Source organism: Macrotis lagotis, chromosome 1, assembly GCF_037893015.1.
Source record: "Macrotis lagotis isolate mMagLag1 chromosome 1, bilby.v1.9.chrom.fasta, whole genome shotgun sequence".
In the NCBI taxonomy this organism is placed as follows: domain Eukaryota; kingdom Metazoa; phylum Chordata; class Mammalia; order Peramelemorphia; family Peramelidae; genus Macrotis; species Macrotis lagotis.
This window is the reverse complement of record NC_133658.1, coordinates 139,771,327-139,833,698: the sequence shown is the minus strand read 5'-3', so window position 1 is coordinate 139,833,698 and position 62,372 is coordinate 139,771,327. Positions and strand designations below refer to the sequence as shown.

Genomic DNA, 62,372 nt, shown 5'->3' with positions numbered 1-62,372 from the left:
CACTATTCTTAGAACCAGAGACTTTGATGATTAATGTTTTATAATAAAGTTTGACATCTGGTGTTGTTGGGCCATCTTCCTTTGAATTTTTAAAATTAATTTCCTGATATTATTGTCCTTTTATTCTTCCAGATGAATTTTTCTGTTTTTCCCAGCTCCATGATTTTTTAGCAATTTGCTTGGTATGGCACTGAAAAAGTAAATTAGTTTAGGCAGAATGGTTATTTTTATTCTATTGACTCAATCTGCCATGAAAAATTGATACTTTTCCAGTTGTTTAGATCTGACCTTATTTGTGTGAAAAGTGTTTTGTAATTGTGCTCTTATAGTTTTCTGGATTTGTCTTAATTTTTTTTTTATTCTCATTTTATACAAATTTTTTTACATTAATAAAATATTCTTGTTTAAGAGTAAATGAAATACCCCCTCCCCCACAATGAATATAGACTTGCTTGAGCAATAAAGTAAAGGGGAGACAAAAAAATTAAAATAAAAAATAGTAATAATTGTAGGTATGGCCAGGTGGCACAATGTACAAAGCACCAGCCCTGGAGCCATGAGCACCTGAGCCCACATCCAGCCCCATAGACCCAACAATCACCCAGCCATGTGACATGCAAGCCGCCTGATCCCCACTGCCCTGCAAAAACCAAAAAGAAAAAAAAAGACCCAAAATAAAATAAAATAGTAATAATAGTAGGGGTGTCTGGGTGGCGGACAGAGCATTGGCCCTTGAGCCAGGAGCACCCGGGTCCAAATCTGGCCTCAGACACTCAAAGATTACCCTGCTATGTGGCCCCAGGCAGGCCACCCAGCCCCATTTGCCCTGATCCCTCCCCCAAATAATAATAATAAAAAATGTGCTTCAGTCTTCGTTCTAACACCAACAACTCTGTCATGGGTGGATCACATTCTTTATGGTAAGTCCATCGCAAAAGTTACCTCCATATTTTTCCGTTGTCATTGCTGATCGCAACTCCCTCCTTTCTTATTTCTCCACTACCATGTACTATATTTTCTCTCTCCTTTCACTCTGACTCTGCTGTAGAGTAGCTGAGTGGCACAGCAGACAGATCCCTGGTCCTGGGGCCAAGAGGCCCTGAGCCCTACCACCCCTTAGGTCCAGAATCCACCTGGCCCATGGTCCTGGACAGGCCTTCCAATCTCAGCCCCTTGCAAGAAGTACAAAAGAAAATGTGTTATATCTGACCACTCTCCCCCCATGGTATGGATTTGTGTTGCAGATAAACTTCCAAGTAGTTTATATTATTTATAATTATTTAAATGGAATTTCTCTATCTTGCTGCTGGGTTTATAGGTCATATAAAGAAATGCTGATGATTTATCTGGGTTTATTTTATATCTTGTAACTCTGCAATAGTTGTTAAATATTTCAAGTTGCTTTTTTAGTTGATTCTCTAGGGTTCTCTAAGTATACCATCATATTATATGGAAAGAGTGATAGTACTGGTTCTTCAGTGCCTATTTTAATTCCTTCAATTCTAATACTATATCAAATAATAATGGTGGTAGTGGACATCCTTGTTTCTCTTCTGATCTTACCAGGAAGGCTTCTAACTTATTTCCATTACAGATAATGTTTGATAATAGTTTTTGGATAGATACAGCATATCATTTTAAGAGAAGCTCCCTTTATTCCTATGCTTTCTAGTATTTATTTATTTGTTTGTTTGTTTAGCAAGGCAAACAGGGTTAAGTGGCTTGCCCAAGGCTATATGGCTAGGTAATTATTAAGTGTCTGAGACCAGATTTGAACCCAGGTACTCCTGACTCCAGGGCAGTTAGCCGCCCCTCTAGTATTTATTTTAATAGGAATAGATGATGTATTTTGTCAAAAACTTTTTTAGGATCTATTGATATAATCATATGTCTTTGGTTTTGTTATGATATGGTCAATTATGATGATAGTTTTCCTAATATTCAACCAACCCTGCATTTCTTTTTTTTTCTTTTTTTCAAGATTTTATTTATTTTGAGTTTTACAAATTTTCCCCTAATCTTAGTTCCCTCTCCCCACCCTGCACAGAAGGCAATTTGCCAGTCTTTACATTGTTTCCATGGTATACATTGATCCAAATTGAATGTGATCAGAGAGAAATCATATCCTTAGGGAAGACACATAAAGTAAAAGAGATAGCAAGATCAGACAATAAAAATATCAGTTGCTTTTTTTTTTTTTTTAAATTAAAGGTAATAGTCCTTGGCCTGTGTTCAAATTCAGCAGTTCCTTCTCTGGAGACAAATGGTGTTCTTCCTCGCAGACAGCCCCAAATTGTCCCTGATTGTTGCACTGATGAAATAAGTGTGTCCATCAAAATTAATCATCACCCCCATGTTGCTGTTAGGGTGTACAATGTTTTGTTGGTTCTGCCCATCTCACTCAGCATCAGTTCATGCAAATTCCTCCAGACTTCCCTGAATTCCCGTCCCTCCTGGTTGCTAATAGAACAATAGTGTTCCATGACATACATATACCACAGTTTGCTAAGCCATTCCTCAATTGAAGGACATTTACTTGATTTCCAATTCTTTGCCACTACAAATAGGGCTGTATGAATATTTTTGTACAAGTGATGTTTTTACCCTTTTTCATCATCTCTTCAGTAGTTGGCCCAGTAGTGCCAACTCTGAATTTCTGATACAAATCCTACTTGGTCATAATGTATAATTCTTATGATATATTGCTAAAATCGATGTGTTAGTATTTCATTCAAAATTTTTGCATATATTCATTAAGGAAATTGATATATAATTTTCTTTTCATTTTAGCTTTCCCTGCTTTATATATTAACACCATATTTGTGCCATAAAAGAAATTTTGTAGGACTCCGTTTATTTTTCCAAATAGTTTATATAGTACTGGATTTAATTGTTCTTTAAATGTTTGGTAGAAATCATTTGTATACCCATCTAACCCTGTGGATTTTTCCTTAGGGAATTCATTATTGTCTTGTTCAATTTTTTTATTCTAAGATGAGGTTATTTAAGCATTCTATTTCCTGGTCTGTTAATCTGGTTATTTATATTTTAGCAAATATTCATCAATTTTGCTCAGATTATCAAATTTATTGGCATATAATTGGGCAAAATATTTCCTAATGATTGGTTTAATTTCTTCTTCATTGGTAGTGATTTCACCTTTTTCCTTTTTGATGCTAGAGATTTGGTTTTCTTTCTTTTTCAAATCAGATTAATCTATGACATCTCTTACAGGTTTTTTCATAAAATAATGTCCTGTTTTATTTATTAACTCAAAAGTTTTATTTACTTTCATTTTAATGATCTCACCTTTGAGTTTTCAGGATTTCCAATTTGATACTCAAAAGGAGATTTTTTAATCTGTTCTTTTTCCTAGTTCTTTTAGTTGCATGCCCAATTCATTGATCTACAAATTTTCTACTTTGTTAATGTAAGAATTTAGAGCAATAAATTTTCCCCTAAATGATGTTTTAGCTACATCCCCCTAAATTTTAGTATGTTGTCTCATTGTTATCATTCCCTTTAATGAAGTTATAGATTGCTTTTAACAATATGTTCTTTGACCCACTTATTTTTTAGGATTAGATTATTTCATCTCCAGTTAATTTTCAATTTATCTTCCCTCTGCTCTTTGTTGAATGTTATTTTTTTGTTGAATTATGATCCAAAAAGAACACATTTAATATTTCCGCCTTTTTACATTTGATTGTGAAGTTTTTATACCCTAATACATGGTCAGTTTTTGTGTAGCTATGTGCTACTGAGGAAAAAAAATATTCTTTTCTCTTCCCTTTCAATTTTCTCCTAAGATTTGTAATATCTAATTTTTCTAATATTCTATTCATCTCCTTAGTTTCTTTCTTGTTTATTTTTTGTTGAATTTATTGAGTTCTCAGAGAGGACAGTTGAAGTCACCTACTAGTACAGTTTTGCAGTTGCTTTCTGAAAGTCACTTAACTTCTCTTTTAAGAATTTGGATGCTAAACCAGTTGATGCATGTTTAATATTGATATTATTTCCATCTATGCTACCTTTTAGCAAGATGTAGTTTACCTCTTTATCTCTCTTAATTAGGTATATATTTTTTTGCTTTTTTTCTGAGACTGATTGCTACCCCTATTTTTTTTACTTCAATTGAAGTGCAATAATGCCTTACTCTGTGTGTGTCTCTTTGTAAGTGTGTAAATTTGTAAGTATTATAAAATTCTGCTATTTGATTCTGTTTTATGGGAGAATTCATTTTATTTCCATTCACAGTTAAAATTACAAATTGTGTATTTTCCTCCATCCTATTTTTCTCCTACTTGTCCTCTTTCTCCTTTCATCCCTTTCCTCCTCACCAAGGTTTTGCTTCTATCTACTGCTTCCCCTAATTTGCCTTCACTTCTGTCAGTCCCTGCTTCCCCTTGCTTTATTTAATGTCCTTCCCTTCAACTTTCCTGTCAGGTAAGACAGATTTTTTAATATTCACCTGATTATGTTTATTCTCTCTTTGAGCCAACACTGATGAAAGTAAGGTTCAAGTGATGCCCATCACACACCATCTCATCTTCCCCTCCACTATAATAGATCTTTTGCATCTTTTCAGGTAAAACAATTTACTTTGTTCTACCTCTCCCTTCCTTCTGTACCCAGTATACTCCTCTTTCTTATCCCTTAATTATTTTTATGTCATTCTTTCAAATTCACCTTTTACCTGTGCCCTCTATGTACATTCCTTCAAGCTGTTCTATTAGTGGTATAATTTTTTAAGAATTAATGTCTTTTCCTCATGAAAGGGTATAAACAGTTTAACTCTGTTGAATCCCTTATGTTTTCTTTTCTTTTTGAATCTTTTTTATGTTATTCTTTTATTCTTTATGTACAATTCTGGTCTTATGACAGCTTAAAATCCTTTTTCATTGAATGACCATTTTTTTTTCATGTGGAGTCTTATGATTAAATTTGTTGGGTAGGTGATTCTTGGTGTAGTCCTAGCTCCTTTGCCTTCTGGAATATCATGTTCTATGACCTCTGATTCTTTTTTTTATATATATAGATTTTTCAAGGCAATGGGGTTAAGTGGCTTGCCCAAGGCCACACAGCTAGGTAATTATTAAGTGTCTGAGGCCAGATTTGAACTCAGGTACTCCTGACTCCAAGGCTGGTGCTCTATCCACTGCGCCACCTAGCTGCTCCCCTTTCCATAGATCTGACAGGTAAACTAGTCCTTGATCTTCTAATTTGCTTATGCTATTGTTTTTTATGTCTAAGTCCTGTAACCATTTGGAGCTTATCTTGGTAAAGTATGTTAGGTGTTGGTCTAATCTAAGTTTCTTCCATACTAACTTCCAGTTATCCCAGAAGTTTTTATCAAAGAGGGAGTTTTTATCCCAATGGCTGGACTCTTTGGGTTTATCAAACAGCAGATTTCTATAATCATCTCCTGTTTTTACACCTAGTCTATTCCACTGGTCCACCACTCTATGTCTTAGCCAATACCAAACAGTTTTGATGAATGATGCTTTATAATATAATTTTAGATCAGGTAGGGCTAAGCCACCTTCTTTTGCACTTTTTTTCATTAAGCTCCTGACAATTCTTGACTTTTTAGTTCTCCATATGAATTGAAGTATGGGTTTTTAAGAAATTTTGAGGTTGTTTTTCTCTTAGGATTCTCTTAAACTGTGAGTTTCATTATTGGTTATTAAATCTTTCAAAGACCAAGATTGTTTTCAAATCAAACTATATTTGCTGGGCTTAACAGTGCAAAGACATCTAAGACTTTGTATCTTGATTAGTTTGCGCTTTGTGCTCTCTTGGATTATTTTGAGGATCTTTTTGTGTTTCTTTATATTTTAATTACATGGCTCAGTGGGTAGCAGAATAGATTTGAAGTCAGGAAGACCTGGGTTCAAATCTTGCCTCAGTCATATCCTAGTTCTGTGACCCTGGCCAAATCATTTAACATATTTCAGACTCAGTCTATTTACTAACTACACTGTAGATAATAAGAACATCTCTCTCCTAAGGCTTTGGTGAGGATCAGATGGGTGGGTGAAGGGGAAAGGAAGGGAATAAACATTTATACAGAGCCTACTGTGTGCAAAGCACTATGCTGAGATCTTTCCAAATATTATCTTATTTTAAATTAAAACATGTAAAAAAACTTTTTAAAACCTGAAGGTGCCATAGAAGTGCAAGTACTATTCTGAAACCTGCCAATTATTTGCCTATTAGAATCCTGGTATAGGGGGTGGCTAGGTGGTGCAGTGGATAAAGCACCTAGAGTCAGGAGTACCTGGGTTCAAATCTGGTCTCAGACACTTAATAATTACCTAGATGTGTGGCCTTGGGCAAGCCACTTAACCCCATTTGCCTTGCAAAAAACCTAAAAAAAAAAAATCCTGGTATAGCTTTTTTCCATGTTGGGAGAACATGGGTATTCTTTTCATTTCTGGAATAGGACCTGTTTATAACTGTTTCAGAAACTTCCCTTCCCCCCATCCCCCTCAATTACCTTATTTACCCATGTATAAGATGCACATTTATTTGGGGGTCTGAAATTTTTTAAAAAATATATTACATAAAGTTATTGAACTCAAGATTTATTAATCTTGAAATTCAAGTACTTTCTACTCGTAGCTTTCAGGCATCTTCTGGGCAAGTCTGGTACGTGGACACATGCTTAATCTGTTCCATTTCGTGAACCTGAAATGTTGTGTTGTCCTTTGAAATCAGTCACTTCTTGTTCAACAGCAATTTTTCTTGCCTCCTGCCTAACCATCTTTGAGGACAAAGGAATTCCAATGGCCCTTTGCTCGTCAATCCATCTTTTCAATTTCCTCTTTCCATCAGATCATTTGGCTGCCTTCGGTGCCTCCCATGGCCTTCTTCTGTTGTGGTATTTTCAGGAAGATTTCTTCTTCCCTTAGCCAGTCTCTGTTTTCTCAGTTGGAGGAGGACCAAACTGACATTCAGCAGCACTATTTCCACTCACTTCTGCAAACTATATTACTTTGAACTTGAATTCAGCACTGTACAAAAATCTTTTCTGAGTCATCTCTGGGCAGAATGTGGCAGAACACGGTAAAAGTAACCTAATATACTCATAACAAATGCAATTAATGAACTCAAAGACAAGCTAGAAAAAGTGGGAAATGCAAGTAAAAAAAAAATCTACAGACCACTATATAAGATGGTCCCAGTTTATAGACCCCAAATTTTTCAAAAAAGCGTGTGTTTTATACATAGGAAAATATGGTAGATTTTTGAAAATGTTAGGTTCTTTTTCCTCCCACTTTTTTTTTGGAGTTGCAATTCATCTAAAAGTGTGAACTTCTTGCTCTCTTTGTCTTGCATATTCATTTGCCTCTTTGCATTTTAAAATTTGTTTTTAAAAATTATATTGTCTTCAATTCAATTTATTCACCTTTGCTTAATTTTATTTATTAATTGTTCCTTTACTGATGGTTAAAATTATTTGACATTACTTTGCGCATTCTTTAATTGTTTCTTTGGTTTTTATTCTTTGCTCATAGGGGTGGGAGGGTGGGGTGAGAAGAGTGAATTGGTTTTACTTTTAATAAATTGTTTCTATATTAAAATTTTAAACTTTTGGTATTTTCTTCCATTATTTTCAGGAATGTATATTTGTGAAGGAACTTCTTTCTCTTGGTTCTAAAAATTTTAGAATTTATTGGTCATAATTTTTTTTCTGATTTGTTTCATTCAGGAAGGGAGAAATTGATGTTATAAAGGCTTCAGACCTACAAGTTTAGAAAGCTAAAAGGTAAAGCTGTAGATGAGAATAATTAACTTAATTTCATTTTAGCTTCTAGAGACCAAAGTGAAGGTGGGCAATTGATCCTGTATTAGAAGTATGGAGTTGTGGAAGGGTTGCTGGAAACTGAAGTTATAAATGTGGGTAACTGGGTAGTGGGATGGATTCTAGATCTGTGGTGGTGTGTGATTAGCCTTGTAGCTGTTATGGGCTTAAACTATGGTGGTAGGTATCTATAGGTTTGATAACTGTAGGGTACAGAGGAGTGGTGGGCCAGGCAGACTTCTAGAAGCTCAAGGAAGGTTAATGACCTAATTATAGACCGTGGGGTGGGAAGGTTTGGTTTTGCAGGGCTTAGAGAGAACACTTTGGTTCTTAGCAGGGTAAGGGGGTGGGAATGAAGTGGGAAATTCTTTGTGATACAGTTCAAATTCCACTTTCTGTAAAAGGGCCACTCCCAGTCTCTTCACCTTGGCCAACCAAACTACCATCTCTTTGAGATGACCTCTCAATTAGTCAGAACCTCCTTCCTTTTTTTTTTTTTGATAGGATAACTAAACTAATAGATGAAGGAAATAACGTGGATTTAATTTACTTACATTTTAGCAAAGCTTTTGATAAAATCTCTCATACCATTCTCATGGTGAGGATATAGACTGTAACCAGGTGGATCCAGAACTGGGTGGATGGATGAACTTGAGTAGTTGTTAATGGTTCAATGTCTGCATGACACCAAATCATCAGGGGAATGCTCTAGGGATCAATGCATAATCTTGAATTAATTGAGATTTTTTATCAATGATTTAGATAAAGGTGTGGATAGTATGCACATCAAGTCTACAGATGATTCAAAGTTGGGAAGGATTGTTAATAATGTAGATGACTCAGTTTAGATCCAAGATTTTGAGAGACTAGAGTATTAGGCATAATCCAATAAGAAGACATTTAATAGGATTAAATGTAGTCTGTTACCAGGGGCAGCTACCTGGCACAGAGGATCGCTCACCAGCCCTGGTGTCAGGAGGACCTGAGTTCAAATTTGACCTCAGACACTTAATAATTATCTAGCTGTGTGACTTTGGGCATTGCTATAAATAAAAATAGATTAAAAAAAATTTTTTTTAGGTTTTTGCAAGGCAGTGGGGTTAAGTGGTTGCCCAAGGCCAGACAGCTAGGTAATTCTTAAGTGTCTGAGGCCGGATTTGAACCCAGGTACACCTGACTGCAGGGCTGGTGTGTGATCCACTGTGCCATCTAGGTGCCCCTAAAATATTTTTTTATGGGGCGGCTAGGTGGTGCAGTGGATAAAGCAGAGCCTTGCAAAAAAAACCCCATATATATATATATTTAGGTTTTTGTAAGGCAAATGGGGTTAAGTGACTTGCCCAAGGCCACACAGCTAGGTAATTAGTAAGTATCTGAGACCGGATTTGAACCCAGGTACTCCTGACTCCAGGGCCAGTGCTTTATCCCACTGCGCCACCTAGCCGCCCCCGAAATATATATATATATTTTAAAAAAAGACTTTTACCAAAAAAAAATCTGAAAAATGCCTGGGAACCGAAAACGAAATCAGCAGTGTGTTGAGGCAGCCCAAAAGGTAATGTGATTGTAGCTACTTTGAAAAGCATAGCTTTCATTAATACCTTATCACTTAACATCTGGATTGCTTCAGTAGCTTACTGGTTGGTTTCCCCCCTCCAGTCTATCTTCCATTTAACTGTTAAATTGTTCTTTCTACAACACAAGGCTCCATTCAATAAGCTTCAGTGGCTTCCTATTACCTTTAGGAACAATAGAAAAGCCTGCTTTTGGCTTTAATAGCCCTTTATCACCTGGTCCTTTCTATCTTTCTAGACTTCTATTGTCACAGTCCTCTCCCCACTCTACAATCCCATGACACTGGCCTCCTTTCTATTTCTCTTACCAGAAATTCCCATCTCTGGACTGCAATTTTCATTGGCTAGCCCTCCATTACTGGGATTCTCCTACATATCTCTGGCTCTTGGCTTCCCTGAAGTTTCTACTAAAGTCTATACCTTCATCAAAAAGCCTTTTACTGTACTTAACTTTAGTTCCTTCCCTCTTAGTATCTCTCCAATTTGTCCTTATATTTTGGTTGCATATAGTTGCTTCTTGTCTCCATTAGTCTGAGTTGGAGAGCTTGGTTTTGCCTATGTATTCCTAGCTCTTAACACAGTGACTATCATTGAGCACAGTTGTTTGAGAATCCTTGTTTAGGAATGATATGGAAAGTCGCCAGGGGAGGACATCTAGAACAGTGTTTCTGAGTTTTCAGTCTTAGTTAATTCTGTGACCTTATTTACTATTTTCTTGCCAGAAACACTGGGGTGATTTGCCATTTCCTTCTCCATCATTTTAGAGATAAGGAAACTGAGGTAAATAGGTTTAAGTTAGTTGCTCAGAGGCTAAGTAAGACTGAATTTGAATTCAGGAAGATGAATTTTTCTGACTCCAGGTCTGACACTGTGCCACCCAGATGCCTTAACTAGAACAACAATGGACTTTAAGTTCATGTCTTATAAGGACTGAGAGAATTGGGGATGTTTAATATGAAAGTCTCAGGTTGGGGGGGGGGGAAGGGGAAGGACAGGAGAGCTGTCCTCAAGTATTTGAAAGACTGCCATACTGAAGCAGAATTAGATTTGTTCTTCTTAGCTCCAGATCACAGAAGCAACAGGTAGACATTACATATAAATTTAGACAGTGTTAATAAAAGCTCAATAATTATCATCCAAAAAGTGGAATGGGCTGTGGGACTTCTCTCCTTGGAGGTCCTGGCAGACTAGATGGCCATTTGTGGGTACATAATAATGGAGATTCCTTTTCTGTATGAGTTATATAGCTACAGATATCCCAGTCAATTCTCTAATCCTGTGTTCTTTGGCATTCTCTGGGAATTTTTAATAAGATGAATGAGTTTGGAACTTCCTTTTTTGCCTTAAGCTAAGATACAGAGAAATTGCTTTCATACATATTGCCCCAAAATTGGTAATGTTGTTCTAACTCCCTTTTAATTTTGTTTCACTACAGGATGTAATGTCCAAACCAGAACTCTGTGTTGCCATCAAGAAGAGATCCCTAATTCTGGGTATCTACAATAATAAAACACAGGATTACATCGTTCCATTTGAATAATTAATGAATAGAGGAAGGTGGATGTGTATAAACCTAATGCAGAATTATCCTTTTGTTCACTTGGTTCACTGTTGTGCCACCTGACTTTAGTGCCATTCCCTGCCATCCTCCACTGAAGCATACCTGCCTAGGTAGAGAGCAGATAATCTCTTCTTTCTTTAGAATTTGTAACAGAAGAGAAAAACCCTAAGGTTGACTGCCTCCATGATCCTCATTTGAAGGTGATTGACTTTTTCCTCTGGGAGATCTGGCTGCTTGTAGGAAGGGCTTAGCTCTACTGGGTAGCTCTTTCCTCCTTCCATCCCAATTTATCCATTTATAAATCATTTCTGTGTCTGAGTCCATGATGTGCATTGTGTCAATTAATGAAAACTAAGCTTTTATTTATTGTGGATTCCTTAAAAAGTTGAAGATGTGCTCTGAAAACCATTTTCCCACTGTCCTGTAGTGGATGAAAACTGGAGGCACCCAGTTTTTCCTCTTCTTTTTATTAGAAGCCCAGGGGTTAAGTTATTGTTTTGGGGTATGTGTGGGAAATCTCAGTATGGGAAAGGTCATTTACATCCAAATTTGGATATAAATGAAATGACAAAGCTATCTTTTTTTTTTTTTAAGGTTTTTGCAAGGCTATGGGGTTAAGTGGCTTGCCCAAGGCCACACAACTAGGTAATTCTTAAGTGTCTGAGGCCAGATTTGAACTCAGGCATTCCTGACTCCAGGGCTGGTGCTCTATCCACTGTGCCACCTAGCCACCCCCCAAAGCTATCCTTTGATCCAGAAAACCACCTGCTCAATTCTCATTTCTGTAATAGGTGGACTTGAATAAGTCTGAGTTCCTTAGAAGAGAATTTTACTATTGTACAACTCCCAAGTGGTTGATATACAGATGCCAAATATGTGGCTATTTCTTTGCTCCCCCAAGAAGAAATATCTAAAAACTTGCCCCTACAACAGGTATTTTCTGAAGTGTAGCTCTGAAAGTAACCCTCTTCCAAAGGGCCCTCTCTGGTGATGGCCAATCACTCACAAACATAAGCTGGCTTCCCAAACTCTGCCTCTGCCATTGTTCCATCATAGTTGGTTCTGTTATCCCCTTATCTAGGTCCTAGATGCTGCTGTCATCTGCTGATATTCAGGTTACTCTCCTTTTCCAAAAATCCAGGACTGGTTTCAGTCTTTCTTTCAACCTTGATACTCAGGAACACCAAAAAAAAAAAAAAATCACAAAAAGATCTTGGGACACAGGGCTGGGTGTGTTATCAATCAGTTTGACTGACCCAGGTCAATCCACCTCAGCCAGTGTTGACCTGGACTGTAATCAGATTGACAAAGTATTTTCCTCTCCCTTAAAAGTTTTGCTGTGCCCCACCCCACTCCTCATCTTTTGTCATTCACAGCCTGCTAACATCTGATCTGCCAAACTTCTAGTAAAGACTATACTTGCTGCTGCTGCTGCATCCACTCTTCTACACCCTGCAATCTGACTTCTGATCTTACTACTTCATGGAAAGTCTCATGGAGATTCCCAATGAGCTCTTTTCAGATGTCCTTGGTGGTCTTTTCACATCTACTATCTCCTGGATCACTTTCTGATAAGATTTTTAAAAAGGACATTAAGGTTTTCCAAGTGCACTATTATTTCATGTGAGCCTTATGACAATGAAATCAGATACCATTCTCATTTTACAAATTAAGAAACTAAGGATGAGAGGTTAAGTCACATGTCCATAGTCACACAGGTGGGATGGCAACTCCCAGGCCAGGATGTCACCCTCATACATTGCTGTCCTTTCCTCCTTGTTTTACTGATCCCCTGGATTCCTAATCTTTTAGAGTTCACTTCCCACAGACCTTTATGAAAGCTTTCTCCACCCTCATTAAAAATCTCTCCCTCCTCAAACAGATCTCAAACACTTTTTCTCTCCTTTTGACCAAATCTCACATTTATTTTTGTGCTCGTATCTATCTCAAGAGAATAGATGCTCCTTAAGGACATTTTATTTCTAGTATCTTGATGTGTTTTAATCCCAAATTACTGTTCCTGTTTCTGGAATACAACTATTCCTTTTCAAGGACCACTTGGGTTTTCTCTAATTCCTCCCTCGTTTGAAAGTGAACTCTCTGAATTTTTCTTAGACCAGTTTTCCTAGCTCTCTCCTTGTCTCTGTTACATTCTATCCAATTTACCATTTATTTGTGTACATGTGTACACCTTTAGAGTAGAAACTATTGTGGCCAGGCATTCTGTTGAAACCTTCACACAATGTCCTCTGTTCCTGACTTTTTGCTAAAATGCTAACCTTCCCTTCAAGCTCTAGATCAAATTCTCCCTTCTATCTAGTGATCTCTCTTATCATGCAGGTAAACATGTACCACCTTACATCATTGCCAGTCATCTTAGGCACTGCTCTCTTAATTGGTTGGGTACTTTCCTCTTTCCAGCAAGTCCCTTATATTTCTCAGAGGTCCAATCCCTAGTAGTTATTCAGTAAACTACCTCACTGGTTTGATTAAACCTAAGCCCATCTCAAGAGTGTAGGCGAATCCCTTGATGTCAAGGTCCATTGGCCTCTCCCATGCCTCAGTGTAAATCCTGGAGGTTGGGGGCAGTGGGTGGGGCAAAAGGGAAGTGGGGCTTATCAGAAGGTAGCCGAAGTCGAGAAGAGATGCTCAGACAGGACTCGGCTCTCGGCCTGGGGTCTAGAGTTGGCCGATCAGCTTTTATTTCCTCTCTAGAGGGGACATTCCTGTGACCTTGTATATGGGCCATGGGCACAAACTGGAAAGGGGTGGAAACATCCATTCAGGATGAGACCTGAAGAACTAGAGAAGTTCACAAGGGCTCTCCTGCCCCTGATTTTGCCCCTCTGCAGCAGGGGGTTGATTTCTGTAGCAATTCCCCTGAGAAAGGCAGCTCCTGGCATTACTTGAAGTATCTGCTGGTGGTGGTTCTGGGGAGGGGGGAGCTGTTCCACTGGGGGAGGAGGGAGTGAAACTTCTAGTCCCATCCCCAGCATCTGCTCTAGAAAAAAACAATTCCTGTAAGGCTTGACTGGTGTATCTCCTCCTCTGGGATCTGTGGGTCTTGGAGTGGGGGCACTCCTCAATTCTGGTGGCTGGCCCTTTAAATGTCCATCTCAAACTGTGACTCCTCATCTGGGAAGAGAAAAGACAAAGATTGGTTGGTAGAGAAAATTGGTATCTTGAGAGATAGCTGTATTTAGGTATTAGTATTTTTTTCTTGGGCTCATCTTGATGCCTCTCTTCCCTGCTCATCCAATTAGGGAGTGGAGGAAGAAAGGGTAAATTTCCCTCTGGTCAAGCCAAGAGGCTGCTGCTGTTCCTTTAACTCCAAAAGAAATGCAACAAGTCACATCTAAAGTCACATTCCACTTGTATTCTAGATTACAAAAGAATCACAGTATTTAAAGTTAAGAGATATTAGAAATCACCCAGTCCAGCTTTTCAGTTTACAGAAAAAGGAACAGAAGCTAACATTAAGCAATTTGTCCAAGGTCAGAAAGTTATTATATGTCAGATTCTGATTCCAAATCTGGTCATTTTACTACCCTATTGGTTATTTCTCTGATTTTGCAGATAATAATTTGGCCACTCCTATCTATACCCTAAGCATACATCTATCCTCTTTTCCTAATTTTTAGGAAGTTCATAATAAAGTAGGTTGGGAGGAAGGGGAAGGAATTACTTATTCTTTGCTAGTTCACAGACAAATTCTTCAACAAGAAATTCTAAAAGGCAATGAAAAGACATCCCTTGTTCACTTCTTTGCAATGATGAGGAGCCTCTCAGGATGAAATACTGTACACACAGTTAGATTGGTCTTGCTGACCAGTTATTTTTTTTCTCTTCAGAATCTGTCCCTACCTTTCCAGCTTTTTTCTCCCTTCCATCCCTGCCACCTCCCAAGGCTCACCTAACAATCTCCTTCCCTAGGCCCCTTAAACCTAGTGCCTCCCCTCCATTGAGTGTTTCCAGTTTATTCTGGGTTTATCTGTTTGTATGCATTCTCTTTTCCTGCTGGAGTGTGAACGCCTCAAGAGCAGGAATTTGTCTTTATTTGGAACCCCAGAACTTAATACAGTGCCATACTAGGAAGTGGTAGGAGCCTAATAAGTATGTATCGACTGACTGACTTAAAACAGTGTTTTTAGGGGTGGCTAGGTGGTGCAGTGGATAAAGCACCGGCCCTGGAGTCAGGAGCACCTGGGTTCAAATCCGACCTCAGACACTTAATAATTACCTAGCTGTGTGGCCTTGGGCAAGCCACTTAACCTCATTGCCTTACAAAATCCTAAAAAAAAAATTTTCCAACAGGCTAGTTTCTTTTGTGTCATAGGAACAAGGAAAAAACCCACCTCCCTCCCAGAGGCGATATCTTGGGAAATGCAGAGAATGTAAAAATGAAGAGATCAAAAGAAAAGAGCTTGGTGTTGAGTTTTTCTGATAACCAGAGAGGCAGAAGAGAAACTTAATGGACCTATAGGAACAAATTTGCCAGTTTTCCCCACCATGTTAATAGGAATGGTAATAGAAATACAAAGAACAGTAGATAAATAGACTCAGAAATAACTAGAGGCCACCTAACCCCTCCCAGAAGGAAAAGGAGGTCAGGGAGGCTGGGAAGAAGTGAAACAGTAGACAGATGATGTGGTTCAAGACACTACCTCAGTCCTTTGTGAGACCCAACACTAGGCCTCAAGGGTTCATATCTATGCAATGACTTCTAAACTACTTTCCAGCATTAAACCTATGCTTCTTCTGGTCATGTACCCACAGGATCATAGATTCAAATCTAGAAGGGACTGTAGCTGCCTCTAAGCCCAACCCCCTTTTTTTCTACACAGAAGGAAACTGAGGCACACAGAGGTGAAGCCATTTGTCTGGGGATACCACTGGGCAATGTTGAAAACAATGTCTTTCTGATCCTAAATCCAACAATCTATCATGCTTCCTCCAGTCTAACTCTTTTTTTTAGGTTTTTTTGTTTTTTGTTTTTTTTGCAAGGCAATGAGTGTCTGAGGCCAGATTTGAACTCAGGTACTCCTGACTCCAGGGCTGGTGCTCTATCCACTGTGCCACTTAGCTGCACCACCCCCACCAGTCTAACTCTTAAAAAAGCACGAATCTCCTCAAACAGGCTGCTGGGTGGTCCTAGTGAATAAGGAGCACCAGAGTTCATATACAGATGCTTACTAGCTGTGTGACCCTGAACAAGTTATTTGACCTTCATCTGTCTGGCCCAGATTTTTCAACTGTAGAAGGAGCATATAGCACCACTTACCCCCATCCCCCTTCCCCCAGCTGTTGTGAGAATCAAATGAGAGAGCATTTGTAATACATCTGGTACCCTGTTTTCTGACTTCCTTCCTCTCTCTACCAGTTGCATGTCTTAGCCTATCAGCACCCTGTCTCTTTTGCAGAGTTCTGCTTTGGGGAGCCACAAACTCCATGGAAGCTTAGCAAATGCCAGATAAATAACGACAACACTGAACTGCAACAAGACCATGATATGGTGGGGGCTGTTTATATCCGCTTCTATTTTAAAAGGGCTACCCTGCAGAGCTTCCTGCTACCCTTGATGTCTAATAATCACACCATGTTCCACTCCTAGGCTTCTGGAGTTTCCCATCTTTTTCCTGTAACATCTCTTGGGGGTAGATTTGACTTTAGATTTGCATCCTTGCAAGCGTGGGGCTATTATGGTGGACATGAAGAGTATGGGAAATGGAGCAAAGACCAATCTGCTAACTTCTATCCCTTGGAAAGCACCTTAGCTGAAGGTTAGGTCCTAGAAACGGTCAGCCCTATACTTGGACAGCTATAATACTAGTTTATGCTATGTGACTTTTTCATCTGGTTGTCAGCTTGGTGAGGTGAAAATGAAGGGGGACCCTGATGGTTCTGCTATCTGATGTTTCCCAAGCAGTTTCCTCTCTACTTACGGCTTCCTGGCTTGTCTTCATGGCTGTTGGGTAGGTGATTGGGATTCATTTCAGTAGCAGGTTCGTCACTAGGGGGACTGGTCACCCCAGGAATGGTGGGCAGATCCCGGGGAGGAGTTTTGGCCACAGGAGAGTTACGACATTCCATCAAAAATTTTCGGTCATAGATAATCCTGGTACCTGTAGGAGTACAAGTTGGGTTAGACCAAATGTCTATATGGATGCTCTCATTCCAACTAAAGGTTTAGGCAGCAACCACAGGCTGAGAGTGAGAAATCAGGGAGCTGAAACCCAGTTTACAGTAGGTGTTGAGGAAAGAACAATAGATTAAGACTTGTAGGGGTGTGTGTGTGTGTATCTGTATCTGTGTCTGTGTCTGTGTCTGTGTCTGTGTTCAGACCCTGGCTCTGCTAATTACTGAGCTTGGACAAGTGAATCTCTTAGGGTCTTAATTTCTTCATCTGTAAAATGAATGAATTACACAAGACTTAATCCACTTCAACAAAATCTGTTAAGTATAAGGTACTGTTGCTAAGTATTGGACACAAGATTAAAGAAACAAGTCTGTTCTTAAAGAGCTTCTATTTAATGGCAGGTCACAGCATAGAAACATAGATTCAGAGTTGGAAGTAGTCTTAGGAAACACCCATCATTTTCTAGAAAACTATGACTGAGAGGCTAAATAATTTTCCCAAATTCACATTTAGTAACAGTGCTTCTGTTTGAGACCAGATCCTGATTCAAATCCAGCATTTTCCTCACCATCCATTCATAATAGTCTCCCTTATTTGGATACAAATTTCAAGGGGATCTTAGGCCCAGGTGTTGTGTAAGGAGACACACCTCTGAGATCCCTACAGCATTTGGCTTCTCTCTGAATATTCTCCAACATCTTTCCTTATATTCTCCCAACTCATGGCTAGTGTTGTTAATTAACAACCAACTTTACTTAGGAAATCATGAAATCTCACAAAAGTAGAAGAAAACTTGTAGTTTACCTTCTACCTGCCCTTTTTTATGACATCTCAACAAGCTGTGGTTCAAGTGGTGGGGAACCCACATCATTCTGGGGCAGCACAGCCCATTCTGACCTAAACTTGTAAGGACATTCTTCCTTATCTGAAATCTACTGCCCTGTATCTTGCCATCCTTGATCAGGATCCCTCTGGTCCCCAGGACTAAGTGGTTAATTCCTTTTCCTCATGATTTACTCTTTGGGTATTTAAGTCTATGACTTTATTAGCCTTTTGCCCTCCTTTTTTTTTAGATTTTTCAAGGCAATGGGGTTAAGTGGCTTGTCCAAGGCCACATGCTAGGTAATTATTAAGTGTCTGAGACTGGATTTGAACCCAGGTACTCCTGACTCCAAGGCCGGTGCTCTATCCACTGCGCCACCTAGCCGCCCCTTTATTAGCCTTTTGGAGCAGGTTTCTCTCTGTACTGCTCAGACAAGACTCTATCCTTTGAACATCCATATTTACTCAGTCCTTTGTTCTCCAACTTCAGATTAAGAAAACATGATTCAGTAGAGTAGAAGACCTAGATTCAGAAGACCCTGGGGTGAAATCCTGACTCTGTTCCTTGATGTATGACTTCAGGTAAGTCACCTATTTCTGGATTCCTCCTTTGTAAAAAAGAATAGACTTAATCTTAGACTCAGATCAGGTCCTACCTTCTCAATAAAACTTCCTCTGACCACTCCAGTCCACATAGACCTCTACTGTGGCTGATCTGAAATAGCCAGAGATAAAGCTACATAGATAAAGATACATCATGTTTTTTGATGTTTGAGCCAATTTCTTCTGTAGGTCTCATATCTTCACCTAGAATACCAGCTCACTGAAGGCAAAGATGATTCTTTGTGTTCCATAAAGAGTGGGAACAAGAGAGATCTTTAATAAACCCATGTTGACAGACTGAGTAGAGAAATCCCATCATTTATCCTAAATGACAGAGATCTGTCCTCTTAGTAAGTGATCAGTTGTATCATGTTACTGCAGTGGTACTGGGGAGGCATCTCTCTATGATCATTTGTATTGTCTGACTTTGCTTATTTAAGAGTATTACTTTTCATTTAAATTGAGGGGTAGATAGGTGAAAAGAATCCAAAAAAAAGTTTGCTAATTGAAAAAGATAAGAGTGGGAAGGTTTCCCTGTCCCAGCTTGGCATTCTACCACTAGAGAATCATCCATTTGCATTAAACACTGCCTTCTCCTTGAAATCCTCCTTTATACCACAAAGACCAGTCAGGAAACAAATAAAATTATTAAGACCTTCACTTGAAGAAGTCTGGCAAGTTGCTTTTCCAAAGACTCATGGCAACTTGGGGGGGGGGCAGGGTGCAGGGATATTAAAAGGAGAGAAAGGAATAGGTAGAGTCTCTCAACTAAAACAAATGCTACTTTTTTTTTTAGATTTTCTTTCTTTCTTTCTTTTTAATTTTTTTGCAAGGCAATGGGGTTAAGTGGCTTGCCCAGGGCCACACAGTTAGGTAATTATTAAGTATCTGAGGCAGGATTTGAACTCAGGTACTCCTAATTCCAGGGCTGGTGCTCTATCCACTGTACCACCTAGCTGCCCCAAAATCTAATTTCAAGATATGCTAACTAGGAAGAGGGTGAGATTTATTAAGCATACTGAAACATTCATCGACAATGGCAGAGGATGCAAAGAGAGGGAGATGAGCACAAAGCTACCTTTGAGAAAGCATTCCCTTCATGGGGTGAGAAGGCAGGATGGAGGAGGGAAGGAAGGGGGTGGTGGTGAAAGGGGAGGCAGGGCCATCTGGGGTAAGTTTAAAACAGGAGTTACTTTTTATTCAGCAATCCTAGCTAGTCTCTGAAGTCCATCTATCTTTCTGAAGCTAAAAGGGACCTTTAGGACAAAGAAATGTGATGTAGAAAGATGAGTGAGTCAGCGGCTGAGAATTAAAGCCCAGTCCTTGGACTTGTGTGATCTGGAGCAGAAAATTCATTTCTGAACCTCAGATGCTTCAATCTTAAAATGAGGGGGCTGGGTGAGGTGTCATGGAGGGTCCCACTCAGATTTAAATCTATGGCACTCTAAACAAAGGATATCAGAGTCAAAAGAGGCTTAGCAACTAGCTAGTTCCCATTTTCACATGATGAAACTGAACCTTGGTGATAAAGGACATGTTCTGGAAGACTTACCTTCTTAGTTCAAATATGGTCTAGATACTTACTAGCTATGTAACCCTGGACAAGTCACATAATCCTGTTTGCCTCAATTTCCTCATCTGTAAAATGAGTTGGAGAAAGAAATGGCAAACCACTTCAGTATCTTTACCAAGAAAATACAGGGTCACAAAGAATTGAACAAGACTGAAATATTTTTCTGGCAGCAATATGAACATCTGGGCTATAAGGATATGCTGCTAAATGCTTAACAACCAATTTTAAAAAGTGTATGCAGCAAGCCACTTAACCCCATTTGCCTTACAAAACCTAAAAAAACAAAAAAAAGTGTATGCAACACATTTTTAAGTTAAATGTGCATTAATAACACTTTCTTAAGTCTAGACCATCAACAAGGCAAGAAACCAATCCCTGATTTGTAGAATTTGACAATTTCCAAGATGTAAGTGCTCACACTGAAAATTTAATAGTTTTCACCTCTAGTAGTTGGCCCCAGGATGATCAGGAAAGATAAATGACATTGTTTTGATTCTGTGAAAATAAATATGAAGGTGACTGTAATAACTGCTGCAGGCCTATTTTTCAGGGTCCTGCACTGATGCCCACCTTGGACAGGGCAGCAGAATTCCAGACAGATTCAGATTCATTCGATAAATATTAAACACCTACTAAGGAGATGCAAATTTCAGACTAGACAAAATGATTTCTAAAAGTACCTCTAAACTTAAAAAAAAATATGGTGCTATGAACTAATCAGGTATGGTTTCCTGCCCATTGGGATTATAGACTAGTAGGGAAGGGGTTTAATTCAGATACAGTACAAAGAAGGAAGGCCATTAGAGAGGTATCAAAAATAATTCTGAGATATATAAGAAAAGATCATTATTGGTTCCAAGGATTAAGGAAGACTTTATTGAGATGGCACCAGAGTAAGGGTTTTTAAATTTTGTAGGAATGCAATAGGTGAACAGAGGGAAGGGAAGGTATCCTAGATTTGGGAAGAACAGAGTAAAGACTGGGGATAAGGAATAGCCAGGTAGTACAGTGGATAGAGGACTGCTCCTGGAGTCATGAGTACCTGAATTCAAATCTGACCGCAAACATACCTCACCAAAAAGAAAAAATCCTGGGGATATGTTGAATGATAAGGAATAATGTTAGAAAGGCAAGATATGGTAGCAGATTATGGAGGCCCTGAATACCAGGCAGAGGGTAATGTTTAAGATTTTTTTGAGCAGAGATCATTTAAAAAAATGTGCTATGTGATCTATAGTTGAATTCTGCTAAGATTTTGAAAGAACAAGGTAGTTTAGAGATTTCCTTCTAATCCATTTTCCTCACCTATCAAAAGTGGGAATTAAACTAAATAATCTCTAAATCAAGTTTTGATAAATTTGGTAGGTGTCAGCCACTAATTAAGGGCAGACCAATTTTTTTTTGCTTCCAAAGAAAGGAAAACAAACATACCAAGAAGGTGAAACCAGGAGGGTAGCTTCTGTCTCTCTGGTGTCTAAAAGTGTTTTTCATCCAGATTTTTTAATAAACAGAAAATAAATGATCCTCTTTGGCTTAGCTCTTTCCTGACTTGAGCCCACCTGTGATTGGTGAGATCCATAGCCTTCTTGACCTGAAACTCTTAACTTGCTGGAGGAAATGCCAAAAATAATTTAAAAACCCAAAGTATGTTTGCTGTGCTTTTAATTGAGGTCTCTCTGCATCCAGTTTCTACTGTCTCTAATCTATCCAGAATCCAGAAAGATTCTTTAAGCACTACTTGCTTGAGCAACTTCCCTACTGTTTCTAGGAAAAAAATCCTTAATCCACTAAGTAACCCCCTCCACAGTCTGGTTCCATCTACTTTTTTTTTCTGGTGAGGCAATGGGGTTAAGTGACTTGCCCAAGATCACACAGCTAGTCAGTATCAACTGTCTGAGGCTAAATTTGAACTCAGGTCCTTGACTCCAGGACCCATGCTCTATCTACTATACCACCTAGCTGCCCCCTCCATTTACTTTTTAATTTGATTCAACAGTCCCTTGTTGTACCTAGCTTTAGGTATGGCCTGGGGATAAAAAGACAAAAACAAATAAATAATCTTTGTGGTCATCATTTTCTTTGATGCCCTTTGACCTATGGATCTTTTTTTTGTTTGATATTCTACTTTCAAACAAAATGATCTCAAAATGAAACAGGTTAATCTGAAGTAGAGTGAGTTCCCCATCCTGGGAAGTCTACAAGGAGATGCACATTGACAACTTCTTAGGGGGTTCTTTGGAGGGGATTCCTGCTTAGCTACAAATGGAATCAAATGTCCTCTGATATTCATTGATTCTCAGATTTCATGACAGTTATTTCAATTTAAGATTGAGCAAAGAAGGGGTCAATGAGGGTCTTGAGAGGTTTTTACCAAAAGGTTCAAAGAGAAGAGTTGATTATATCTCAGAGAACTTGTTAGGTCACATAGGGCAATCATGTAACTCTAAAAAGAAAAGTGTTCTGCAAGTTACATATTGATTTAGAAAACCATAATAACATTATCTATGTTGTATCCCATCTTCATTTATTTTGTTAAATACTTCCCAACTTCAGAGCAGGAATTTAACACCTCTGATATAGGGCTCTGGAAACACTGGTTACTAATGTGTTCCAGACCTTTTATCTTTGGCAAAGAAGTCTACCTCACCTCCCTTTGCCTTGGCTCATACTGTTTCCTGTGTCTAAAAGTCCTCTCTCTCCCTCTTCACATCCTTTAAAAGCCAACTGAGCTGTCTCATCCTCCACGAAGCATTTCTGAAGCTTGCCAGATGCTGCCCTTTTATTTGCCCTTGTCTGATACACAACTAATAATGGTGCAATGAATTGATTAGTGTAAGCTGAGTGGTCTGAGGAACCTTGGGGAGTGTCTGTACTCTAACCCTGGACATTTAATGACTCCTTTCACAATGGTGAATACTTATGGACAGGAAGAAGGAAGTCAAGAAAATCCTTTGGCCTCCATGCTGACTGGGTGCCCCCAGCTTGGTCTCTTATCCTTTGATTCTGTGGTTTGTTTGGATGGAATTTTCTAGTGGCTAATGGAAAAAAAGCAGTCACAAAAGCTGCCAGTTCAAAACAAAAACTGATTTGCTTCTGTAGCTTCAGGCCAGGTACAACATATAAGCTGTTCCCAGGTAGCCTCATCTCGCTCCACCTCAAAAAGGTTGCTTTATTTTACCAGAGTAGTCCTTGTCTAACTACACTTTCTTCCTCCTACCCCCACCCCCACAGGATACTTAGCAATTTTACTTTCCTTCTTTCAGCCTCAGTTTCTTGCTCCAAAAATGAGGTATGCCTAACTTTTATCTCAATAAATACTAGCAGGAGCTCTGCCTTCTAATTCTGTGCCAGTCCTCTCCAGAGCTAGTATAGTGCTCTTGCCTCTGGTATAGCTGGAGTGTTAATAAAGCCAATGAATGCTTGCCTCTACAAGGGCAGAAACTTCCCTTCCCTTGGGTTCCACTCCACTATCCTCCCCTCCCAAAATACAGTTACTCTGGAGCAAGGCCAAGTGAAACCTTGGAAGGAGTACAAGGGTGGAATTCCTAGAACTGCGGCTTCCATTCCAGGGAGAGAGAGAACATTTCAGAACGAGGTCAGGGGAGGTTCACATTTGTAGGCTTAAAGTCACGAGCAGTCAGCTCTCCCTTGAACCAGACACTCCCAATAAAGTCCAAAGCACATATTCTGGTCAATAGCTGTCAGTCCAGGAATACACGTATAAAGGAGCAAGAGGTGTGGCCAGGCGGATCTTCATGTACTCACACCAGGCAACAAGAGAGAAGTTGTGATGATTTTATAGGCAATGTCGCAAGACCACTTGTGGACGCTAGGAAGATTATTTTTAAAAATAGGTTAATTTTCTAAGTTGGGAGACTGGAACTAGAGTCAGACCTAGTTTGTTAGCTTTCAAGGAAAGAAATTTTAAAAAGGGGGGGGTAGATTTGAGATGTGAACCTAGAAAAGAGAAGGAAGTTTTTTTGATAGAAATAAAACTTTCTAATTCTTTCCTTGTAAAACAAGAGGGGATTAGATTAAGGACTCTCCTAATGTCCTTTCCACAGCCTCTATCATTCTATTTCCCTATGGTGACAACAGAAATCTGGTGTTTCAACTTTATTACATCTCAATATCTCCAACTTGGAGGAACCAGACATCTACAACTACTTAGCAGTGCTCAATTCTTTGTAAAGGCTGATGTCTTTCCAATGTTATCAAATCTGTATTTATTTAGCACTCCCTATGTGTTTAGTTGTGGGCAATGGAGGGGGGAGGAGCTACAGATAAATGACTATTTTGGTGTAGTAGGAAAAAAACCAAACAAACACTAGATTTGGAGTCAGAAACACTAGGTTAGAAGACCAGTTCTGCCAGTTATGAGATATTTAATTTGGGCAAATTATTTAAACTTCAGTTTTCTACTTTGTAAAATGGGGACAGTTAGCATTTCCTTCACAGGTTGTTATCCAAGGATCACAAGACTATATAGATATACCTAATACATATATGTTGTTCAGCTCTAAGTCCTCTTTTCCTCTCTATCTTCTTTGATTTGGCAATAATAGTCATTCCTACTCTTTTTTAAAATTTTATTTTTAATTTAAAGAAAAAACAAACATTTTTATATCATAGTATAATAAAAAGATGAAACTATAAATCTTCTGTGTGCATATGACTTGCTATTCCTTTCAAATATACAACAAAATCATGTACCCCCCCCCCCCAGATAGCTACCATTAGACACAAAAATGACACATTCAATACTGGTAGAATTGTGAAATGATGAATCTGGAATTGTGCCCAAACAGTCATTAAAGTATCTATATATCCTTTGATCCAGCAGTACCACTATGTGGTCTATTTCTCATTCCTACTCTTTTAAAAACCAACTCTATACAAAGGACTCCTAAATCTCTATCTTTAACCCTCACTCTCCTCTCTTCAGATCCCCCTACCCATATCACTAATTGCTTACATTTGGATGTCCCACCAATGCTTCAAACTTGGCACATTAAAAAAACAATCTTTCCAGTTTTCCACCAAAACTTGTTTTTCTCTCCTACTTCATCATCTGTCAATGGCACTGTTACTTTTTTTTGTTTCTTGACTTTTTTTAAAGAAAAGTTCCAACCACTGCATCAGTTACAGAGTGCACATTCAAAACCTTGGTAAACTTTGCTGCTTGTCTCTTATTTCAAATCCAGTCAAAGGCCTGAAAGTTGTTAACTATACACCTGTGATACCTTGTACCCACCCCCTCCATTCTATTCCCACTCTCCCAGATATTTTCAATAGTTCACTTAGGGTAGGGAGGTGGTGATGTGTCAGGCACTAGCTGTGTGACCCTGGGTAAGTCATTTAACCATCTTTGCCTCAGTTTACTCATCTGTAAAATGATCTAGACAAGGAAATGACAAACCACTCCAATGTCTTTGCCAAGAAAACTCTAAATGGAGTCGCCCAGAGTCAGACATGACTAATGACCAAACACCAAAGACCAGTGGAAATCTCTTAATAGGCTATCCCATCTCCAAATCTTTAATCCTGTTGGTGATCTCAAGCATCCCCTCTTCTCACATGAGGTCTCTCCCATCTGCCAGGAGCTGTGTCCTCCAAACTACCTTGTATTTATCTCCCAGATAGACTGCAAGCTCTCTGAGGGCAGGCCCTGTTTCATTTGTATCCTTGAATAAGAGAAAGTATGGAGTAGTGAGTCTGAGTTAGGGTTCAAGTCCTGCCCCTGACACATGATGGCTTTTGTGTTACTGGTCAAGTCCTCACCCCTCTTAGTGTCTACCCTGCAAGTAGATGTGGAGATGTGGAGGATCTGCACTGGTAGAACAAGTTCCAATTAAGGAGGTCTCTACAAAGAATCATAATTCTGAGCCAAAAAATAAAGCCCCCACAGCCTAGTACATGGAAGACATGGAAGAAATGTTTCTTGATAGCCTGAATTTCCCAAAGCCATCTTTCCTATGCATAAAGGTCACAGAACAACTTCCAAAAAAGTATGGAGGGTAGCATGAACTCTGAAATTGCCAGTATAGAAATGCTTATTAGTTTTCTTCCACAAAGGCTACTTTATTACCTAAAATTAAATTGCACTGTGCAGTTGATACACTGGAACTTTTTCTTTCTTTTCTTTCAAATAAAGTCAACCAAACAAGCAAAAAACAACCTTGCATTAACAATAACACTGGTTGGGATGGGGGAAGAATATATTTGAAATGAATACGACATAAAAACAAAAGGCATTGATTGAAACTGAAATAAAAGAGTAGCCTGACCTCCTTCCTAGAAGAGGTGGGGGAAAAGACCTTGAAGAAAATCATCTCATTCTCCAGGTTATCAAAGAACATGAAACATTTCTTAACTAAGCAGATGGGATTAAGAGTAAAAACAAATAACTGGAAAAATCTGAGATGAGAAGGGGAAACCCACAACTGTGAATGTCCTGTTATTTGTCCAGAGTATATTTTCTGGTTGTCATGGAAAAACTTCCCAAATCTGACAAACCAAGGAGCTCATACCTAATGTGGTACTTTATGTGAGGAGAAATGATTCTGCACAAGGAACCTTGGAAGCATCGCTAAAGATTGAAGTTTTGGGAAAGAAAATCAAGACCTTAGGAAGAAAGAGGCAAGTTTTCATCCCTACTATGGACTACAAATAAAAGCTTGAAAGAAGAATGGCAGGCAAATGGCTTAAGAAAATGGTGTCTGAGACTGGAGTTGGGGTTGGATTTCTAATCCATGGCTTAAAATATAGGAATGATCTGTTCCTAACCAGAAATGGAGTATATCTAAGAAGGGTTGTTAAAAAATATATTTGTCTGGATGGAGTCTTGCAAAAAAAAAAAGCTTTAAACTGATATGGGAGAAAGGAGAAACCTAAGTACATCCATCAAGTTAGAAATCACTAATAATAATTATAAAGAAGAAATAACAGTAGATACCCATGGGCTCAAATATTTATAAACACATGCACAAATGATTAACAAGCAAGATGTGTCAGAGATTCCAATGGAAGGAGGCAAAACTGACTTGGTAAAACAGGATTCATGACTAAAAATAATGGTTTTGGAAGGTTCTTACTTGATTCAAAAGGGGAAGGATAAATAAAAAAAAGGGGGAAGGGCTGTAAACAGTGATATTTTCTATATTAGATATACTTTTCTGAGAAGATCCAGAAAGCAACAGGAGGAAATCATGGCAGAGAGTACATGGATGAAGAGAATGAAGGCAGATAGTCAACAATGCAAATGGATCATGCTACTGGTTACCTGGAAAGGCATAACATAGTCATGATGGGTAACTTCAATTATCTAAACATCTACTGGGAGTTCTGTCTGCTTAAAGAAAGCATCTAATAAATTTTTTTAACTTTAGTGATGGTTTCACTCTTCAAAGGGTAGAGAGAGAAACAATCAGGGGGAACTTCTCTTTTAGATCTGAGTCTTGCCAAAGAATAAATGATTGCAGGGATATTAATGATAGTAACCTTGTGTACTTGTGAACTTAGAATCTGTGATAAAAGAAAGAAAAGCCAGAGTATAATTCACACCTCAGATTTAGGGATTCTAAATGTCAAAGGGGTTAGAGAAAGGGATACTTGGTTCCCATGGATTAAAATCTCAAAAAGTTGTCAGCACGGGGGAATGGGAAAATCAAGCATGAAATTCTAATGATATAAAGAGAAGTCCTCTAAGAGGGAAAAGGGGAATCATCTAAAGAGACCAATGTGGATATACAGAAATTCAATGGTCAACTTTGAGTTGTTTTTTTTTTTAAATGCAGGCACAAAAGATAGGAAAGACCAAAGATAGGATGTTTGTTGCTAGAAAGGGAGAGTGATAATAACCAAGAGATTTGGAAAACAGAAGAGCCCAACTCTTATTTTTCATGTTTTAATGACAAGGACAATGTTCTGTAGACTGGAAAAGAGAACAAAAATGACATACAGGGAGTTGATATTCTTGGTTCACAGAAACATGATTAAAGAAAATCTGGCCTTGACACTTAATAATTACCTTAGCCATGTGACCTTGGGCAAATCATTTCATTGCCATGAAATAAAAAAAACCCCAAACACCCCCAAATAAAAAAGTTTAAAAAAAAGCTATCACTGCTCTGAAATGATAAATGAAGAATTTAGAGAAACATAGGAAGACTTGCATGAACTGATACAGAAGGTACAACCAAAGGACTATACACAATAACTATGTGAATAAACACTAAAATATGTTAGGATTCAGATTACATGTGAAGATCAATGTTGATTCCAGGATTGATGATGAAATATATTTTCCTCCTGTTGATCAGTGATGGGACTTAAAGGAGTTATGGAATGCTGAATATACTCTGTGATGTAGTGACTGTGAAAGTGTGTTTTGATGAACTATTTCTTTATTTCTCATTTTTTTTGTGTTCTTGACAGCAGATGATGAGATGGATAGATAGTTCCATGGGAGCAACAGACATAAGCTTGGACAGACTGGGAGATAGTGAAAGACAGAGGAGTGCTGTGGTCCATGGGGTCATGAATAGTCAGATGTAACTGAATGAACAAATGAATAACAAAATTCTACTTTGGTTGGACTATCTGAATATGGTGTTCATGGGGCAGCTAAGTGTGGCAGAACATAGAGCACCAGCCCTGAATTCAAATCCAGTCTCAGACACTTAATAATTGGGCAAGTCACCCTTAACCCCATTGCTTTAAATAGAAAAAAAAGTTTAAAAAGAAGAGAAGCACAAGTCAGAGGAGGAATGAGAGGAGGAATGGGAAATATGAATACTGTATTCAATTCTAGATGATACGTTTTAGGAAGCATACTGATAAGCTGAGAAGCAACTAGGAGGGCCCCTGGGATAATAATGAAGACTCCTTCAGCAATATTAGGCAACATATGATGAGCAATATTAGGATAATTTCAAGGAATTGGTGATATTTAGCCTGGAGAAGAGAAGACTGGGAGAAAGAGGCTAACATTAATGTTCATTAAATAAATGAAATCTCTCCTTATGGAAGTCTTCAAGCAAAGGTTGTAAAAAGACCATTTATCCAGAATGTTGCTCCTTGAGGAGCTCCCTTTTCTGTACCTTCAACAATTAAACTGCTTGATAAACGCTTTTTGACTTAACTCACTTCTCCAATGAATAACAACCTTTTCACTCTCTTCCTTAGCACTTTGCTTACATCTCTCAGGAACAATTCGGTCCTCTTTAAGCACAGTACCCTGTCAAGCAGCAGACACTTGATTTGATTGTCTGACTTTAGTACAGCACTGTGAGGGCTGAAACAGTATAGATCTGTAATAACTATTTGTTACACTGAGTCAGTGTAACAGAATATATACTGTAACAGTATTTTACACAGGAAGATAGGGTCTAGTGAGTGCCAACTTTCTCAAAAAGCAAAGCTCATTTCTGAATGGAATGTAAGAAACCTGGGAAAGTTATCAAGGAAAAAGTGGAATTTGAAAAGGATGGGTTTGAATAGACACTGAAGGTGGTTGTGGGATGCATTTTAGGAATAGGTTAGAACAGCCATTCAGGGACAGCAAAAGGTAAGGTGGCAGATGAAAAATCTGACAAAAGTCATCAAGTCTGAACTTCACTTAGGAGAGACAGGGATTCTGATCAGAGCCTATACATGCAACATATCCCAGGGACAGCCTTAGAGCCCCACAAAAAACAAGGATTTTTCTAAAGAGAATCTCAGAATGAACCTTCCCCCCATCCCATAATCCAGACCTGAAAGTAGGTCTTCTCCTTGTGGTTTGCCATTTGTACCTATGTTCACTAAAGATGAAATGAAGAGGCCCCATGAAAAGGGGCACTAGCAGGTTCTGATGCAACTGGAAGGAAAGGACTAGGGTGATTTTTTTTCTATTTTCCTCAGAAAAGTAGGAAAGACAAGAAAAGCTACTCATTTAAACTTTAGCTCATTAAATTAAACACAATACACACAGCAGAATGGCATGACCAATTCTAATATTCCAAACTGTAGTACAATGGAAAATGACCTCCTGACCATGGTCCTGGCCTTTCTGTTGGTACCTGCCTGCCACTACTTTTAGAACTTCAAAGATCCCTGATTTTATTGGTGTAGCTGCACTTTCCATGGAGACAGGGCCAAATATCTCTCTATAGATGGTTGCTGTAAAAGAAATATTAACTCTTGGTGGCCAACCTTATGGCAATGACCCTCCCAAAATGCAGCTATAGTGACTGGTTCAAAAGGAGGCCACCTAACAAAATGAAGCTTCCAGGCAGCTAGGTGTCACAATGGACCTAGAGTCAGGGAGATCTGAGTTCAAATTCAGCTTCAAACATATTATGGTTATGTGACCTTGGATAAGTCACATTCTCTGTCTCAGTTTCCTCTCTCTGAAAATGGGGCTAATTAAAGCACTTACCTCTCAGGGTTTTTTTGTGAGGATCAAATGACACAATAGTTCCTGATACATAATAAAGATTGTATAAATGTTAGTTATTATTATATTTCAGTCCATCAGAATGGGCTATAGTTGACAATATGCTATTCCCAAAATAAGGTTTTTGTTTTACCTCTCCATCCAGATGAGAAATTACTTACCTGAGAGCTATAGAGTCTGTAGTTTTTGATTGGTCCATGAATTTGGATGGGGGAAAAAAGTGACATCTTTATTTTCCGCTAACCTCTAATTGACAATCATTAATTTAAAAATAATTCTGAGATGGGATCTGTAACACACAAAAAGGTCAAAAATCTCTGGTCCAGGCTAAGAGTAAGGAGGGGAAGCTAAGTGGCGCAGTGGATAGAGCACCAGCCTTGGAGTCAGGAATACCTGAGTTCAAATCTGGCCTCAGACACTTAATAACTGCCTGGCTGTGTGACCTTGGGCAAGTCACTTAACCCCATTGCCTTAAACAAAAACAAACAAATAAATAAATAAATAAAGAGAATAAGGATGGAAATACTGGTCAGCAGGGTTATCGTGGGCTAACTCCTCTAGATTGAACAATAAGCCACTTGGGTTTTCAACTGACAGTTTTATGTGGAGTAAAAAAGATCTTTTTTTCCTCAGAAAGCAGTGGATAAGAATACTGGACATGATTTGTCTTTTTCCAACCTCAGTTTCTCCATCTATAAAATGGAGGAAAGATCTGTAGTATTTACCTTACAGAATTGTTAGAAAGTTCCACAGACTAAGGGATGTCCTAAAAGTATTAGTGCAATTTCACTAGGTTTAAATGTGGTAGGACAGGGAGATGGGACGAAGAGAGAAAATTTCTGTCTTTTCCTTGTTTAGTAACAACATTTAAGAGACCAAAAAGTTTTGCTATCCATTATTCTTATTCACTAGCTTATCTTGTCAGCCTAAAACCTGCTACGCTCTACAGACTAGGACCAAATAAATCAGTCATGGCCACTATTCTTAGAAATGTGTCTCAACTTCTTCCCACTCAGCAACTCCATAACTTCCAATGAGTAAATTCCTTCTACCAATGTAGATTAGTTACTGTTTTTGAGATATAAAACCTGAAGAGTTTCTTGGGGAAAAAGAGATGCAAAGAGATGCCCGGGGCTATCTGCAACTTTCACTGTGTTTTGTTTCCTCTCATTAGAATATAAGCTCCAGGAAGGCCAGGATTTTCTTTTATATTTGCAAACTCAACACTTTACATAGTACTTGGCTCATAGTAAGCACTCAATGTTATTTCATTAATGTCTTTATTCAAAATGATGCATACGGTACTTTGATCTGGCACTTCCCCATTGGCCTGACTCACCTCCACACCTGTAGCTTTCCCACCCAGAGGCCTGCTCCCTAACTGGGGTGTCCCTCCCTGAAAGTGCCACAGATAGAATCACTATCCACATGACTTTCTTCATTTCAGGTTTCTCCAGTCGAGTTTAGTCCCATACCAGTACCTTCTTTCCCTCCCTGTATCCCCTTTCCCTCGTTATGTACTGTTTCCCCCAATCTAAAATTATGGAATCATAAGACCATAGACAGAGAGCTTAGAGGTCATCTACAGCTGTTTAGCCCCTTTATTTTATAGGTTAGGAATAGACCCAGAGAATGAAGCATCCTTCTGCTCAAGATCACACATGTAGAAACTGGCAGGAGCTAGGATTTGAATTCAGATCCCAAGATCCAAACTCAGCCTTCTTGTTCCTGTGCCATGCACAGCCTTTGACAGACTTTTCAACATAAGCACCGGAACTCACAAATGTAAATAAGTATTCTTCAGAGTTAGCCAAAAGGGAGGCCCTTTTGGAGAAATGTAAGCTTGTATTCCCAATAGAATGCAAATTCCTTTAAGGCAGGTCTGCTTTGTCTTCAACACAGAGGCTGGCACACAGTAGCAGCTTAATAAATGTCTTTTTTGAGGTTGCCTGAAACCACTCTTGTTCAAAATGTTCTTGGAACTCTTCTTTGGGAATAAACTTACAAAGAGAGTTCAAGATTAAGAAATGTTTGCAGAACTGAATAAGAGCCACTCCATAAACAAAAACCAAACCTAATAGATACTATTACTCAGTTCAATGATGATAATAATTGACACTTATAACTGATAATAAAACTTATGTGTGAACATAATCTCATTGAACCTCACAACAACGTGGTGGAGGAAACATACTACAAAGACTGTCCTTCCCAGACCCTCAAAGAGGTATAAGGGATTTGCCAGTCAGATGGTGTTACGAAGCCAAGTCTTTTGGACTCCAAGTAGGTTTGCTAGGCCACCTCTTAATTACCTCATTTATTCACTGGGTATGGTTTGGAATATCTTTTGAAAATTAAATTCCACTTACCAAAAGGAATGGCTACCACTGTGATCTCCAAAGAACACACTCCTGTTACTGGGAGAAGTTATAAAAGGAGTTTTCTTATGTGATAGATTAAAAATTAGAGACAAAGTTTATGAGTAATTAATTATTTTATTAATTTTGCTGGTGAATAATTAATTAAAGGATGATCATTTCACTCCCTTTCAAAACCAAAGCTTCTTCAAGGAGTCCACTCAACACTTACACTCCCTTAGAAGAGTGAGTGTTACTCATTGTGAGATGATCAGTTATGAAGGATTTAGTTCCCCTCAGCAGCTCAGTGTGACCAAGGACATTCTAAGAGACATTCTAAGACTTGTGATGGAAAATACCAACCATATCCAGAGAAAAAACTATGAACTCTGAATGCAGACCAAAGCTTACTATGTTCATGTTTGAAAGCTTTTTTTTCTCTTTCTCATGTTCCCCCCCCCTTATAGTTCTAATTCTTCTTTCACAACATGACTAATATGGAAATATGTTATACATGATTATACATGTCCAACCTATGTAAGAGTACTCTCTGCCATGGGGAGGAGAGAGGAAAGGGAGGGTGGTAGAAAAATGTGGAGCTAAAAAGATGAATGCTGAACACTATCTTTGCATGTAATTGGAAAAAAATGACATGAAATAACAACAAAAAAGGTGTTCCTGAGCTTAGAAATCCACTCTGATTAGAGAACAAATATAATGAGGTGGGTTTATTCTATAATGAAGGTCTATAGGATGTGACTCTGATCTGTCAGTCTTGGACAAAGAGACTATACCCACACCACTCCATCTAGGGTAATCTAGACAAAAGGGGGAAATCCACATCTACCCAGAGCAGAGGCCTAAGGCCAGGAAGGGACCAATTAACCAAAACTAGAATTTCTCTGCCTGGTTGATCAGATCTAAGTAGCCCAGCACTTCAAAGGATGCAGGAAAAACCTACAGGGGCTGATTTCTGAATGAGAGAATAGAAAGGAAGAAAAATCTTAGTCCTAACTCAATAACTGGTTATTAATAAAAGAGAGAAATAATCATTTCTCTCACTTTCTGTGCTTGGGGAACGTAACAATTTAAACATCTATGAGAAACTATAAAGATCACTACTGGATTAGGAATGACAAAGCCTAAACTTGAATCTTGGCTTGGTCATTCCCTAAATGAATGATTTGGTCAAACTGCTTAATTTCTCTATAGGCCTTAAGTTTCTCATCTATAAAATGTAGTATACATTGAGAGTTGGAAGAGATCTTAGAAACCACCTTGTACAAATGAGGAAACTGAAGTCCAAGAAAAATCATGAGACTTATTCAAGTTATTCAGGCAAAGAATGACACAATCTGGATGTCCTCTTAACAGAGGACTAAGTTCCTTTTAGTTCTAAATCTCATTAATAAAGTAGCTGGTATGTGGCTTTAAAACTTTAAAATAATTTAATAATTTATAGATAATGGTTCAATTTAAATTTAAAAATTGAGTCACACCTTTATAGCTTTACAAATGCTAGCTATTCTAGAAGATAGGGGTCCATTGTCTTTGGAACTTGGAGTCAGTAAGATTCAAATTCAAATCCAGCCTCAAAAACTTCCTGTGACTTTACCCCTAACATGTGACTTAACTTCTGCCCCTAGTATCTTCCTCACAAGGCTGCTTGAGAAGCTCAAGATTATGGATTGTCCCAAAAGTATTAGTGTAGTTTGAATACTTAAAATGAGGGAATTAATTCTCTTTTACCAAGTTTCCCAGTAAGCAATAGGGATTTCTTAGTTAAAAAAAAAAAAGATATTCTAAATGGCTAATGGGCCCTAAAGATTTAAGAAGTCCTTTTAAATAAATTTGTATTCATGGGGAAGGTCCACAGGATAGTTAGCTAATCTTTATGGTGTCTTGGATCCCTTTGGTAGTCTGGTGAAGCCTATGGACACCCCTTCTCAGAATCATGTTCTTCAAGGCCTCAAATATACAGAATTATAAAAGAAACCAATTATACAGAAATACAGTTAATAAAAAAAGTCCCTTACTTCTGCAAAGTACTCTATAGTTGGCCAATGTTATTATTACTATTATTACCCTGTGGGTAAGAGAGGCCCTTCATTTCCTTTGCACTGGTTTACTGGAAGAATATTTCACAATAATTTTCCTTCCTAACTTGCACTCTGCAATGGGAGACAGCCTCTATACTGTGAAGGACAGCTTGGAACACTGTCTTGTTTTCTGGGTAGGGACAATCCCCCAATTGTCTTCAAAGCAACATCTTGTTCCACAGCCTCTTATTAAGAGCCCTCTCCAAGGCAAACCTCCCAGCATAGACTTAAGTTTATTTAACTCAAAAGATTTTACCAGTGCCAGTGCTGGTCAGTTCTACATGAATGATTATCCTTGAATAGCCCCCACAAAGTAAGGTCTTGGATTTAAATTGTGCACAGAAACAAAAATTCAAATCCCTATATACTTCAGGACATGGCTATATGACTTTTTAGGGTTTAAAAAAATTACCCGGTGCCCAACCTTTTGCTGATGAGCTCCACTGAGGCACCATATCTTTCTAATCTGATATAATCTGTCGGAGTTTATGTGCCCCTGGCTGGCTTTATATGGGAGATGAGGGAGGACAGTTTGAGTAAATCATTAACTATGAAGAAAATTATTGATGTATAACTTAGGAATACTTACTTTGGGATTGTTCCCTACCTAACCTCACAGTTATGACGTATGATCATTCCTAATTTGCAAAGGTAATCAATAAACATTTGTGAAGTGCTTACTATGTATCAAAATCTGTGTAAGGAGGCAAAAGACAATCTCTGCCCTCAAGGAACTCACAATCTAATAACTGAAATTTTGAGACACCAAATCATTCTACAGACTCCAAAATGACACTGCCCAGGAGACTAATCTGGAAAGGGGACTTGAGGAAAAGCATAGTTCCTTTTTGATTCAAAGGTTGTCTGCTGAACAATGGGTACTGGTCTAGCATTTTTAGAACATTTTACAAATATGATCTCATTTGCTCTTCACCACTCTGTGGGGGGGGGGGGGTGCTGCCATTATTTCCACTTTATGGATGAGGAAACTGAGGTAGATAGACATTGAAGGACTCTGCCAGGGTCAGAAGCCAGATTTGAATATGTCTTCCTAACTCCAGGTCTAATACTCTACCCATGGCGACGTTTTAGCTGCCGTTATATTTATCAGAGCCAAGGCTTAAAAAAATTTAATATTTAATACAAAATCCACCCTAGCTAAAACATTCCCTTGGAATGTCTCCGAAAGAGATCAGGTGACTATTGTGGGCTAACGATCAAAAGTGGCTCTAGTGCGACAGGAGCCCAGCCATAGCCACTACATGGGAGATAGCTCTGAACAGCTGCCTCTTTTCTCTACAGAGATAAAATATCTATGCCTTTCCACATTGTCCTAGGGGGTGCAGAAGGAGCTAGCTATCTTTATTTCACAATCCATGTGTAAATGAAAAAAACATAAGTCACTTCCTCTTGAAATTTTTAACTGGAGAATCCCTAACTTTTAGCTATATCCTCTGATATATTTTTCTTATGTTTCTCAGAAATAGATCATAAATCTTTCAGCTGGAAAGGACCTTGGGTCAACTGATTCCTTTGAGGCAGTGATGAAATGCTAAGCTTGGAGTCAGGAAGATCTGAGTTCAAATTCAGCCTCAGCTATTTCCTAGTTAAGGAAGTTAAATTTTGCTGATCTCAGTTTCCTCGTTTATAAAGTGGGGATAAAAGTTTCTAAGAGTTGTGGTGAGGAGCAAATAAAATCTGTAAAATGCTTTGCAAAACCTTAAAGATCTCTATCTATGTGTGTATATTAAGATGTTATTGTTATTTTTATGGTCCAACCACTTCTCCTAACAAAGAAAACTCAAGGTTCAACAATATGGTCCTTGTTATACAGATGGTCAGGTGGCAAGATCCTGACTCCAAAACTCTTTGTTCACTACTGTGCTCCTCCAAGGACCCCCTCACCCCAACATCTCTCCCTCAATCTAAACCCTCTGAAAAAGACACATTCTTCCTCACCTATGCCAGCAGAAAATTTGGCTCTGGAGAGAAGGCACTCAAGCCTAAGATATCATGGACAAAGTTTGCTTATCTGGATAGATTCATCACCTGCCCCAGTTACCTGCAGCTAATCAAGTTTGTGGCCTGGATCCAGTTGATAGCCTACAGGGCCTTGGTTTTTCTCAACTGCAGAAAATGAAGGGGTTAGACTTCATGTTCAATATAGCTCCAATTCTTTTAGACACTCCCTCTGAAAAGGTGAAAGAAATGGAAGGTCTCCTGGGGCAGAAATACTAACCAGATGAGACTTCTTAATTATTTCAAGCTTCCTTAAGGTTAAAAAAGGGCCCTGGAGGCAAGGGGGTGAATATTGTGGGGGAGAGGAAAGTGGGTGGGGATGAGAGGAGTAAGGCAACTCATAGATAGATGTCTCGGCTACTCATATCAGATCTACTGGTTCTGACAGGTGAAAACCGGATCTGACTTGGCCTGGATTCTGAACAAATGGACACCCAAGATAAGTTTGCCTTATAGAGGGTCCTTATTTTCTTATTCTTCCTTGGTTGTTCCAGAGGGAGCACTTATGCTTCAATAAATCCTCCCCTTCTCTATTCCTACCTGCAGGATAAAATATAAAGTCCTCTCGTAAGTGACGTTTATAAAGTGTTTTAAGGTTTCCAACACATTGTACATATGCTAACTCATTTGATCCTCATTAAAAACCCCGATATGTTAAAGACTGTCTTAGTTCAGTTATGTCCAACTTTTCAAAATCCCATTCAGGATTTTCTTGGCAAGGGAACTAGAAAGGTTTGTCATTTCTTTCTCTGGCCCATCTGACAGATGAGGAAATTAAGGAAAACAGGATGAAGTGACTTGCCCAGGGTCACACAGCTAGGAAGTGCTAGAGTTCAAATTTGAAGTCAGGAAAAGGAATCTAATCTTCCTGTCTTTAGGCTCCAGCTAACCACTTCTGACCCCTAGGTGCCCTACACATTTTACTGAGAAAACTAAGGTTGGAAGAGATTAAGTGACTGGTCTTGGGTCACTTAGCTAATAAGTGCTGAGGCAAGGTTTGAATTCAGGGATTCCTGTCTAGAGGTGTGCTTCCTAATAACCTTGGTATCTGCATTTAAGCTTTTCATATTGTGGCCCCATCCTACCTTTCCAGTCTTCACTCTCTTGCTAGAACTCTAATGATCCAGCAGCAGGGGATGATCTAGGCTCTTCCACCTAGACCCTATATATCCAAGCTTTTGGGGGGTGGGGGTTGTCTCCCAGGACTCAGCTTTGGTGCTACTTTCTCTTCTATTGGTACCTTCCCTAGAGATTACCTCCCATCTCCTCTGTACCTATCTTATTTACACTACATCTAAGTTTCCTGAGGGCAAGGGAAGTTTCTGCCTTTCTCCTTCTCCCCAGTTTCTGTACAGGCTAAGATCTTAATAAATGTTTTTTGTTAACATAAGGAAGAAGTTAATTTGGGGCCTTGTGTATGAATTTATCATTGATCAAAAGGAACAGAGAAGAAGAAGTTACTCTTTTTTTTTTTAGGGGCTAGAGAAGAGACTGAGTTTTCTCTCCTATTCTAAAAGTGAATGGTGAGTGGCTAGGTGGCGCAGTGGATAGAGCACCAGCCCTGGAGTCAGGAGTACCTAAATTCAAATCTGGCCTCAGACACTTAATAATTACCTAGCTTTGTGGCCTTGGGCAAGCCACTTAACCCCATTGACTTGCAAAAAAAACTAAAAAAAAAAGTGAATGGTTAGTTCCACTGCTGTAGGTCTTTGACCAACATTTCCCATCTGAGCAGTCCTGCCTGTACTCGCAAACCCTAGGGGCAGGGGTAGCTCAGCAACTCCACTCATAGGGGCTTATTATATTGATACCTGATATAGTTTGAAGAAATGACTGGCATTGTTGTTGTTTAGTTGATCAGTCGTGACTGACTCTTCATGAGCTCATTTGGGGTTTCCTTGGCAAAGATACTGGAGTGGTTTGGCATTTCCTTCTCCACCTCATGTTACAGAGGGGGAAACTGAGGCAAAAGGGCTAAGAAACTTGCCCAGGATCATGCAGCTAAGTGTCTGATGCCATATTTTAATTCAGATTTTCCTTCTCTAGTTTTGACACTATCCACTGTGCCATGTAGTCACCCTAATTAAAATTGTAAAGGACCTTAAATTCATATCCTATAATGATCAACTGAAAAAACTGATGTTTAGTGTGAAGCCTTGGTTGTGTGGGGGAATGACAAGATAGCTCATAATTTCTGACTTTAAATAATCCACCAAGGACAGGATTACATGTATGTACCATACCATCTGGCCTAAAATCCTTAACAGGCTGATGTTTCTCATTAAGTCCCAGGGCAGCTGGTTTCATCCAAGCAAACAAAGGATACAGGCTGGTCACCCACAGAGGAGTCAGTTAACTTATAATTGTGGCCACAGGGTTGGATTCAAGAATCTCAAGGATGTCCCTACAGTCAATACCACAGGGTCATAAATTTGGAAAAGGTAGGAAACAAACATTTATTATTAAATGCCTACTATGGGCTGAATTACACTGGACTCAAGTCTGAGATACAAACCCAAGGAAAAACAATGCCAGTGCTGGCCTCAAGGTGCTTAGATTCTAATAGGGGAAGACAACACATAAATGGAAAGCTCAGAAAAACAGATAATCCACTGCTATAATTTTAAAAGTTCTTCAAAAACGAAGGTAAATACAAGTCATTGAGATGTGTGTCAAGGGTAACAGCTTTTTCAAAACTAGATGCAAGGAAGGGAGGATTTCTCTAGCCTGTCTTCATAGTCACTTGATAAAGAGGAATGAGGCAGCAGCTAGGTAGCCCAGTGGATAGAGCACTGGCCTTGGAGTCAGAAGTACCTGAGTTCAAATCCGGCCTCAGACACTTAATAATTACCTAGCCCCGTGGCCTTGGGCAAGCCACTTAACCCCAATGCTTTGCAAAAACAAACAAACAAAACGCCCCCCCAACAACAACAAAAAAGAAAGAATGTGGAGGATAAGGGGAGGGCTTAGAGAAGGGCAAATGACTCAATGTTTAGAAAAGAGACAAATGGATGCAGATAAAGAGGAAGGAGCACTGGTTTGAGGCTAGCTGTGGGACCCTCTTGGATAAATCACTTTTCACATAATTTCACAGTTGGAAGTAACCTAAAGGCCAATAATATACCCCGAGTCTCTGAGCCTCAGGTTTCTCGTCTGTAAAATGGGGATGATGGCTTACCTACTTCCCCATGAGATAGTAAGTGCTAAAAGGTGATATAATGGCATTCTCTCCCTGAAATCTGGATAGGACAAAGAGATTTTGTTCATATAACCAAAGGAACTCACTTTTATTTACCCTTGGCCTCAGTTCTCTCACTTGACAAAATAAAGTGGTAGGATGAGATCCTCTCTAAGATTTCTTCCTTCTCTATTTCAGGATTCATTGTTCAGGATCAGGTCTATTGGGTGTCCAACTTGGGCTAAAGCTAATGTGGAAGGGACTGGCAGCTGCAAGTTTCTGCCTGAGAAAATAAACATGTGGCCCCTGAAGGGCAGGTCAGCAGATAATACCCCAGCATTTGCAAGTCCCTCCCTTCACTCCACCGCCCCCCCCCCATACCCGCCCCAGCTCAGTCCAAGTTTCCTCTAGTCTGGGGATTGTTTTCTGCCCAACCTTTAAGCTGCCCCCCCCCCCCCCCCCATCGATTGGAAAGAAAGGGGAGGAGAGAGGTAAAAAGCAAGGCACAGGGGCAAAAGGAGATGGGGCAAAGAGATCTGAGGGGAAGGGAGGGGAAGCGGTGAGCCATGGGAAGAAGTTTCATCATGCAAACACGAATGCAGGTTTCATCAGCTCCTCCAGGCAGAATTCCCTGAGGCTTCATGGGAATGTGTACCAGAGGAAAACCCTGAGCTGGCCGCCACCCCTCCTTCTCTACCATGTGCCAAGCTCCACTTCCTTCTAAGCCACTCAGGATTTTTACTGGCAAGGCAGACAAACGGTCCTCTTGAGCCACCTCCCCGACTCCCCTCGGAACGAACCCACTGGTTTTTGGAACCAGGCTCGGCCACGCGGAGGGGGCTGGATGGGGACCAACTACCAGCGGGTAGGCGCTCGGGAGGCGGCCCTGGGCGTCCTATTAAGCAACTTGCTTGAACCAGGAGCACCTTTCACCCACCCGTTATTATCCGCAGGGGGGTATTTAGGGGGTAGCGAGAAAAGGGAGAAATGTGGGTGCCTCGATCTTCCCTCGGGACGTCTGCCCCCAGGGTCGGCGCGAGGGCACCGATGCGCGCTCGGCAGCATGGCACTGCCCAGGAGGGGTGAGGGGCGACAACGGCGCTGCGGTTCGGGTTGGAGGCAGAGCTCTTTGTCTCTTCAGCCCGGGGTAGTGGAGCCGGGAGACCCCGGGCCAAGGGCACCTGGCATAGGACCCCCGCCCCACTCCCGGCTGAGGCTGGCGCTCCAGCTGCCCCCCGGGGCTCCGGCAGCCCAGGCGCCCCTCGCTCCGTCGGGGCAGCCCGCGACCCTCCCCCGATCAGGCGAGCCTCGGCCCCCTCTGGCGCGGTCCCCCCGCCCCCAGCCCGTCCAGGGGCTGCGCCCCGGCCCCCCGCTATACCTCCGGGGGTGGTGCTGAAGAGCGTGCCTCCCGGGGTGGTGCTGTAGTCCCCGGGCGGCAGCTGCGAGCCGTCGCTGAGCACCACCCGACGGGCGGCCGGGATGGCCCGACTCGGGGTCTGGCCGCAGCTCCCGCCCGCAGACATGGTCTCGGCCTCTCCGCAGCCCGGGACCCCGCAGCGGCGGGCTCCCCTTGGCGCCCACGCCCCGTCCCGCCCCCAGACCGCCCCTTCCGCCGCCGTGGCTCGCCAGCCCCTCGGGACTTGTAGTTCTCGCCCTTCTCCCGCTTCCCGAACCCCGGGATGTCCCGCGAGGGGGGCGGCACTAGAGACCTCCCCCCGCCCCGCGCCGCGCCGGCCTGAAGCTGGCCCCGACGTGGCCTCCCCACGCGCGGTGAGACTCACGCCTCTGCGGCCCCGGGCTACCCTGGCTGGGCTCCGGGGTCCGGGCTCTGGTCCCGGCAGCATTCTGGCTCGGACTACGGAGTGGGACCCACGAGGGGCAAGAAGTCACATCTCTCCGCTCCAGTTCCCTCCGTTGGACAGCGCTTTAATGGCCTGCGGCTCCAAGCTCCCAAGGGCCGGCGGGGCTCCCGGGGGCTTCAGCCCCCTGGGGACCGCACGTCCCACAGTGCTTTGGGCCGGGAGACCCTCGCTCTTCGGGGTGCTGCTGGAAATCTCCGTGGACTACATCTCCCAGAAGACCGTGGGCTGAGAACACCTCTCTCCAGCTCTCTAATTGATTGGACTTTCTTACAACCCGCACAGTTGAAAAAAAAAAAGTGGGTGAAGGGGAAAGTGGGTGCTGTGTACGGTGAGAGTCATTCTTTAGGGTTTCAATGACAGGGAATGTACAGACAACGTGGAAACTTGTCTGGGTACAGGTTGAAGAGATGACCTTTGAGATCCCTTCCAACTCTGCATTCTCTGATTTTGAATTTAGGGACTATTTAATCTATCTCCAAGCATGCAGTCAGCAATACTGATTTCGAGATCCTGGGCAAATCACTTACAGTCTGTATGTCTTAGTTTTCTCATCTGTCAAATGGAAATATTAATAGCTCCTACCTCTCAGGGCTGTTGTAAGTATCAAAAAAATTGTAAAAACCTTTGTAAAGACTTTTGCAAACTTTAAAGTGATAAATAAATGCTACTTATTACTGTCACAGATGAGGAAAACTAAGTCTAAGAAAAGTCACACAACTAGCATCTCAGGCAGGATTGTAAGTCCACCATTCTCTTGACAGCAACACCTAGCTTCCACTTTAGCTGGTTGGTGGTAAGAGAAATTTCTGCATTGGGGAGGATTCTACTGGGGTGGGAAGGAGAAGGCCTCAACCCCTGGCTTGGTTTATCAGAAGTCATGGGTCTTAAAGAAATTTTGAATTGTGCTTTATGTTTTGGTACTTTTAATTCTCCATCATTTAGGAGAACAGAACAGTAGACATAACTTACTAGATTGTGTTTTGTATCTCTGTCAGTGAAAGTTTTTTCCTTTTAACACTTTTTGAATGTGGAAGAATCAATTCGTGATTCATTCATTTGCTCCAGTATGCATTGAATGTCTATCTATTCTCTCCTAAACTGGAGTCAAACACAAACTTTTAAGTATTCTCAGTTTGCTAAGGTGAGAAAATAAGGAACCAAAAAGAATGGAAAAAAAAAACCTGACTTTTTTTGAAATGGTCAGTCCTCATCAGGACTGAACCCAGTGTGTACATCCAGAGAAGAGGGACCCCTTAATGGAGAGGAGAGGGTGGAATTCCCCAAACCCTTGGGTCCAACTGTGGTTTTAATTATTAGATTGATGTCACACCTCGGTCTTCCTTTCTGAAAGGCTGTCTAGAACTTAGAAGAGTACTGCTTTGGAGTCAGGAGCCAACCTCAGGAAACTGACTGTTACTTGCTATATGATCTTGGGCAAGTCACTTGATTCATATCTGGCACTGGACCCATATGGCTCTGGAGGAGAAAGTGACTTTGCAAAGCACCCCCTCACTCAAATCCAATTCATGTGTTTGTCATGGCATTGCCTCCCTGATGTCATGGTCATCTTCTGAAGCGAAAAGGACAAACATTAGAAGAACAAGTTTAATCTCTTTTCCAAATGACCAACAAGCTCAATAACAATATAGCTCAATAATAGCTATGATATCTACCCTTTTTTCTTTTCTCTCCTAGGCTAAATAACCCTGATACTTTTAAATAGATCCTCTTATCTGGTTGCTGTCCAGTATGTTAATATCATTTCTAAAATATGCTTATTGGAACTGAACACAGCACCCGTGTTTCATCTGAACAAGGCAGAGTATTAGAAAGGCAGCACTGTAAGAACTGGCCTTGAAGTTAGGAAACACTGGCTTCAAGTACCACTAGAATTTTGTTTCTCTCAGTAAATAATGAATGAACCTTCCATCTATGACATTTTATACTTGAGAAAGTATTTTACATGTGTAAGGATGGCAATCTATTTAATCAAGCAATCTGTCCTCATCATTTAAAGCAACTAACATGATGTGTTCGACCTTGATATTTGTCAGGTAAGAATACATGTGGCATCAAAGACATTCAACTGGGAGAGAAAAGTTCTTAATTAGTTTGCAAGAAACAGAATACTTCTAACATTGAATGAAATGGAGTAGTGCTACATAGGAAGTATATTGGAAATGACTGAGGAGTCTGTCACAGCCTATGAACTGAGACAGAAATAGCAAGCTAGTTTAGAAGTGGGCATTCCAGTGGCAGGCCAGCCTTAGTGTCAGAAATAGTCCCAGTCAAGACCCATCTCTAAAAGCTAATCAAGTCTGACTCTCTAGAAGTTAATCAAGACTAACATATCAATTGATAATCATTAGGGAGAATACATTGGTAGGGGTTTGTGAGCAAAAGTATAAGAAAACCATCAGCTCCTAAGGTTTATACCTAAGAACCCTTAGGACAAGTAGCCCCAACCTACCATTACAAATGGCCTGTGATCACAGGCAAGTGATGAAACAGAATGTACAGACACATTGGGAGCAGTAGTCATAACCCTGAAATACCAGCAACTCAGACAATAGGATTGTATTCTCACTAGACCAAAACAGAAATGGGACTGAAGGACTCCCTTTTTTTCCACCTGGAATGAGGAATGGGCTAGAAAAGGTGCCCTAAAAACTGTTGCTTTCTAATACAACTAATGTGGAAATATGCTTAACATGATTGCACATGTATAACCCATATCAAATTGCTTGCCATCTTGGGGAGAAGAGATATAAGGGAAGAAGAAAAATTTAGAACTAAAAATCTTATAAAAAATGAATGTTGAAAACTATCTTTGTATTTAAGTGGAAAAAAATAAATATTAACTGAAAAAAAGTAAAAAAAACCAATCTGATTGCTTCACTCAATCCTGATCTGCTTACCATAACAAGTAGGGATCCTTCTTTCAGTTGAAACATCATATGAAAAATCTGGAGACCCTCATCAAAAGTGTACTGAAAAAGGACAAGCTTATAATTATTGGTGACTTTAATGCCAGAGTAGGCACAGGCATGGCAGGGAGTCCTTGGGAGAATGGAGTTAGAAACTGTAATGTGGCATTCACTACTGAGGACTTGTGCAACTTATGGCCTTGTCACCAACACTGTCTTCCCCTTGTCTAAATGCAATACAATTTCATGAATGAACCCTCAAAGGAAAAATTGCCATCTTATTGACTATATGATTGCAAAGAAAAGAGACATACAGGATGTGAGAGTGACAAAGACAATGTATGGTACAAAGTGCTGAATTGATCACATTAATTAATTAATTAATTAATTAATCCTCTCCAAGCTAAATATTCATATCAGCAAAAGCAGTTAGCTCCAGGGTAAGAGGACTTCTAGGAGAATTAATGTCAACAGTTTAGAGCACTTTTATAAGTAGGAAGAGTTTGTTGCTAACTTGGAGAGAAAGTTAAGCTAACACACAATTGGCAACAGTGGAACTGAGATTTGTTGTACTCATCTGGGTCAGTACTCTTACAAACATTTAGATTGGTCTGATGAAAAGATGGTGAAATTCAGAAACTGATGATATTTGTCCTTTGTTCTCACAGAAGACCTTGACATCAAGGGAGGTGATGCCATGACAAGCATATGATTTAGATTCAGTGAGGAGGGGACTGTGCTAAGTCTCACTTTCTCCTCTGGAGCCATCTGAGTCCAGTAGCCATATATGAATCTGGATGACTAGAGATTGCCCTGGATATGATGAAATTATATCCAGGTTAAGTGACTTGCCTAAGGTCTTGCAGCTAGTAAGTGTCTCTGAGATCAAATTTGGACTCAGGTTTTCCTGACTTTGGAGCTGGAACTCTACCCATTGTATCACCTAGCTGCCTTTTTTCAGAAACTATGAAGCAAAAAATGAAAGCTCCATTGGGCATTCTATTCAGCAGGATAGTTCGTCTGTCTCTAAGAGGACATCAAAAGTAAAGGCTAAACTTAGATGCAGAATTCTTGGCTAAATAAGAAAGTAGATGAAATTAAGTTTTACATTGAATTCAAAACACTTTCATGATGTACTGAAGGCTATTTATGGGCCAAAGACAAATGATGCATCTCAACCACTTAGTGCTGAGGGAATCACATTATTTAGTGATAAGGATATAATCTTGGAGAGATAAGCTGAACACTTCATCCATCATCAATCAATGCTGAAGCCATTGACCAGTATACCTCAGGTTGAAGTCAATCTTTCTTTAGCCAAATTTCCAACTGAAGCCTTTTGTCTCCTCTCATACAGCAAAGCACCTGGTACTGATTTTATTCTGCCTGAGATTTACAAGGCAGACAAAAGCTGATTGAGATTTTCTGGTTCATATGGCAAAAAGAGGTTATCTCTAGAAGTTCAAGAATGCTTCCATTGTCCATCTCTTTAAAGGTAAAGGAAATAGATTTCCCTGTGACAATCCCAGATGGATCTCTCTTTTAGTCACTACTGGCAAGATTCTTGCCAGAATTCTCCTTAATTGACTAATACTTCACCTGGAAGATGGGCAATTACCCGAGAGGCAGAATGCCTCAATATGGTGTTTCTTGTCCGACAACCCTAGGAGAAATGTTAGGAGGAGAATTAAGGTCTGTACACACTATTTGTCCATCTGACCAAGACCTTTGATTCTGTCAGTTGTGAGGGCCTGTGAAAATAATGGCAAAATTTGTTACCAAGACCATCGGTATTGTTCATCTGTTTTATGATACATGCTTACCTGGGTAATGGTTTATGCTCTTGTGTTTTTCTAGTCACCAGTGGAGTGAAGCAGGGCTGTATGAAAACTTTTATGTTTTTCAGCATTATGCTTTCTTTAATTTTGTCAGATGTCTTCAAGAAACAGCATCAAGATGAGCTACTGTGTTTGAAAAGGCTGCAAACCAAGTCTAAAGTGGGAGAAGAGTTGGTACATGACTTTGTTGACAGATAATTGAATATTCAGTGCAGCCCCTGAGGCTGAAATGCAACAAAGTATACATCAATTCTCTGCTGTTTATGCTAATCTTGGCCTAACAATTAACACCAAGTAACAAAGGTTTTTCACTGGAAGTTATCACACATGCATATGTGGAGCTACCAATTATAGCAAATGGAGAAATATTGAATACTCTGGAAAAGTTACCTTGGCAATTTACTTTCCAGGGATGTCCACATAAACAATAAGATTGACTTATGCATTGCCAGAGCTAGCTTGTGGGAAAGAAGAGGTATAAGGCAGCCTACCAAACTGAAGGTCTATAGAGCCCCTTGTGCTGACATTATTGTATGGTGGTGAAACTTGGACAGTTTATCAGTGTTATTCCAGGAAACTGAACTGCTTCCATTTGAATTGTCTTAGATTCTGAAGATCATCTGGCAAGAAAAGGTATGGAACTCTGGAGTCCTTTCTTGAGCAAAACTATCAAGCATTCAAATTCTACCACAGAGAGAATAACTCTGATGGGCTGAACATTTTTCAAGTGCCAAACATATATTTGCCTAAAAGACTATTTTACAGAGAACTCACACAAGGCAAATGTTCACATGGAAAATAGAAGAAGCCATACAAGGACCCTCTTTAGGTCTCTCTGAAGAACTTTGGAATTGATTTCATGATGTGGGAGATGCTATCAAAGATCCACCCCACATGCAGGTACTGTGTTCTATGAGTGAAGCAGGATTGCAGTAGCTCAAAAAACCCTTGAGTTATACATTTCCACCCCAATATTCATGTGGATTATTTGTGCCTAGCTGTGGTCTGTACATAACATTTGTCTATCTGACCATATGGTAGAACCTTCAGATCTCCTTTTGGTCTGATCAGCTTTGCCTCCAACATAATGAAGTCATTTTGGTTCTTTTTAAGAGCAAAGGACAACAACTAAACATGTTAAATTTAATGTATAGTAAAAGGAACAAATTAGATGGTGGACATAAAGTTTTATGTAAAATCCCTATTTTCTGACCTATTTTGCACATGGAATTGTTCATCTTTGTTGATGACTTTCATGCATAATAGCAGCCCCCATGGCTGTAGAACAAAAAAGAGCCAAGAATTTGAATGGAAGCTGGAAAATTTCATGCACAAACTTCCACCCATCTCACCAGTTGTCACGTTTACTTTGTTTATATGGCAATGGCCCATTAACATCACATCCCAAATCAGATTATAAACTCCTAACAGAAAAAAGCCCTAGAAGTCACAAGACCTTAGTTTTAAACCCAAAGCTTCCAGTAATTAATTTCTTGTGCACTACTAGACAAGTGATTTTACCTTTTTGGGTCTCATGTCCTTTGCCTGAAAAAATGAAAACACTAGGTTAGATGACCAATAAAGATCCATTCAGTTCTGACTGTCTATGACTTCACATCTGCAGAAAGAGATATTTAATTAATGTTTTGGGGTGAGAAATAAGTGTTTCTTTCCTTTTCTTTTCTCTGGATCTTAAAACTATATAATCTACTCCTTTAGCTTTAGAATGTCCTTTTAAAGGTTCTAAGACTACAGAATTTATAAGTCAAAGAGATCTGTGAGATTATCTAGACCCTCACCTTCAGTTGAGAAACTGAGAGAGACTCAGTTGGCCAGAAAAATGGCAGACATCTCCAACTCCAAAATTTAGCTTTCCACAATACCATGCTACTCCAAAAGAGAGGCAGCAACATCTTTGTCATGTAAGGACATGTTTTTCAGGACTTTCTTCTAGGTTCAATTGAAAAGAAAAGGAGTTCAGCTTAGACTTTATCTGGTCCTGCCCAATTTAAACATAGGAGCTCTGACTATATTAGAATAACGAAACTGGCTCACCAACCCATGCTGACTAATGGATGTTATCCAATGCTTCTGAAAGATTAACATTATTGGTGGGAATTAGGGATCACATCACCAAGGCCCTGGCGAGCAGCCAATCTTTTCAGCAATGGAGTAAAGCTTGTCTTAACACAGCTTTGAAAGGTTGAACAGGTGTGGAGGCTAGATAACAACAGAATTTCCAAATGTGCCTCTATGAAATCTTGGGCAACTGGAAGCTGATGCAGAAAGAAAATCTTTCAAGGAGCACCAAATCACAACTTGCAAAAGCTACAATCTCAATTTGAATAGCTAGAAGACAAAAGTAGTAGGGAAATATAGTAGAGTCAACAGTTTACACCACATAGAAAATAGAAATAAATAGAAAAAAAATTAGTTGAATGTAACCTGAGTCCCTAAGCACATTGGTATGGTATTCTTTCCTCACTGGTAGAAATCAGTACTGTGTATCTTCATGAGGGGGAAGGAGGAATTGAAGAGACAAAGAGAAGATATCAACATGAACAAAAAAAATTACTTTTTTTCCCCAAAGCAAGAGCCACCTTCTTTCTCCTACCCTCGTCCTAACTGAAGAAGAAAGAAAAATAAAATCCCTTCCACATTTGGTGGAAAGAGCTGCATAGTATGATGAAATCACAGGTTCTTGAATATTTCTACAAAATTTTCAAAGAAATATATATACCTCATTTCATCTGATCTTTGCAACAATCTTGAAAGCAAAATATTGTAGGCAAAAATATCTCTATTTTACAGATCAGCAAATCAAAACCCAAAGAGGTTAAATGTCCCATGATCACACAGTTAGTCAGAGGGAGGGGCTGAATTTAAGCCCTAGCTTTCTTCTGTCCTTCAGTTCAACCCTCTTTCCAAAATACTCTTCTGTCAGAAGAAATGATATGAGATTGCAGAAATGGGGAGACTGGAAGGGGGAAAACAATTAGATTATACCACATTCTGGGCCTAAGGTAATAAAACATTCCTCTGAACAGACAAAAAGGGAGAGATGTAGCTTATGTTGGAAAGATTGACTCTAGCCTATAAGATGAGTGGGGAGAAAAAGAATCAGGGGAAAAGATGAGAGCACATTGGACCTGGGCAGCCTTTAAGGGGGTGGAATAAGATGCTGGTGCTCGGTTTGAATCCTGGTCCAAAATAAGAACATGGGTAGGGAATTATGTTGAATGTTACAATATATGCTGTGTCCCTTGGACTTAACCTTATCCATTGGGATAAGGTAGTTGAGTTTCAGGAATGGAAATTATTTGCCCTGTATTTCTACAGCCCAAGTTTTCTATCTTGAAGTTCAGTGCTATTTTCTTTTTTTTTTTTTTTGGCACAAGAATGCCAATTTATTTTTTAAAACACAAACACAAAATAACCCTGCAGGCCAAAAAATAAAATTACATTACAAAACTGAAACAATCAACATTTTTATCAAAACACCAGGCTACAACACCCCTTCTTCAATAGTTTAGAAAGTACCATGTGTTGCTGGACATATCAGTGCTCTTTTCAACAAACAATATTATCTCTCAAAATGAAAAGGCCTAAATGACTGGTTTAAGAATAAATGGTAGAAGAAAAAATAAAAAAATTAAAAAAAGAATAAATGGTAGTAGCCAAGACCTAACTAAAAGATGAAGTGATATAATAGAGCAGGTGTTGAAACCAGAGTCAAGAGTTAAGAGCCTGGCCTGGCTCTTAAAGCTTTGTCAGTCAGTCAGTCAACAAACCTTTACTAAGTGTTCTTCTTGTGCCAAATCTGAGGATGCAAAGAAAAGAAAAAAAAAACAAAAAACCATTTGAACCTTGTTGTTTCCATCTCTAGAATGGTAGTCTAGTTTTTATGCTACTGGCTTCATGGGGTTATGAGGATATAAACCCTACTTCTCTACAGAAACATGAACTTCTAATCTTAGAATTCAGTCTTTGATCCCTAGGTCAATGACTCAGAACCTGAAACTCCACTTCTAATTCAGGAGATAAATCTGTTGTTTCTTAAGCCCTGACTCTACTCTGGACTTTGTCTACAGGAAGGCGTCATTCTTAATTGCTTCCCATCAAGTTTATACAAGAGAAAAACATTAGGCAAGTCAAAAAGGAGGGAAAGAGGTAGAGGGTGATGATGAGAATTGTAGAGTAGTTGGAATTCATTTCCAGAAAAGTGCCAGAAGGTAATTTTACCAATGGAGCTTGTCAATGGAGCAGGGGTTCTCCCTATAGGCAGTTCTTGCAGGCTGCCTCCCCCACTCCCTTTTTTAATCTTTTCAAAAGACTGACTCTCTTGATTCTCTTGATAAAATCTACCCTCCCTTTCTAGTTACTCCTTCTTACTTCATTGGTTCGACTATTACTTATATAACTGAAATGAATCATTCTTTAGTAAGTGTAATGCCATATATATATGTATATATATATATACACATACATATATATATATCAAAAGAGAGAGACAGACAGACACATATTGGCAATGTTTTTCTTTTGCTTCTTAGTTTCCTAAGTTAAGGAGTTTTCTTTCTTACTTCAATGTCTCAGTCTCCTTATCTGGTCAGTGTCTAATTCTAAAAATGTTCCCTTTCTGATTCCCAACCTGGGGATGATTTGTGGATGACTAGTTAGATTGTGGGGGGAGGGTGGAAGAAGAGGATGGAGGGGTGGATATGGTCTACTGTTTCCCTGGATCTCCCTGTTCCTTCTTACCTATAACTTGGTGCTATGGATGGAGTGGTAGACTTGGACTGAGAAATTCCACCTCAAAACCCACAAATCTGTGTGACCTAGGAAAGTTCACAACCTCTCCAAGCCTCAGTTTCTTCCTCTGCAAAATGAAGATAATCATAGCAGCTATGGATTGTTGTAAAGATCAAGAGATGATATTTATAAAGAGTTTAGGAAGGCCCCTGGCAAATAGTATTCAAACTAATAAATTAAAAAAAAATTTACTTATTTTATTCTGAACTTAAGAAATAAGACAAATATTTATGTAACATAATAGAAAAGAAAAAAGATATTTGTATATGAAAGTGCAAATCTATTATGTATAACTTGCTATATAATAAAGTTATCATGTAATTTTCTTTTTTCCCCTTTTTTATTCTCTCCCCACTTTCTAGAGATAGCTATTGTTAGATATAAATATGTCTCTCTCTCTCTCTCTCTCTCTCTCTCTCTCTCTATATATATATATATATATATATATATATAAAATATATATATAATATATATATGAAATCTGGAAAAAATCATTCTATATACACTTCTATTATCAGTTCGTTGTCTCTTCATATGTCCTTTGTAATTAGTTTGGGTATTTATAATAGTCAAAATTACTTATTCTCTCAAAAAATTTTCTTAAAACAATATTGCTGTTACCAGACAGGATAACGATCATTGTTGGAAGGGTTGTGGGAAATCTGGGACACTATCACATTGTTGGTGGAGCTGTGAACTCATCCAACCTTTCTGGAGAGAAATTTGGAACTACGCCCAAAGGGCAACAAAAATGTGCATACCCTTTGATCCAGCAATACCACTACTGGGTCCATACCCTGAAGAGATGATGAAAAAGGGTAAAAACATCATTTGTCCAAAAATATTCATAGCAGCCCTGTTTGTGGTGGCAAAGAAATGGAAATCAAGTAAATGTCCTCCAATTGGGGAATGGCTTAGCGAACTGTGGTATATGGTGTCATGGAACACTATTGTTCTATTAGAAACCAGGAGGGATGGGAATTCAGGGAAGCCTGGAGGGATTTGCATGAACTGATGCTGAGTGAGATGGGCAGAACCAACAAAACATTGTACACCCTAACAGCAACATGGGGGTGATGATTAATCTTGATGGACACACTTATTTCATCAGTGCAACAATCAGGGACAATTTGGGGCTTTCTGCAATGGAGAATACCATCTGTATCCAGATAAAGAACCATGGAGTTTGAACAAAGTTCAAGGACTATTAACTTTAATTTAGAAAAAAAACTGATATCTTATTGTCTGATCTTGTTATCTCTTATATTTTATGTTTCTTCCTTAAGGATATGATTTCTCTCTCATTACACTCAATTTGGACCAATGTACAACATGGAAACAGTGTAAATACTGACAAAGTGCTTTCCGTGGGGGGATGGGGGGAAGGAAGTAAGATTGGGGTAAAAATTGTAAAACTCAAAATAAATAAAATCTTTAATAAAAAACCCCAATATTGCTGTTACTGCAAACAGTTTCACTCTTCTTTATTTTGTTCAAATTTATCCACATTTTTCTAAGAACATTGAGCTCATCATTTCTTATAATAAAGTAATATTCCACCTTAATAATTTATCACAATTGTTCATCTATTCCCCAATTGATGAGCATCCCTGCAATTTCTGTTCTTTGCCACCAAAAAGAGAGCTGCTATAAGTATTTTAGAACATATAAGGTTCTTTTCCTTTTCCCCTTGATCATCTTGGGAAACAGACAGAGTAGTGGCTGGTCAAAACGTATAGGCTGTTTAATAACTCTTTGGGCATAATTCCAGATTGCTCTACAAAGTGACTGGATCAGTTCACAGTTCCATCAACATTGAATTAGTAGGGCGGCTAGGTGGCGCAGTGGATAGAGCACTGGCCCTGGAGTCAGGAGGACCTGAATTCAAATTCAACCTCAGACACTTAATAATTTCCTAGCTGTGTGGTCTTGTGCAAGCCACTTAACCCTATTGCCTTGCAAAAACCTAAAATATCCCAACCAAACAAAAAACAGTGAATTAGTGTCACAATTTTTCCATATTCCCTTCAACATTTGTCATTTTCCCTTTCAAGCAGTTTCCCCTCTCTCAAAACTAAATGAATCTAACCAAAAATAAATAAGAAAAATCAAGGAAGTGAATAGATATGATATGATATGATATGATATGATATGATATGATATGATATGATATGATATGATAGATATCTAGAGAGAATTGAATGGAAATCGAAAGGAATATATCTTTTTCTCAGCAGTTCACAGTATCTTTGCAGATTGACCATATATTAGGACATTAAAAATTTTATAGTTAAAAGGAGAAAAGCAGAAATATTAAAACTACCCTTTTCAGATCACAATGCAATAAAAATTATATTTAATAAGGGACTTCAGAAGCATAGATTTAAAAATTTCAAGATTAAATAATCCACCCTTAAAGAATGAGTGGGTTAAAGAACAAATCATAGAAATAATTAATAGTTTCATTAAGAGAATGACAATAATGAGACAATATATCAAAACCTTTGGGATACAGCAAAAATAGTAATCAGAGGAACATTTGTATCTCTAAATATCTATTTCAATATAACAGAAAAATAGCAGACTGATGAATTGGTTATGCAATGTAGAAAAACTAGAGAATGAACAAACTAAAAATTACCAATTAAACACTAAATTGAAAAATCCTAAAAATTAAAGGTGAGATTAATAAAATTGAGTATTAAAAACTTCCTTGAATTAATAAATAAAATCAGTAGTTCATTTTATGAAAATAAAGCACTAATAAAATAGAGAAATCATTGGTTAATTTGATTTTTTAAAGAAGAGAGAAACCAAATCACCACTATTAAAAAATGAAAAGGATGAATATATCAAATTAAAGCAATTCAAAGGAATAATTTTGCCCAATTGTATACTAATAAATTTAACAATTTAAAGGAAATGGAAGAATATTAGCAAAAATGCAAGTTACCTAGATTAGCAGAATAGGAAAAAGAATATCTAGGGAGATCTATTTTAGAAAAAAGAAATTGAACAAACCATAAATGAGCGTCCAAGTGAATTTTATCAACCATTTAAAGATCAACTACTTCCAAAATTAAATAAATCATTTGAATTATTAGTTAAGGATGGGATTCCACCAAACTTCTTTTATGAAATAAATATGGTACCAATACCTTAACCAGGAAGAGTAAAAACAAAGAAAATTATAGACCAATCATTAATTGATATGTATGCAAAAATCCTAAAAATGAATTAAAAGATTACAAAATATTTTACAAATATTAAACATTCTGAGCCAGTGAGATTTTTACCAAGGATGGTTAAACATAAGGAAAACTACTAACATAATTGATTATATCAATAATAACAGATAAAAAATCATTATATCAATAGATACAGAAAAAAGCTTTTGATAAAGGCAAATTAATAATTGCTTCTTTCATTATCTTTTTCCATGGGAACTCAGGTCACCACATCTACCAACCAAATGACCACAGTGTCCTCAGACAGTTTCAGGACAGTTGTGATCTTCATTGGAAGAGGAAGTTTTTTTGCCAGGAATTTCCTATGCCAATGAAATCGCTTAACCGATCAATAAACATTTATTAAACTATTACTATGTGTCAGACTCTATACTAAGTGTTGGAGATCCAAGGACAGAAATGAAACTGTTAACATTCTACCAGAAGAGGCAACATGTACAAATGTAAGTATATACATTTAAAAAAAAAGAAACTTGTTTTTTTTTCTCCTCTTTTATTTTTTATTGTAAAGGATGGTTCTCTGCGAAGTGGAGGAAGGAAGGAAGGATTCTTTGGGAAAGAGAACAATTAAAATTTATTTAAAACATAGAAAAAATTTAGGGTAATATTTTTGGGAGAGGCACTAGTAGTTAAGAATTTCAGGAAAACCCCTCATGTAGGAGGTAGCCTTTGAACTGGGTTTTGAAAAAAACCAGGGAAAGATGATGAATAAATGTGTTGAGTTCAATGGAAAGATGATACCCATGTGATGCCCATGTGAGTGTAGAAAAGGGACAGATTCAAGAGATGTGGATATAGATTTTCAGAGGCAATATTTAGCAACTAGTTGACTAGGTGGGATGAGGGAGGGAGAACAATTAAGGATGACTCCAAAGTTGAATTCCTAGAAGGATAATGCACTTAACAGAAATAGGAAAGTTTAGATGTTGATGTGGGACTGGAACTCAGGTGAGAGACTAAGGCTCAATGTATAGATTTGGTAGTCATAGATGCAGTCACTGAGAGCATTTGAATAAAGTGAAAGAAGAGAAGGGAACACAGAACAGAGATTTAGAGTATACTCTCAGTTAATGGTCATGATATGGATGATGGGACTGAATTGTGATTAGACTTGTTGAAGGAGAAAGGAGAGAGCAATGTTATAAAAACACAAGAAAGGAGAGATTATACAGGAAGAAAGAGGATAGTTAACAGTGTTAAATGCTTTTGAGAGGTAAAAAAAAGAATGAGAATTGAGAAAAGACTATTGGATTTGACATTTATAATATCACTGATTACTAGTATAGAGAGAAACCATATTACAACAGATTGAGTATTGAGTGAGATTAGGAGTAGATTATAAGGTACAGATAGTTTTTCTAGGACTTTGCTTGTAAAAGGAAAGAGAAATATAGCACAAATGCTTGAGAGGATGGCAGGGCCAAATGATGGTGTTTTAAGGGGAGAGAGAATAGTGGAGCCATGATTGCAGACATCAAGGAAGGAGCTAATAGAGAGGGAAAGGTTAAATTTAGGGAAGGAAGATGATGATTATGGGTCAAAATCTTCTGGAGAAGGTGGGATGAAGCTGACATATAGAGGGGTAGACCTTGGAAAAAGAGCCATCTCTCTATCAGGGAGAAAGGAGAATGGTGGGAGAGGTTTTGAGATGTAGAAGAGGAGGGAAAGAGGACTCTTAGCAAATGACCAACGAGGGTTAAAACAACAATTTAAAAAATTACTTCTACTCTCATAGAGTTGTTGAGTGAATCAAATGAAATAATGTGTGTAAAGAGCTTTGAAAAACTCATCATTATACATAAATGTCAGCTATTATTATTCTTTGAATTATAGAAATCTGGTTTGTGTAAAGGAAAGAATCCTCTACGTAGAGCCAAAAGCTCTGGGTTTGAACCCTAGTGCTTCCACCTCCTAGATTTATAACCTTGGACAAATCTCTTTATCTTTCTGAGCTCTGGTTTCTTCATCTACAAAGTAAAGATACTGCCAATGTTCCCTATTTGTGAGGAAAACACATTGTAAGCCATAAAACACAAGATAATTTTTTGCGGGGAGGCACTAAATATTTTAAAAAATTATGCATCAAAAATGACTACAAAAATCAAAACTTCACATAAAAAAAATTTTAAAAAGGGTTTTTGAAGAAGCTCAAGAGTATTGATTATTGGGTAGACGAAGAAAATTCTCATTGAGATGACTTTTGAGTTGTGAGATATGGATAGAGGTCCATTTGGCAAAAGAAAGGCCCAAAGTACCTTACAGCCAGATTCCAGGAGTATTTTTTTTTTCTCTGTTGGGTTTTAAGTAGAGCAATGCCCAGGCTTTCTTCTCTTCCTCCCCACCCTCCTTTTCTCTTCCCTTCTCCTTGTCTCTCTCTTGGGATCTCATTGGACTAACAATGAGAGTGATTTTTCAGTGTGATCAATCACGAGCTTCCTCTTTCCTTAAGAGATTGTCCAGCTCTTCTGTATGTTGGCAGCAAATATTTTTTCCTCTTTGCTTCATTGGCTCCAAGTTCCTCCCCTTTCTGTTGCCACATCTACCTTTATTTTGTCTCTGGGAGTTCCATCACCTAAATTAAACCCTCATTCCTCTGTCCCTGGAAGCCTCACTACCTGAATTAAACTCTCATTCCCCACTGGGAGGTTGTTAGTTCCTGATTGAAGGTTGGAAAGGGAGGATTGTAGGATCATAGGGGAATCTTCTTGTTTGGGACTCATATAAGAGTGACTCTTTGCTAGGAGATAATATGATGAATTCATGAGGGTTTTAATCTAGATTTCTTTACAGATTTAATTCTCTGAAAAATTAGAAAGCTTTTACTATTGCCAAGTCAGAAATGAGATTTCCCAGAAAGCTGAATTTGCTGTAATCAATTAGTCAAAGGTTTTCACCTCCCATTCCTATCTTGCTCATTAGAGCCAAAAAAAAAAAATTAAAAAGGATAAAATTAAATTATCTTTCATTTATCAAGGAAAGCATTAAAATATAAATAAACAATTAGCAAAATTTAAAATAGTGAAGAAATACTTAAGGAATTAATCATGCTGCTCATTGCCTATGGTAATAAGTCAGAAGAGAGGAAAAGAAAGTGAGTAAATTCATCTTTCTAGTGGTTTTTCCAAGTAGGCATAATTCAGTCATTCCCTGCTAGATTCTTTTTTTTTTTTTTAGGATTTTGCAAGGCAAATGGGGTTAAGTGGCTTGCCCAAGGTCACACAGCTAGGTAATTATTAAGTGTCTAAGCCCGGATTTGAACCCAGGTACTCCTGACTCCAGGGCCGGTGCTTTATCCGCTGTGCCACCTAGCCACCCTGTGCTAGATTCTTTTAATGTTGTGTGTGTGTGTGTGTGTGTGTGTGTGTGTGTGTGTTTAACCCATGTTGGTTATGTATGTCCACATGGATCTGTCTAGAGGTGACTTTCAGGGAGGCAAGAATAGATATCTCCGATGTCTCTTCCTCATCACTTTTTTTCTGAAGGAGATTTTGATACTTGTCAGGAAAGAATGTAGGAAGTTGAGGCCTGAAATTCTACTCTCCTGGGGGGGGGGGTATTGCTAGATCTATATCTATTTGTTTTCTTAAAAATTCTTAGACTAGTAAACTTATTTTTTAGTTCTAGATAAACTCCTGATCACTGTTACATAATAAGGGAGGAGGCCCTAAAATCTATATCCAAAAATAGAATCTCTTCTCACAATAACAGACACATATAGCAAATAGCAAATAAGCCCATTAATCCAAACAGACAAATCAGAAGTCAGAGAAAATAAACATAGGAGAGTGTCATTGGTTCTGTTTGTTTTTTAATTTTGAAGAGGACCGAGGATATCATGGGGGGATTTCTTGACTTGAATGTGAATTGAATTTAAGTGAAGTAGAGTCAACAGTCATCAGATAATTCAGTTAGCACATCTGGAAGTACATGCAAGTCAAGTGACAAGACAAAAGTCAGGCTGACTGGTGATGGTCTGGGTTGCAATGGATCACCTTGATGTGGTAGATGTCTGACTAAGCTCTAAGCACTCCATAGTATGTGGATTTTGTTTTGTTTTGCAAGGCAAAAGGGGTTAAGTGCCTTTCCCAAGACCACACAGCTAGGTAATTATTAAGTGTCTGAGATTGGATTTGAACTCAGGTACTTCTAACTCCAGAGCCGGTGCTTTGTCCACTGTGCCACCTAGCCACCCCCTAGTATATGGATTTTGGAATAAATCATTCTCATCTGCTTATTACTCTGGGGAAAGTCTTCACTTGCTCGGGGCAAACATCCCCTAACTCACCAACAGGTTTGCAGTCTGCTTGTTACTCTCAACGTGATCTGTTGAGATGGTTTTACTGAGGTGTGACTGCTGCAAATACTATAGTTTCTTGGAGTCATTCTCGTTCTTTCAGCTGTCACATCAGAGAATATATGCCAGGCAATACAGAACTCTCCCTTTGGGAGTGAGGTAACTTATCTCAAGGGAGAGAGAGAGAGAGAGAGAGAGAGAGAGAGAGAGAGAGAGAGAGAGAGAGAGAGAGAGAGAGAGAATCTGAGTTCAAATTTAACCACAGACATTATGAGCTGTGTGATCCTGGGCAAGTCCCTTAACCTTTTTACTTCAGTTTCCTTGTCTGTAAAATGAACTGCAGGAGAAGGTAAACCATTCCAGTACCCTTGCCAAGAAAACCCCAAATAGGATCACAAAGACTTAAATATGGACAAACAATAATAATAATAACAACAAAGTTCTACATTCCAGCTTCTTCCTAGAGTCTTTTTCTTTCATGAACTTGAAGAGAGATTGGAATCATGCATCTTCTCTTTTGATATTAAAGGCAGAAAAGCTCAGATTTCTCTTCTTTCTTACACTCTCCAACTCTGCCTGTCCCTCAGGAAAACTCAGAGCATTGAGTAATACATCTCTATTATACATTATTCCCTTGAAACCATCAGTCACATTTATTAACTGAGTAGCAAAGCAAGAAGAGGTGAAAGACGCTTCTAGGCTAAAAAATCACTCTCCTGTAAAAGCATCCTCACTCCAATTGTGCTATCACCACCCATCACTCTCCTCAATTTTTTTCTTTGAGCTTTTCTATGGAGAGATTTAAGAATTTCTGTGCATCAGAGAACTCCCCACTCTAGTTCTGATCCTATAACAACTAACTTTTTTTAAAATCTGGAAAGAACCAGAGTCTTTGGTGATTTAGATCCCCTTGTAATGCCTTGCCAGATTAACAGTTACATTTCTGATTTTCCTATTAATCCAAATCTTTTCTGTTCACAAATCTCCTATGACTGCTAAGTCACCCGTTCCCCCTAATCTCTCCAGCAAAAGATTTTGCTTCCTACCTTCATAGTGCCCTCTTGACTCTCCAACAGTACTTTCTTACCATGCCATAAACCTCCTAGAAACTCATTCTATAATGGGATTGTTTATTACACTGGAAGTATGTTTTGCCCCTAGAGCATCTCTGGTTGATTGGTGAATCTCCATTTTAAAAAAGGAAACTCAGATCAACTATATTATCATTCCTCTCTAATCTACTTTGCTGCCTCTCTAAATTTTCTTTATACATGTCCCTGAGATGGTACCTTCTTCTCTACTCATTTCCCATCCCCTCCGTTTTCAACTTCTTTCTATGTGTTGTTTTCCTCCACTAGACTCTAAACTCCTTTAAGGCAAGGACTATTTTACTTTCTGCTTGTATTTGATTCTTAGAACTTAGAAGAGTGTCTGTCATGTAGTAAGGCCTTAATGATTGCTTGTTGACTTATTGACTGTTATTTGTCCTTCATTCTTGAAGAAGACCATGGCATCAGAGAGGTGATGTCATGACATGAGGAAAGGGGTCATTGGTCAATTCTCTCTTACTCCCTACTCATCCTACAGTCTCTCCTCTTTGCCTCCAAATTTGCCAAATCTTCCACTTGTGCCCTTGATCCCCTCCATTCTTATCTTCTCTGGGAGCTTTCCTCTTAGCCAATTCCCTCTTTCTCTCATCTTCAATCTCTCCTCACTCACTAACTACTTCCTTAATGCCTTCAAACCTGCCAAATTCTTTCCCATACTTAGAACAAATTCCTAGAAAAAATGCTGAAAAACTTTGACACTGCTAGCCTCTCAAACTATTATCTTATATCTTTTCTCCATTTTATAGTCAAACTTCTTGAAGGGAATTTCTGTACTCATTGCTCCCATTTTATCACTTCCTACTCTTTTCTTACTCCCTTGTGAACTGTGATGCACAGTGATCCAATCACTTGATTAAAAGGAGCTTCACTCCATTTGACTTCCTGGCAAGCTTAGACACAGTTGCCCACTTCTTTCTCCTGGGTTTGCTCTTCTTCTTTGTTTTCTTGTAACATTACTCTATCTTGGTTCTCCTGCCTACTTGTCTGACCCCTCCTTTTCAGTCTCCTTTGCTGGAACACCTTCTTGTTCCTGCTTACTATGTCCTGGCTCCTCTGTTCTTTGTCTCTGTTGCTCCCCATTACTTACAGAAGAAATAAATTTTTAAATTTTTTGCTGATGAGTTTGGTTTGTATATTACAGACATTTGCAGATTACCCCCAAAGCTCTCTTGCAATAGTGAAATAATCAAATAAAACAAATATTTCAGTGACCACATTTGGAAGTACATGCAAGATTCTACATTGTAGCATACTCCACTTCTCTATTTTAAAAAATTAAAAGAAGTCTATTTATTCTCCCCCCCAACCAAAAATAAAATAAAAGAAAAATTTTTAATAATAAAGTTAAGTAAAACAGAGTTCCTCAATGATAATATATATAGATCTGTATGTAATATATATTTATTCATACTCATATATAGAAATGCACATATACACTTATCTATCTCTAGATAGCTATCTCTATAAACAGTGGGAGTTAGGTGGTGCAGTGGATAGAGAGCCAACCCTGGAGTCAGGAAGACCTGAGTTCAATCTGGCCTCAGATAACTTGCCATGTATTAGCTGTGTGACCTTGGACAAATCACTTAATCCTGATTACCTTGCATCCAGGGCCATCTCCAATAGTCCTGATTCATATCTGACCACTGACCCAGATGATTCTGGAGGAGAAAGTAAGACTGATGACTTTGCACAGCACCCCTTTACTCAAATGCAATTCACATTTTCATAACATCATTTCCCTGATGTCATGGTCTTTTCTGAGAATGAAGGACAGGGGCGGCTAGGTGGCGCAATGGATAAAGCACCAGCCCTGGAGTCAGGAGTACCTGGGTTCAAATCTGGTCTCAGACACTTAATAATGACCTAGCTGTGTGGCCTTGGGCAAGCCACTTAACCCCATTTGCCTTGCAAAAAACCTAAAAAAAATATAAAGAGAATGAAGGACAAACATCATTTCTATAAATATAGATATGACTATATAGCATCAAAGTGTAAAAAAGAAATAATAATACTACTAATAATGAGTTTTTCAAATCTAAACTCCTAGTTCAAAAGAATTTTTCTTTAGAACAGCATTCAGTTTTCACTTTACAGTACCTAAGAAGTCATTGA

The 62,372-nt window shown here is 39.0% G+C and overlaps 1 protein-coding gene across 1 annotated transcript; it reads right to left on the bottom strand.

Annotated features, from left to right (window-relative positions):
* Positions 1 to 13,602: 13,602 nt before the first annotated feature.
* Positions 13,603 to 41,718, bottom strand: EIF4EBP1 (eukaryotic translation initiation factor 4E binding protein 1). The gene is made up of 3 exons (XM_074208813.1): positions 41,546 to 41,718; positions 16,885 to 17,064; positions 13,603 to 14,077 (listed from the first exon to the last, which is right to left on the bottom strand). Exons 1-3 carry the CDS (start codon positions 41,688 to 41,690, stop codon positions 14,046 to 14,048), a joined length of 357 nt encoding a protein of 118 aa, XP_074064914.1. The 5' UTR covers positions 41,691 to 41,718; the 3' UTR covers positions 13,603 to 14,045.
* Between the last annotated feature and the right edge of the window lie 20,654 nt (positions 41,719 to 62,372).

What these genes read in the sequence shown, in the direction of transcription:
- EIF4EBP1 (XM_074208813.1), bottom strand. Translation starts at nt 41,690, where the DNA reads ATGTCTGCGGGCGGGAGCTGCGGCCAGACCCCGAGTCGGGCCATCCCG. An exon ending in CTTCAGCACCACCCCCGGAG is followed by an intron (nt 17,065 to 41,545) that starts GTATAGCGGGGG and finishes GTACTCCTACAG; the next exon opens with GTACCAGGATTATCTATGAC. An exon ending in TGAAGACAAGCCAGGAAGCC is followed by an intron (nt 14,078 to 16,884) that starts GTAAGTAGAGAG and finishes TTCTCTTCCCAG; the next exon opens with ATGAGGAGTCACAGTTTGAG.